We start from the raw sequence: 60,948 nt of genomic DNA on the forward strand, positions 1-60,948 counted from the left end.
AACTAATTCCACATGCTTCATAGTTACTATTTTCTGTGTAAGTCTCAAACAGTACAAGTATTGCACAGGTTATCTTTCTACTGTATCCCATTCAAATTTACCACAGATGAAAGTCTTAGTAACTGCAGTGATATAGCATGCAAGGAGCTATTGATGGATGATTTCAACTCACATATATTATTATGCATATATAGTGTATAATTATTTATGCTATACATGCATATATACACATTTATTCATTTATCCAGTTTAAGTTATAGAAAATTTACATAATTGGATTTAAATAAAAAGTTTGGAAAAGTCCTATTACTATTATGGAAAATTAAACCATGGTTTTAAATCTTCTTAAAAAGACAACATAAGTCAGATTATATGAAGAAATATAAATATATGTGAATAAATCTATAAATATAGCTGATATATATGAATTTGTTACTTTGTTTTCAAAGTTGTAAATTTTGGGGAGTATTCTCTTATTAACTTTGAAAAGAATTTATTTATTTTTGGCTACACTGGGTCTTTGTTGCTGTGTGTGGGCTTTTACTAGTTGCAGGAGTCAGGGCTACTACTCTGGAGTTGCAGCAAGCGCTCAAGTGAGGGCTCAGTAGCTGCGGGGCACAGGCTCAGATGCCCCACGGTATGTGGGATTTTCCCAGACCAGGATTGGAACCTGTGTCCACTGCATTGGCAGTGGGTTCTTAACCACTGGACCACCAAGGAAGTCCATTGTATTAATTTTCTTTTTTACTTAAAAATCTTTTGAGGGGAAGATTGTAGATTCAGAAGCGGTTGTAAGAAATGACTCAGAGATTCCCCTCAATGGTAACATCTAGAGGAGCTACAGCGTGAAATCACCAGCAGGATACTGGCGTTGAAACAGATACAATACAGACAATCCATCCCTACAAGGATCACTTCTATTGTCCTTTTATAGCTGTATCCATCTTTCTCCCAAACTTCCTTCTCCAGACTCCTGGCAACCAATAATCTGTTCTCTATTTCTGTACTTTTGTTATTTCAAGGTTGTGATATGAACGGAATCACTCAGTGTGTGTACTTGTGAGACTGGATTTTTTTACTCAGCCAGTTCCAAGTTGTTGAGTGTATCAGTATTTGATTTCATTTTATTGCAAAGTAATATGTCATAGCATGGGCATTCTATAGTTTGTTTGGCTATTTACCTTAAAGGACACCTGAGTTGTTTCTGGTTTGGGGATGTTATGAGTAAAGGTATTTAAAACATTATTGTATAAGACTTTGTGTAAACATGTCTTTTCATTTCTCTGGGATAAATGCCCAGGGGTGCAACTGCTGGATCATATAATACCTATCAGTTAGATTTTTAAGAAAATGCCAAACCATCTTCCAGAGCATATCATATTTTATATCCCATCTACAATGCATATGTTTCTCAGTTTCGTTCCAAAATTTAGTGTTGGCACCACTTTTTTATGTTAGCCATTCTGATAAGCATATACTGATAACACACTGTGGTTTTAGTCGGCGTTTCCTTAACGGCTAACAATGCTGGGCAGAGCATCTTTTCATGCTCTCATTTGCCGTCTATATATTCTCTTTGATGAAACCTCTCAATGTTTCTTCATGTCACTTGCCCGTTTCTTTTTCTTAATCTTGCTGGTCTGGAGACCACATTTTAAATTCTTCCCTCACTCCCTTTCTTTTTCCTTTTTTTTTTTCAAACAATTTATCTATTTATTTATTTTTGGTTGTGCTGAGTCTTCCTTCTGCTCCTAGGCTTTCTCTAGTCGCGGTGAGAGCAGACTTCTCTCCCGTGCGGTAAGCAGGTTTCCCATTGCATGACTTCTCACTGCAGAGGACTGTCTCTAGGTACACGAGCTTCATGAGTTGCAGCTTGCAGGCTGAGTGGCTGTGGTTTATGGGCCCTAGAGCACGCCAGCTTCAGTAGCTGTAGCATGCACCCTTGCCCATTTCTGATGGAGTTGAGTGATTTTAACAGTTGCGATTTTAGGGTTCTTTATATATTCACAATAACAGTCTTCTGTCAAATAGGTGGTTTGCAAATATTTTATCCTGTTCTATGTCTGTCTTTTGATCCCCGTAATAGGAACTTTGACAGAGCAAAAATTTTTGTTTTGATCAAGTCCAATTTATTAACTTTTCTTCTATGGTGTCAAGTCTTAAGAATTCTTTGCTTAGCCCTGGACACCAAATACTTTCTTCCATATTTTTTCCTAAAAGTTTTATAATTTTATAAAATTGTAAAAACATAATTCAGTCTAAACCTGTGATCCATTTTGAGTTAATTTTTGCATTAAATGTGAGGTTTAAGTTCATTTTTTAAACCTGTGGATGATCAATTGCTTTAGTACCATTTGTTGAAAAGGCTATTATTCCTCCATTGAATTCATGTTACAACTTTGTGAAAAATCAGTTGAGCATATTTATGTGAGGCTGTTTATAACTTTCTATTCTGTCCCATTGATCTGTGTATCTCTCTGTCATACAGCCTTGACCATTTTATGACTTGAAATCAGGTAGGTTAGCTCCTCCCATTTAATTCCTTTAAAAGATTGCTTTAGCTATTCTTTTTTTGCCTTTCTATATACATTTTATAATTTTGTCTATCAGTCAGTGCAGTCACTCAGTCGTGTCCGACTCTTTGCGACCCCATGAATCGCAGCACTCCAGGCCTCCCTGTCCATCACCAACTCCCAGAGTTTACCCAAACTCATGTCCATTGAGTTGGTGATGCCATCCAGCCATCTCATCCTCTGTCGTCCCCTTCTCCTCCAGCTCCCAATCCCTCCCAGCATCAGGGTCTTTTCCAGTGAGTCAACTCTTCGCATGAGGTCCTTAATTTTGTCTATACAAAGAATCTTATTGAAATTTCAATAGGAATTTCACTAAAAATGTATCAATTTGGGGAGAATGGCTATGCTGAGTCTTCTAATCCTTTAACATGGTATGTCTCTCTGTTTAATCCTTGATTGCTTTCATTGGCATGCTGTAGTTTCCAATATAAGAGTTATGCACATTTTAGACTTAAATTGAACTATTTCCCTTTTTTGAGTGATTATAAATAGTATTGATATTTTATTTTAGTGACCATGTGTTTATTGCTCATATATAGAAAGAAAATTTATTTTTGTATGTTCATTTTGCCTTCTGTGACCTTGCTGAATTCCCTTATTAATTCTAGGTGGGTTTTTTTTTTGTAGATTTCTTAGGATTTTTAACGTAGAAAATTACACAATTTTCAGTTTTTATTTCTTCCTTTCTGATCTGTATCTTTTAATTTCCTTTCTTGCTTTATTGCATTAGCTTGAACTTCCAGTACAATGTTGAATAAAAGTGATAAGAGCAGATATCTTAGCCTTGTTCTCATTCTTGGGGTAAAAAACATTTAGCTTTTTACCATTAAGTATGATTTAATTGCATAGTTTTTTGTAGATGCTCTTTATTAAGTTTATTAAGTTAAGGAAGTCTCCCTCTATTCCTATTTTTCTGTGAGATTTTTTTTTATCACAAATGAATGTTGAATATTGTCACATGATTTCTCTCCATAAGTTGATTTGTTGTTTAATTTTCTATTTTAGCCTGTTAATATGGTAGTTGATTAATTTTTGAACATTGAATCACCCTGTATTTTGGTATAAACTCCACTTGCCATGGTATATAATCCTTTTATATGTGAATTCTGTTTGCTTATATTTGTTAAGGATCTTTTGTGTTTATGTTCATGAGGGATATTGGTCTTTGCTTTTTTATAGGTGAGGCACTCTGTCTGGTTTTTGCATGAGGGTAATTCTAAATTTATAAAATCAATTAGGAGTGGTTCTTCTATTTTCTGGAAGAGATTGTATAGAAGTATCATTAATATTTCTTTTCTTGTTTTGGCAGAGTTCTCCAGTAAAACTATCTGAGCCTGGAGACTTCATTTTTGGGAATTTAAAAATTATATATTCAATTTCCTTAGGGGTTATAAGGTTATTTGGGCTTCCCTGGTGGCTCAGCTGGTAAAGAATCCACCTGTAATGTGGGAGACCTGGGTTTGATCCCTGGTTTGGGATCTTTCCCCTGGAGAAGGGAACAGCTACCCACTCCAGTATTCTGGCCATGACTGAGCTACTTTCACTTATAACGTTATTCAAATGATCTGTTTCACACCGGATAAGATATAGTAGTTTATGCTTTTCTGAGAATTGGTCAACTTCATCTAAGTTGTAAAATTTATGTGTGTAGGGATGTTCATGTGTGTGTGAAAGTTGCTCAGTCGTGTCTGACTCTGCAACCCCATGAACAACTATATACGGTCCATGGCATTCTCCAGGCCAGAATACTGGAGTGGGTAACCTTTCCCTTCTCCAGGGGAACCTTCCCAACCCAGGGATCGAACCCAGGTCTGCCACATAGTATTCCCTCTTTTTAATGTTTTTGGAGTCTGTAATGATACCCCTGTTTCTTGATATCGGTAATTCTTTTTTTTTTCTCTTTGTCAGGCTTACTAGAGGTTTGTCAATTTTCTTTTCTAATTATCAGTTTTTTAAAAGTTGATTTTCTTTATATTTGTTGTTCTGAATTCAATTTCACTGAATTCTTCTCTTATCATTGACTCTAGTATATGTTGGTGTGTTTTTCTTTGGATTTATTCAGGTGAGGCTTGCTTGGCTTTTTGAATCTGTAGATTTATATATTTTGCCAAATTTGGGAAGTTTGCAGCCATTATTTCTTCCAATAATTTTTTCAATCCCACCCTCTTTCTCCACTCCTACGATTACTGTTAAATAAAATACAGATTTTTTTTTCTAATGGACCCATGGTTCTTGAACCTCTGCATTTTTTTCAGATTGGTGATTTCTTTTACTCTGTCTTCAGGTTTAGTAGTTCTTTCCTCTGTTCCCTGAATTCTGTTGAGTCAGTCCTTTGTGTTGTCTATTTTAATTATTGTGTTTTTAGTTCTAAAATTTCTATATAGTTCTTCTTACATCTTTCTGTTTGTTACATTTATTTATTTGCTGAAACTCTGTTTTCATTTGTTTCAAGTACCTTCACATTTTTTCAGTCAAGGATTTTTACCGTAACTGTTTTAAAGCCTTTGTTAGAGAATTCAAATCTGTCATCTTGGTGTTGGCATCAGTCAATTGTATTGTTTCATTCCTTTTGAGGTCTTTTCTTTAATTCTTGGTATGATGCGTGACTTTTTTTTTTTATTGAAACCTGGACATTTGGGGTATTCTGTTATGAGGTTCCAAATCTTATGTAAAGTTTCTGTTTTAATTGACTTTTTGTGATACCACTCCATCAGGGAAGATGAAAGTGCACTTTGCCTTGTTCCTCCCAGGTGGGGATAAAAATACAGCTTTCCCACTTGATTTCCATTGACACCTCAGGGGGCATGACTACTGAATGAGGATGAGAGTTCTGGTTTCCCATTTGGTGCTGATAACACCCTGCATCACTTTGTTCTTTTGATAGCTGGTCCCTAGTTAGTTTACCTTCCATTGTCTGCCTTTAAAAGCCATGTTTTGTATGTCTTTTGTACTTGGTGAAAAGAAAAGGTAAAAGTGTGTCTAGTCCATCTTCATAAAAGCTGAAATCTATTTTTAGCTTTATCTGTAATTATGTTTCTTCTTTAATTATTTTATGATCAATCATGCCATAAGTCTGCATATTTTGTTAGGTTTTACAAAGGGAAAGGTTGGGGGCGGGAGGAGAAGGGGACGACGGAGAATGAGATGGCTGGATGGCATCACCGACTCTGTGGACATGAGTTTGAGTGAACTCCGGGAGTTGGTGATGGACAGGGAGGCCTGGCGTGCTGTGATTCATGGGGTCGCGGAGAGTCGGACACGACTGAGCGACTGAACTGACTGACTGACTGACAAAGAGAAACCTGTATGCAGTTCAGGAAGCAACAGTCAGAACTGGACATGGAACAACAGACTGGTTCCAGATAGGAAAAGGAGTATGTTAAGGTTGTATATTGTCACTCTGCTTATTTAACTTATATGCAGAGTACATCATGAGGAATGCTGGGCTGGAAGAAGCACAAGCTGGAGTCAAGATTGCCAGGAGAAATATCAATAACCTCAGATATGCAGATGACACCACCTTATGGCAGAAAGTGAAGAGGAACTAAAAAGCCTCTTGATGAAAGTGAAAGAGGAAAGTGAAAAGGTTGGCTTGAAGCTCAACATTCAGAAAACAAAGATCATGGCATCTGGTTCCATCGCTTCATGGGAAATAGATGGGGAAACAGTGGAAACAGTGTCAGACATTATTTTTTTGGGCTCTGAAATAACTGTGGATGCTGATTGCAGCCATGAAATTAAAAGACGCTTACTCCTTGGAAGGAAAGTTATGACCAGCCTAGATAGTATATTAAAAAGCAGAGACATTACTTTGCCAACAAAGGTCCGTCTAGGCAAGGCTATGGTTTTTCCCGTGGTCATGTATGGATGTGAGAGTTGGACTGTGAAGAAAGCTGATCGCCGAAGAATTGATGCTTTTGAACTGTGGTGTTGGAGAAGACTCTTGAGAGTCCCTTGGACTGCAAGGAGATCCAACCAGTCCATTCTAAGGGAGATCAATCCTGAGTGTTCATTGGAAGGACTGATGCTAAAGCTGAAACTCCAATACTTTGGCCACCTCATGCGACGAGTTGACTCACTGGAAAAGATTCTGATGCTGGGAGGGATTGTTGGCAGGAGGAGACGGGGACGACAGAGAATGAGATGGCTGGATGGCATCACCAACTTGATGGACATGAGTTTGAGTGAACTCTGGGAGTTGGTGATGGACAGGGAGGCCTGGCGTGCTGTGATTCATGGGGTCGCAAAGAGTCGGACACGACTGAGCGACTGAACTGAACTGAGCTGAACTGAACAAAGAGCCAGTTTTTGGTTTACCCAGCTCTTCTATTTTCTTTTCTGTATCATTAATTTTTGCTTTTATCTTTATTGTAATATACCTTAAAATTTTCTTTGAGATATTCTAGTTTTTAATTTCATGCGTGTACACCCAGTTGATTAATTTTCATTATGTTTTATTATCTGGAATCAGTAATTAAGGCTATACATTTCTCTCCATGTAACACCTTTGCCACATCGCGCAATGTAATGTTTTAATTTTTATTTAGTTACAATTTCTTTAAAAGTTCCTTTTTAATTTTATTATTAGCTTATAAGTTTTCTGGTTTGTTTTTAAATTCCCAAATATTTAGGGGTGTTTCTAATTAGTTATTTTTATGATCCACTTCAGACTTCCTTGCATTATAGTCCAAGAATATGCATTTCTTATGCTTATTGTTTGAAGTTGATAAGACCTCTTCTCTAGACAATAAATACCACAGACTTAACCAATAGAAGCCCTAATTGCAAGTTCACTGACACTTGTGGCATCTTCGCCAGAGAAGATTAGAATGCTCTCAGGCACATGATATGAGGGCATTGTTTTAGACAATGCCTTATGGCCCAGCCTGATCAGAAATGGACAGCAGTATACAGTCAATAGCTTTGCCTGAAAACTGCATAAATTCTTGGTCCCTCTGTCACGATGTTAATGCACATTTCTGGACATCCTGCTGAACATCACTGTGATCCCTTCCATTGATGACATCATGCTAATCAAGTCAGATGAGCAGGCCAGCACATTAGAACACTTGGTAAGCAACAAGTGTCCTAGATGATGGGAGGTAAACACCCTGAAGACTTGGGGACTGGTCACATCGGTGTCTGAGTCTGTTTTCAGGAGAACATGAACTGCAACAGATTTTCTCATTAGTTCTGAAGGTCTTGAACTATTGATGTCATATTTAATGAGACTAAAAGAACATGCTTCCTTTTCATTTGTCATTTTCTTACTGCTGATTTTGTGTTTGGATCCAGTGAAATCCTAAAGCCCCACTTCAGACTGCAGAATATAATACTGCATGAAACACACTAAATGAATGAGCAGCCCATTTCTGTGAGATGGCTACTTTTCCTTATTTTATATGATCCCTGTTACCCTATACCTGGCTTCCCTGGTAGCTCAGTTGGTAAAGAATCCGCCTGCAATGCAGGAGATCCTGGTTCGATTCCTGGGTCGGGAAGATCTGCTGGAGAAGGGACAGGCTACCCACTCCAGTATTCTTGGGCTTCTTTAATGGCTCAGCTAGTAAAGAATCTTTCTGCAGGGTAGGAAACTTGGGTTCGATCCCTGGGTTGGGAGGATCTCATGGAGAAGGAACCATGCCAATATTCTGATCTGGAGAATTCCATGGATTGTATCGTCCATAGGCTCACATAGAGTTGGACTGACTGAGCGACTTTCACCTTCACCCTATGTCTAGCCATACCATGGACCAGTGAATCTGAACTATGTGCAGATCAAGTTCTTCTGTTTGTTTTCTTGGCTGCACTGGGTCTTTGGTGCTTTGCACAGGCTTTCTCTAGTTGCAGCAAGTGGGAGCTACCTTCATTGCAGTATGTGGGCTTCTGACTGTGGTGGCGTCTCTTACTGTGGAACACAGGCTCTATGCATACAGCTTCAGTAGTTGTAGCAAACTACAGCTTGTGGGATGTAGAGCATGGGCTCAGTTGTGGTGCCTGGGTTTAGTCGCTCCATGGCATGTGGGCTCTTCCTGCACCGGTGATCGAACCTGTGTCCCCTGCACTGGCAGGAGGATTCTTATCAACTGCACCACCAGGGAAGTTCTCAACTTCTTTCTTATCCAATAAACTAGCTATAATGTGTTTTTGTTCCTGTATCATGATTTTGAATTAATGCTAAATTATTCTTAAACACTTAGCTCACTTGGAGCTTTCTATAGAGATATTTATAGAGACATCTTTTTGTGTAGACATTCAGAAATCAGATTGTTTTAGTTTACCAAATGTAATCCATTTTTGTCTAGGACTTGGAACTACTTTAATTTTGTTTTATTTGAGCTTAGTGTTTGTGATAGCCATGAAAATGCACTTTAAAGATCTCAAACTGTAGGGAGCGTAATTGACCAAGCGCCTTTGCTGCTGGACCCGGAAATTCATTCCTGCATTTGCATCAGGGCAAATTCCATGGACCTCTCACAGACAGAGGCTTATCAAAGCAAGGATACTAAGGCTGGTTTCTGGAAGATCTGAGACTCCTGATGGCTAACTTTTGGTTTAAGGATGGTGACAGTCAGTTCTCCAGAGAAACAGAACCAATAGGATGTGTATATACGTATACATATATATATACAGAGAGAGACAGAGGCTTCCCAGGGCTTCACTGGTAAAGAATCTGCCTGCCAAGCAGGAGACGTGAGTTCGGTCCCTGGGTCAGGAAGATCCCCCGGAGGAGAATGTGGCAGTCCACTCCAGTGTTCTTGCCTGAGAACTCCATGGACAGAGGAGCCTGGCGGGCTACAGTCCATGGGGTTGCACAGAGTCGGACAGGACCTAGTGACTAAATAGCAACAACAACACAGAGAGAGATGTATACACACACAATCCACACTCGCACAGTGTGTATGTGTGTGTGCTGTGTGTATGTTTTATAGCTGGAGTTTGGAGCCACTCTCTCTAGAATTTCTTTCATGCAAGACTTCAGTCCTTTTTCTCTTATGGCCTTCGACTGATTGGATGAGGCTCACCCATATTATGGAGGATAAACTGCTTCACTCACAATCTATGATTTAAATGCTAATATTATCTTAAAAATATCTTCACCACAACATCTAGATGGCTGTTTGATATAACATGTGGGTGACCAAATATCTGGGTACTGTGGCCTAGCCAAGTGACATAAAGTAAATCACTAAAATACAGGCTTTAACTATATTTTCAACAAATAGGATGAGATGATGACAGCATTTAACTAAAAGGTAAATTTCTGGATTTCAAACTGAACAATTTTCTCCTTCCACTAATGAAAGAAAATACAATTTTCTTTTACTTACTTTAAATGTATTCAGGGGAGACATAGTACTCTCAGGCTACAAAGCCTGCCCTAGAATTAGAAACTGGTCTACAATGTTATGATGATGGTATACATACATATTTAAGTTTTAGAAGTACAGAAAGGAACAGAGAATAATAGTACACATGCTTTAATTGGCGCTGGGCTTCTTGACAGTAAGAAAAGAGAAGGTGAAAAATCTATAAACATTTCAGTGCATAGGAGCTCTTTTTTTTTTTTTTTCCAGTATTTTCCAAGTTTCCAACAGAAAGACCTTTGGAGGAGCAAGAAATATAAAAATAGGTGAGGAAATATTTTTAAGAGGAATAACTTAGTTCATTTAAAAAGTGATCTTCCCTTTCATATTACTGAGATTTCTTTGCTAATCTACATTCCAAATAACCAGAAGCAGAATCCCATTAAGTTTCCAAAGCTCATTTGTTCCGGCCACCATTTGTTTGAGAGAGTTGATTAATATTTTTTTCTGAATACTGAGTTGGGAAACATTTTTCTTTTTTTGGTGGGGAAGCTGTACCAGATGGCTTGTGGGATACTAGTTCCCCGACCAGGGATTGAAACCAGGCCCGCGGCAGTGAAAGCACTGAGTCTCAGACACTGAACCGCCAGGGAATTCCTGGGAAACGCGTATTACAATGACCTAATTAACGATTTTCAAGTTAAAAAAATATATCTGATGCCTTCTCTGTCTAGGCTGACTCTGTCTGAATTGGGAGATAGAATAGGCAATTTGGAAACACCTTTAGGGAGATTCTGTTCAACTGAAACTGCTGGCTTATGGAATAGTAAATTATTATTTAAATCTTACATTCCAAATTTCTGTTTTTCAGGACCAAATTCCATGGACCTAAGGAAAATATAAAGCTAAATAGGTAAAGAGAATGATAGATCAATGTACTTGTCAAATTTGTCCAGCATAATTCAACTACTTTTTTAATTTGCAAAAAAGAAAAACTGACACACATTTATTACTGTGCTGTTCCTTGGTGAAGAGGCCTGGATGCTGCTGCTGATTATTATTATTATTTTGAGCAAGATAGTAAAGTGATCATGATCTTCTTGAGTTATAATGAAGGTCAATAATGAAGGTTGCTCAGTCATGTCCTACTCTTTGTGACCCCGTGGACTGTAGCCTACCAGGCTCCTCCATCCATGGAATTTTCCAGGCAAGAATACTGGAATGGGTTGCCATTTCCTTTTCTAGGAGATCTTACCGACCCAGGGATTGAACCCAGGTCTCCCACATTGTAGGCAAACACTTTACCATCTGAGCCACCAGGGAAGTCCCTCTTGAGTTATACGATCATCTAAATTCCAAAGCACTCACAAAATTGAGCAAACAAAGCCTGTACTTGCATACTAGGAAAAGGAAACATATTGCTGTTGAAAGCCACAGGCCAGGGGAAAAATAAATGTTTTATATCACATGGTAAAATAAAAGAGGGATTCTATCCCAAGCCCACCTTGATAAAGACCCATAGTTACTGCAGCTGCAAGGGAGAGTCCAGTCAAGGCAGCTCAGAATAAACAGCAGCCTAAAAAGCAAATGTGTTAGCACATTATTTCAAACCCCACCCCACCTCATAGCCATCAGATCTCCAGAGATGGTCTAGAATTTCTTGAAAGGGAGAGATACACTAGCAGGGCTGCCTGCTCCCCTCCCCCACAGATCCCAAAAGAGGGAGAGGCATCATCATGGGCCAGACTGGAACTCTGGCTTTCTTAGGATGAACAAGTAAGGCACACAGACAGAGTCCCCAAATAAAGCATAATTAGATTTATCTGTGAAAAACGGATTTTGTGAGATAAAATTGTTCTTACGTTTTAACTTTGGCCCTAAAATGACAGAACTCAGATACCAAAGTTAGATGATACACCAAGATGTATATTTTCAAGGTAAATGTCCAAGAACCAATCAGACAACTGACCTACAATGAAGACATAAAAGAGTTGATAGCATGGAGCAGGGGTTGGCAATCTTTTCCTGTAAAGAGTCAGATGGCTGTGCAAATATTTTAGGTTTGTGGGCTACATGGTCTGTGTTGCAACTATTCAACTCTGTTGCAACACAGAAGCAGCCAAAGCCAGTATTTAAACAAGTGAGTGTGGCTGTGTTCCAATAAAACCTTATTTAAAAGTAAAAGACAGGCTGGATTCGGCCCACGAGCTGTACTTTTGTCTACTGCTGGCATCGAGGAAGAGAGGGTTTATGAAGAGGTTCTTTTGATGACAATTCTCCCAAGCACCACGAGAATCTCATCCTGAGCCTGGGAGGTGGGGAGGAGGCTTCACGAGGACCATGTGGAGCGCTTGATGCCTCCTCTTTACACGGGGCATGTTGTTCTCAAGACTGGATGTTAGGTGCACTCTGTACCAATGATAGAACAAACATCCATAAGTGCTTCTCACGCGCCTGCCTAAGCCGGGCTGAGTTCAAGAGGATCACCTGGGAAGGTAAGAGGACTCCAACAGAGACTGTTTCTCTTAGAGTAGAACAAAACTTGGAACTGTATGGGAAGTGGCCCCAGAGAAATTATTGTGACTTGACCTTCTCATCTCTAAATTGAGACTGTATTTGAACAGAGGGCTATTTTATGCCAAGAGTGAGCCGACAAGTTATGAAGCTGAAATTTCATGCAGGAGCAAGGGAAAAACCTTCTCCAGTGGAAAAATAATTGAATGGGATTGTTGAGGCAAAAACAAACAGCATTTCTCGTTTGTTTTACAAATATTTTATAAAAGAAAACTTCAAAAACGCAGTCCAAAGAGCAGAGCAGAGTTTCATGACCTCCCATGTCCTCATAATACAGCAATTGTTAACTCTGCTTCAATCTTGCTGCAGCTATAATGCCCATCTATTCTCTTTTATCCATCTCCGTATCCCATACACAGAATTACTGAGAAACATATCCAGTGTCTGTGTTTCCTTTAAATTGGAAGTAAGATCCAAAGGTTTGATTAGATTCAGGTTCATTTATTTGGTGAGACTGTCTCAGGGTTATAGTCTGCACTCCTGTAGCACTTCCAGGACAGTAATATCTGGTTCTCTCTCAGCAATGTTAATATTGATCAGGATTTAAGACACCTTGACTCATCTATTATAGTTCTTTATCAGCTTTTTTTTTTAATCAGTTTTCGCAACCATTGATGATTTCCCAGATCCTTAATTCTATTAGGGAAAATGACATTTTGATTACCTCTCGTTGGTTCTGCATTGGTTATATGTATACTTGCTAGAACAATGGGATCCCCTGGATTGGGGACTCATTAGTCTTTTCACAAGAGTCCTTTTTATTCCTTAGCTTTGGAATTTTGCTGTATTTTTGTTTGTTTGGAGGCCTATGAGCTTCTTAGCTATAGAAACAAAATTCACTTCTGTTCAGTTGTCACCTTCTTCGTGAAAAGGAAGTCTGCTTCTCCAATCTACTTTTGTAAGAGCTGCATACTTCTATGGGTATAACCTTCAGAGAACTGGTTGGTCCTCTGCTTTGAAAGATCCTTCAGTGCCAAGTATAGAGTACCTTCCCAGGTTGCCTGGTAAGATTAAATGTTGTTGTTGAGAGGTTTTCACCTTTTTTGTGAAATGGTTTTGCAGATACTGTAATGTCTTGGTACCATAACCATTGTCTTTCGATGCTGAAAAATTTTCACATTTAAGAAGAAAGTAGACAATCATCCTCAATCCACACCTTGGTTGGTTAATTGAGGGAATGGTGGGCTTCTGTGCAGCTGAATGATTACATTCACTGCTTCTCATTCCTTCCGTGTTGTGTTGTTTAGTCACTAAGTCGTGCCCTACTCTTCTGCGACCCCATGGGATGTAGCCTGCCAGGTTCCTCTGTCCATGGGATTTCCCAGGCAAGAATATTGGAGCGAGTTGCCATTTCTTTCTCCAGGGGATTGAATGCATATCTCTTGTGTCCCTTGCTTGGCAGGCAGATTCTTTACCACTAAGCCACCTGGGAAGCCCAGTTCCATCCGGCTCCTTCTTATTCTGCCCTCAGTGGTGTTGTCCAAACCAAGGAAGATATTTGATAGTTTTCACATCTCTCCTTCCTTGCTTTTTCATCACAATCTATGTGGGACTTACAACATGCTTATGAGGAAATATAAATACTGTATGCACAGGGCCAAAACACTAGAGGCTGTTACCTATAAATTTGCCAATTTAAAGTATGGTGGGAGCAGGAGAGGGTAGGACAAGTTGAGAAAGTAGCAATGACATATATAGACTGCTGCTGCTGCTGCTAAGTTTCTTCAGTCGTATCTGACTCTGTGCGACCCCATAGACAGCAGCCCACCAGGCTCCCCTGTCCCTGGGATTCTCCAGGCAAGAACACTGGAGTGGGTTGCCATTTCCTTCTCTATCATGTGTAAAACAGTAAACTAGTGGGAAACTGCTGTGTAGCACGGGGAGTCCAGTTTGGTGCTCTGTGATGACCAAATGGGTAAAATGGGTGGGGGCCGGGAAGAGGGAGACTGAACAGGGAAGGGATAATTATGACTGATCCATAGAAGAGAGACCACAACACTGAAAAGCAATTATTCTCCAATAAAAAAAAATAAGTATACATCTTGGGTCTAAACAATTAAGTGGTGTTTTGTCCATATTCCTGGAGGGAGAACGCCAGACTCTTAAATAATCTCAATGTCGTAAGCAAGCGGGCCTCCAATGGAAAATCCCAGGTAAAAAGATACTTTCTCTATGCTTCTACCACTTCTGAGTTGACCCAGAAAAGCAGGTGTGATGGGTATTGTGATTTTTTCATTGATTCCATATTCTATGTATAAACAATTATTTCCAGCTCGTCCCTTTAACCGAAGCAAAAGCTCTTGGACTTTTTTCTCCTTCCATACATCTCCACTCTGCCACAAGGAATTAATATCAGCTGTCTTTTCAAAACATTGATCAATTTTTCCTTTGTGAACAAGTCTGTTCATATTGTTACCTTTCCCAAGAAAGAAATAGGCAATTGGTTGCTTTGTTCGGTACATATGCTTATATTGTCCCCGAAAAGAATTTTCCAGTGACCAAGCATACTTTTCCATTAATCTAGAATCTTGATCTAGTTGTTGGTTTTCTGGCCAGAATAAGAGGGAAGCTAGGAAGTAAGGTTCTGGATACCGATAAGACATTCCTGCTTGTTGCAAGACTTCTCGAAGCTGATCTTTCAGTTTTTTAGTTGGCTTCACTATTTTGGAGGTCGGTTTAATACAGTAGAGAATGATGTTGGCCAGGATGAAGTTTTGCTTTTCCTTTGGTGGGATTCTGACAGTGCATTGTTCAAAGAGAAAAGAATATTTGTTCATTATATCTTCCATGGTGTGTATAGCATCTTCTTGAGCTTTGACAAGATATTCCAAGAGTCCAGAAAACTTGTCTGCTTTTAAAACTTCCAGGCTTCTCCGATACAGCTCTACCTGAAGTGGCAAACTAAGCTTTGGACCAAAATCTTTGTTCTGTAATTCCTCTGAGGGGCCAAATATATCTGCATACTTCTTAAAATACCCAGCCACCTTTCTCCGAGTTTTGGCCTCTTCATTTTGCTTAATATTGTTCCTAGGTTTTAGAAGGACAAAGTATTCATCAAAAAAATCAAAGGACTTTTTCAAAGAAAATTTCAAATTGGTTAGGTAAGAAATAAAGTTCTTGAGGACTAATTTAAATTCGTTGTTTGGATCTCCAGGAATATCTTTACTTCCTGATATAAAATTGATCATATCTCTTTTAGACAGTTCATTTTTATTGTCAAAAAAAGGAATGAACTGGAGAATCTGGATTGTGTAGAGCCCAACTTCTATCTCCCCTTGATAGCCAGCTATATTGTAAGTATCATACCGCCGTTTTGACTTCTGATAAAACCTTTCCTTAACTTCATACTCTCTGTCCTCACTTTGCTGTTGAGATTCTTTGAATGCATTTGAGGCGTGTACTGCTAAATCCAAAAGATCAGATAGCTCATCAACAGAAATGCTCCTGTTTCTTCCATTATCTTCTATCCACCATCTTATTTTACTTTTGAAGACTTGACCCAGTGTATCTGAGATGTAAGAATTGTCAGGTTCTATCTTTTTGGCTTGGTTTGCCCATCGCAGAGCACTGTGAAAGTCCTTCTCTTTAATGTAGAAATGTCTTGCCAAGGCTTGGCAGATGAATGCATTTGGGTTGAACCGACGAGTACCTTCAAGTAAGACATTTTTAACTGCCACGTTCCCTTCATCTCTATGTAATGCTTCAATGAACGGGGAAAACCAAGTTCCTGTTTCACCTTCATTTTCATTGCGCTGTCTTGTGAGCAGCAGTGTTTGCACATCTTCTAAAAATTTGCTTCTTCCTATTCCAGTATCATAGAACAAATTTTCCGTTAGCATATCCAGCATAATTTGACTCTTATCCAAATCATAGCTTATCTTCAATTCTTCCAGTGAACGAATGGCAATCAAAGGGTGAATAATGCGTACTCCACAGTAGTTCCCACATTCTACCACCTCTGTTTTTATTAGAATTGTAGAGTAGGTGCCCATTTTGTCTTCAAATTTTTCTGTTCCCCAGAAAGCTTTCTTGTTTGTGATGCCTAGGAACTTTTCACACTGTGATAGGGAAATGGTGGTATCTGGCACATATGAGTTAAGAAGGGCCAGAAAGCAAAAAAGCTTTGCTTCCTTGGTGGAAATATTTTGTTCTTTCAGGATATTCCTGACCACATCTTCTATGTACTTTTTATTAAAGTTGGTTTTCATAATCATGAAGGAATAAAAATCTTGAAAGTTTTTATGTTGGTCTTCAATTTCTTTCAATTTAAGTTCAAAAGCTCTCTGTTCCTTGGGAGACAGTTGCTGTATTAGGGCAATACTGTCTGACATCTTTGCACTTTTTTCAGGATTCTGTGATCTCCTGCAATTTAGGATGATCACTAGAGGTTTCTCATATCGAATATACCTGTTAGCTACAGCTGTATGAATAGAAGTCTGCAGAAGATAGACATTATCCTGTTCTTCAAAATCATCAACAAGCAGTAATATAGGTAAGTATTCCTGATTATTTGTTGTCCCATAGGTTATTAAATTAGTCACTTGTTCTCCAATTTCAGAAAAATCCACGGTCTTGTTTTTCAGCACAGCACATCTGAATTTCTTCCTTAGTTCCCAGAGAATATGCATGGCCAACGTAGTCCCACCACAGCCTGGATGATGATACAGATGAATAATTTTGACACATGTCGGCTTAGAAGAATCTGCCCCTCTTTGAATCATTTCTTCAAGTTTTTCATATTTATCCCTTTTAACAAAAGGGGAAGAATAGTTTTCAGAAGAAAAGTAGAAATTCCACCATGTTACTTTGCCACCTCGATAAAAATCTTCCTCTTTGGATGCTTTGAGTTCAAGTAATTTTTTTTTGTCCTCCTCTAAGATTGTATCTTCACATTCATTTTCACAGAGAATTTCCAGAGCAGTCATGATATCTTCTTCTTTTTTCAGAAGGACAGTAGATGAACCAATAGATGGTAAAAATCTCTTGGAAGACTGAGTCACAGATTTTAGCTTAAGAATAGTTCCATTTATCTCTTCAAGACTTAAAGAAGAAACACATTGGTTTGATAATTCATCTTGCTGTGTTGTTAATCTTGCCTCAAGTAGATCTTTCCATCCCTGACATATGCGTGAATCTACACAAATACACAATATATTTTCCATTCCTTTGAGATCTTGGTAGAAAGCACAGAAGGTCTCAATGAGGGGGTCTCTTGGGTCATTTACGGAAGAGAGTAATAGAAATACCACCAAAAACTTCCCTCTTGGCATTATGTCTTCATGGGTAAGAAATGAAATCAGTTTCCTGACTTCAGACGCTTTTTCTCTTTGCCAGGAACTTGCATCTAAGGGTTTATACTTTTCACTGTCAAGATCTAACCGGCCATTGCAGAAAATCCAGCTGAGTTGTTGATAAAGATTCAGACTAGTAATCTTCTCATTTGTGGTTTTCCCCTCCACATACAAACTTGGGAAGTGAAGATTTACTACTCGGGTTTCTTTGTATGCTTTGACCACACCCTTGCTCACAGATTCAGGATCAAACTCCAACACAGCAAACCATTTAATTTCCTTTAGGAAATCTAAGTGTTTGATTTGTGTAGGATGGCATTTGTTTATTACAAGAATGTACCAATCATAGTATGAATTATCTAACAAATCCTGATTTCCTGTCAACAAGTTAACAAGCTTTGGCCCCTCGCTCTCTTTTATATTTGTTTTGACTCTGCATTTCTCTTCTGCCTCTTTCCTGGATTCCGCCAGTCTTTTCAAATCTAATTTAAATGCTTTGAAATCCGCATTACTTTTCATGATGTCCTTAGAACTGGCCCCATCTCGCACAAAGACTGAGAATTTTGGACTTTGTTTCCATACTGTGTTGCTGTAATTTTGCATTTTAATCTGGAAATAATCAACTTCACATTCAGAATATTTTGGAACAACATCCACTTCAATAACGAATCTTTCAGATAGAGTACTATTTGGCAGTAAAACTTCTACAAATCTTGGCTCTCGAATGCAGTTCTTTGCTTTTTGGACCTGATGGTCTTCAAAATATTGGTGGATCATCAGATTGAAGTGGTCAATGAGGGCTTCTTTGGTGATGGTGGTAAATTCCACACCAACAATTGTTCCATGAGGTTTGTCCTTGACTCCAAAATGAATGGTGCCGTTGGTACGTGAGTTCATACAAGCAGAAGCAAATCGGAAAACCTCATTGCTAAATTTCATTTTAGCATCCTCTTCTGTGGCTTTTTCTGTGTTTACGAAGGCTTTGAATTCATGTATTGGATCAATGAGATTGAGTGGTCCTGTTTCAGGCTGTAGTTTAAAATTCAATTTGTAACGATATGGATCACTGAATTCATCAAAAGGGTATGACACACATGTCGGTTCTGTGGATGGCTGCTTTTTCTTTGTGTCATCTATTTCAGCTTGTATGAACTCATTTTTCAGTGACTTAGAACCTTTAGTAACTGTACTCACTGTAGAGTCATTAACCTTATCTGATTTCTTTTTATTCTTCTGTTTTGAAGTCCCTCCATCTTTCTCCTGTGTTTTAGGAAAACTTTTACTGCCTTTTCCCCTCTTGCAAGTCTGGAAAGGATCTCCAGAGGATGTCTCCAGCAACTCTTTGAAGAGATGTTCTATTTGGATAGCTGGTCCAAATGTTATGCCCATAGCAACGAGGTGATCTTTGGTTAAGTACTTCAAGTTTGCACCATTCACATCTTGTGCAGTCAAAGTTGCTCTGTGTTTTTGTTCAATTTTATGACTTTCTAACCACTGATTTACATCCTCTTTTGTCCAGTCATCTGTATTTTCTGGTAAGTTAAGTTGTGCTGCCATTCTGATACCTGTGTATAGAAAAAGAAAAATTATTTAGTATTTTTATAAAGAAATTAAAAAAAATAATCAGTTAATTTTTCAACTGACAATATGTGTGTGTCCTAGAAAATTGAAAATGGCGCAAAAGGATATACATGCCCTCTAATGACCCTCTTGAGAGGAAATTACCATTATCAGTTTCTTCTATATCCTTTCAGAGAAATACTACCAAATAGAAATGCATGAGCACTTTTTTCCATTCAAATGGCAATATACCATGCACAATTCTCTTTGCCTTGCCTTATTCATTAACTGCATCTTGGGGATGCTTCTAGTCTAGAGAGAGAGAGAGAGAGAAGTTTCATCCTCCTTAATGTTTATTTTCTATAATGTGTATTAGCTGTATTGCTTAAATCTTCAATTCTGCTGTAGAAAATAAGAGAAACAAAAAAGGCTGTATGAAACTAAAGAGAGAAGAACATGTAAAATGAGAAGTATTTATGAAGCAAGGTATAGAAGCAAGTAGTTTGTGAAACATGTTATAATAGACATAGATAAAGGAAATAGAGCATGTGAGTGTTAAACATAGGAAGAGACTGAAGGGCCAAAGATATTAAATATTCATGAGGCACTCTTGAAGCCCTTTATGTGTTTAAAAATTTAATTGGGTCACCTACTGTTGACACCCATTCTGATCTTTTGTGTCCTGTAATTAAGAAACATAAGCAAAATCCTGAGTAGCTTATCAGGCTAGTTGAGTTAGAGCTGCAGTCAGGCACACATGCCCCTCTGCATCTCTCTGACTGGAGCAAGTGGACGTCACTGACACAAGGTATCTTGTATTTGTTGATTTCCCTTGGAAAGACCTTAACTTTCATTCTCAAAACCACACAATCAGTGGAGAATGCTGACACTGCAGAGAGGGAGAGAGGATATATGAACTTGTATAACTCAGGTGATAAGACCCTTCCACCCTTCTTTTACCTTATCCCAAGTGTGTTACCCATCTCTCCCCCCTGCTTTTTGTTGTGTATTTAATTGATTTAATAAAGATGTGCCTCAAACACCTTAGATTGATCTGTGAGCCATTCAGTTTCATGACTTCTGGGATAGTTTGCTGGGTAGTGAATTTAGAGGCTACTATTACATTCGTGTAAATTTTCACATAATAGCTGGTAATAGCTGATTCCTGGGCAGTAACAAATGGCATTACTATTTGGTATACAAATGGCAGGGTACTATTTGGAAAATCATTGGCAATCTGGGTAACAGAAATATAGTAATGGTTAGGGAAAAAAATAGACAATAATAGATAGCTTTAAGTACAACCCCAAATGGCTCAAAAATGTGAGCTTTAAGTACAGCTTTAAGTACAATACAAAAATGGCTCCAAAAACGTGAGCCATTCCTATAAAATCACTACGGGAGAATCAAATCAACAAAGAAGAAAAGCCTGGGGGATAGTGGAAAATAGACTATGTAGGTACACTTCCATGAAATAATTAATACACAGGAATATTGCCTACAAGAGGCAAATAAAAACTCAGGTTAGGATTTACTTTCCCTTCTAGACATAAAGCTGCCAGACCAATGGCCCAAGGTTAAAGCTATTATTCTCTGGCTAGTAATTCGTGTATTCATATTAAGTGGATAAAAGATACACATTATCTTTTTCTATATCAACACAAAAACCAGCAAAGATATGCACAATTGATGGAAATTCTTACAGTACTATGACAATCAGAAACCACAGAGATATAATGCCTTCTAAAAAAGGTTAATTAGGTGAAATTTCTTTCAGTAATTTGGCCTGTAGATACTAAGTAGCTCAAATTTAAAATAAGCTGGGGAAAGAGAAAGAGAAGAGGTGGGAAATTGTTTTAAGTGTACTGATTTTTAAAGTAAGCCCTTTTTGTGGGACTATATCAAACTCAAAAACTATGCATCGAAGGACACAATGAATAGAATGAAAAGGTGACTTATGGAATGGGAGAAAATATTTGTAAAGCATAGATCTGATGAGGGGTTAATCTAGAATATGTTAAAAAAAATCTCCTACAACTCAACAACAACAAAACGAATAATCCAATTAAAAGTGAGCAAAGGACTTAAACATTTCTCCAAAGATGACATACAAATGACCAACAAGCACATGCAAAGATGTTCAACATCACTAATCATTAGAGAAATACACACCTAAACACAATGCTGTATCATTTCACATCTATTATGATGCTGCTGATAAATGGCTTCAGTCGAGTCTCTGTGCGACCTTATTATGATGACTACTATTAAAAACCTCCAGAAAATAACAAGAATTAGTGAGGACGATGTGGAGAAATTAAAGGAAACTTTGTGCATTACTGGTGGGAATATGAAAAGATGCAACCTACACAATCTACCTTAAGAGAATGGTGAAAGGAAGTTCTTTAAACAGAAAGAAAATAATAAGAGAATGAACCTTGGTACATTAGGAAGGAAAAAAGAACACAGTAAGCAAAATAATTGGTAAGTATAATAGACTTCTTCTCTTTGGTTTTTAAAAGTTATGTTTGATTTTTAAACCACTGTCTGATATGATTCTAAATGTATTTAGTGAAAATATTTAAGATCATTATACACGACAGGGTAAGGGGATATGAAGATTTCTATGCTTCAGTCAAACTGGTAAAAAAAAAACACTATCGAACTATCATAAGTTATATATACATAATGTAACATCTATAGAAACCAATACAAAGTTATACCAAACTTCCTTCACACATACGAATTTGACAACTCAAATGAAATGGAACAATTTCTCAAAAAACAAACTTCTGTAGTCCATTTACTATGAAACAGATTATTTGAATGGTTCCATAACTTAAAAGAAAACTGGATTTTTAATTTTAAGGATCTCTCTACAAAGAAAAATTTCCAGGTCTAGACAGATTCACTGAAGAATTCTACCAAACATTTAAAGAATTAACACTGATTTTATATAATCTCTTCTAGAACACAGTAAAAGAGGGAATTCTTCTCAAGTCATTTTATGAAGCTGGTATTAACCTACTAGCCAAGCCTCTGCAAACCCAGCCTTGAGGTGAGCTTCAGTGAACCAAGACTCCTGCTTCACCCTAGTAACAAGACAATTACCAGAGACCCCAGACTCAAGGTAGTCTCTTGCAGAATCAGGTTTCTGCCTTGCTCCAGGACTGGACCTGCTCCTATGAACCTAGGCTCTTTGTTTGCCTAGGTTTGCATAGGGCTGTGCTCTATGGACACAGATTCCAGACTGGTTCCTTTGGAGTCAGGCTCCTGGCCTGCCCCAGATTCCAGACTGGCTCCTGAGGACCCAGGCATATGGCCAGCCCCAGTGTCAGGCTGCACCTCATGGACCCAACCTGCAGGCCAGTATCAGCGGCCCCAGGCTATAGGCCAAATTCTGTTGTATCAGTCCACCACCAGGACTTCAGGGGCCAGGGTTACCCCATGGACCCAAATGCCAGCTCACCCTTATAAACCCAAGCACTAGTCCAGCCCAGGCACTGACCCAGGCACCAGGCCTGCCCACTTGAGGACTGCAGCATCAAGCTCATCTTCAGGATCTACCAGACAATTCACCTACAATCTCTGGGCAAGGTGACTGGAGAAGGCCTTTTCCTGCCTAAGCCCAATCTGTGAAGACTGGAAGAGGTGCCTACTTCTTCAAATGTGTAGACAACAATGCAAGGCCACAAGAATTATGATTAATCAATGAAACATGATACCATCAAAGGAAACTGATAAAGCTCCAATAAATGACCCTAAAGAAATGAAAGTCAATGAACTACCTGATAAGTACTTTTAAATAATCTTCATACAAAATTCTGTGAACTACAATAAAACACAAACAAAATTAGTAAAACAATGAATGAACAAAATGAGAGGTTCAACAAAGAAACAGGAACCATTAAAAACAAACAGAAATCCTAGCATTGCAGAACACAATGATTAAATTGAAGAATTCAATAGAAAGCTTCAATAGGAGACTCATCTAAGCAAAAGAATCAGTGAACTTGTGAAGACAATACATTTGAAATTCTCCATTCAGAGGAGCAAAAAAAGAAAAAAAAGAGTGAAAAAAAAAGAGTGAAAAAAAAGCCTACATGCATCAAATGTAACAATCCATTCATTGTTGGAATCCAAAGAGAGGAGAGGAAGAAAAAGGCAGAAGGTTTATTTAAAGAAATCATGGCGGATATGATCCCACTGCCAGGCATACACACCGAGGAAACCAGAATTGAAAGAGACACGTGTACCCCAATGTTCATTGCAGCACTGTTTACAATAGCCAGGACATGGAAGCAACCTAGATGTCCACTGGCAGATGAATGGATAAGAAACTTATGATACATATACACAATGAAATATCACTCAACTATAAAAAAGAACACATTTGAGTCAGTTCTAATGAGGTGGATGAAACTGGAGTCTATTATACAGAATGAAGTAAGTTAGAGAGAAAAACACAAATACAGTATATTAATGCATATATATGGAATTTAGAAAGATGGTAATGACAACCGTATATGCAAGACATCAAAAGAGACACAGATGTAAAGAATAGTCTTTTGGACTCTATGGGAGAAGGCGAGGGTGGGATAATTTGAGAGAATAGCGCTGAAATGTGTATATCACCATATGTAAAACAGATCGCCAGTCCAGGTTCAATGCTCAAAGCCAGTGCACTGGGACAACCCAGAGGGATGGGATGGGAGAGAGACATGAGGTGGGGTTTGGGAAGGGGCGACACATGTACACCCATGGCTGATTCATGTTAACATATGGCAAAAACCACCACAATATTGTAAAGAAATTAGCCTCCAATTAAAATTAAAAATAGAAAAAGAAGTCATGTCTGTGAACTTCCCAATTGTTGGGGGGGCGGTGTAGAGATTTGGACATTGAAGTTCCTGAAGCTCACAGATTTCCCCAAGAGTTTTGATACAAAAAAAATCTTTTCTAAAACACATAATAAGACTAAAATCAAAGACAAAGAATTTTAAATGCAGTAAGAGAAAAATCCCACATACATGGGAACCCGCATAAGACTATCAACAGATTTCTCAGAAGAAATCTTACAGCCCAGTGGAGAGTGGGATGACATATTCAAAGTAAAAGACAAGCATTAACCATGAATACTTAAGAAACTTTCAAGTCGTCCTTCAGAAATGAAAGAGAGATAAGGACTTTCCCAGACCAAAACAAACAAACTATAGAGTTATTTACCACTGAACCTATCTTACTAGAAACGCTAAAGAGGTCTTTGAGTTGTAACAAAAATATGCTGACAGATGTAAGGAATATGAAAGTATGATACTTACCGTAATGGTGAAAATATAGTCAAATCCAGAATACTCTAATGCTGTAATGGTGGTAGATAAATCACTTTTAACTCTGATATAAAAGTAAAAGACAAAAGTACTAAAAATAACTGTGAGTAAAATAATGTGTTAATGGATACAATATGAATAAAAGATGTAAACTGTGGCATTAAAACACAAAATGTGGAGGGAGAAGTTAAGTTAAAGCATAGAGTTTTTGTATGTGGGTGAAGTTGTTATAAACTTAAAATAGACTGTTATATCTACAGGATGAATAATGTAAAACTTTATGATTACTACAAGTAAAAAACCTGTAGTAGATATACAAAGGGCTTCCCAGGTGGTGCTGGTGGTAAAGAACCCATCTGCCAGTTCAGGAGACTTAAGAGACTTGGGTTTGATCCCTGGGTCAGGAAGTTCCCCTAGCGGGGGTTATGGCAACCCACTCCAGTATTCTTGCCTGGAGAATCCCATGGACAGGGGAACCTGGCAGGCTACAGTCCATAGGGTTGCACAAAATTGGACACGATTGAAGTGACTTAGCACACATGCATGCACAGATATACAAAACATAAAAAGAAAGGAGTCAAAGCATACCTCTACAAAAAGTAATCAAATCACAGAGGAAGACAGCAAGAGAGGAAGAAAGAAGCAAAGGAATTACAAAACAGCCTGAAAACAACAAACAAAATGGCAATAGCAAATCCTGTGTGCATGTGTGCTCAGTCACTCAGTCATGTCTGACTCTTTGCAACCCCATGGACTGTAGACCACTAGGCTCCTCTGTCCATGGAATATTCCAGGTAAGAATACTGAAGTGGGTTACCATTTCCTGCTCCAGGAGATCTTCCTGGAGATGGAATCAAATGGGATCAAATCCATGTCTCTTGCATCCCCTGAAGAGAGAGATTCTTTACCTATCAATAATTGAGAGTCCCTTGGACTGCAAGGAGATCCAACCAGTCCATTCTAAAGGAGATCGATCTTGGGTGTTCATTGGAAGGACTGATGCTAAAGCTGAAACTCCAATACTTTGGCCACCTCATGCGAAGAGCTGACTCACTGGAAAAGACTCTGATGCTGAGAAGGATTGGGGGCGGGAGGAGAAGGGGACGACAGAGAATGAGATGGCTGGATGGCATCACCGACTCAATAGACATGAGTCTGAGTGAACTCTGGGAGTTGGTGATGGACAGGGAGGCCTGGCGTGCTGTGATTCATGGGGTCGCGGAGAGTCGGACACGACTGAGCGACTGAACTGAACTGAACTGAACTGAACTGCTTTAAATATAAAAGAATTAAGTTATCCAATCAAATGATATAGTGTGTCTGAATGGATTAAAAAAAATCAGATCCAACAGTGATTTGTTGTCTTTTCAAGAGACTCATTTTAGACTTAAGGACACACATGCACTGAAAGTGAAGGGATGGAAAGACATATTCCATGCAAATAGCAACAAGAAGGCAGGAGTGGTTATAATTAGACAAGATAGACTTTAAGTCAAAATGGTTAAAAGAGACAAAGAAGGTTACTATAAAATGATAAAGCGGTTAGTTCATCAAGATGATAATATATAATGCACCAAGATTTAGGTACTTCAGTGTACCTAAAAATAAAGCAAGTATTAGTAAAACTAAATGGGAGAAATAGACATATACAATCAATAATAGTAGGTGACTTCAATATCCCAGTTTTAACAATGGATAGATCATTCAGACAAAATGTCTATAAGGACACAGCATACCTAAACAACACCATAGGTCAAATGGATCTAACAGAGATATTCAGTACGTTCCATCCAAGAGCAATAGCACACACATTCTTTCAACGTACACATGGAACATTTTCCAGGATAGATCTTATATTAGTTCACAAAAGAAGTCTTAACAAGTTTAAGAAGCTTGAAGTCCACATCAAGTATCTTTCTGACCACAATGATATGAAACTAGAAATCAATAATAGAAGGAAAGTTGGATAATTCATAAATATGTGGAAGTTAAATAACATACTTCTGACCAACCATTTGGTCAAAGAAGAAGTCAAAAGGGATATCAAAAAATAACTCAAGACAAAAATGGAAAGACAACATACCAAAACTTATGAGATGCAGCACAAACAGTTATAAGAGAGCGGTTAATACTGACAAAGGCCTACATTATGAAAGATCTCAAATAAGCAGCCCAGTGTTATACCTCAAGAACAAACTCAACCTAGAGTTCACAGAAGGAATGAAATAATGAAATCAGAGGAGGAATAAGTGAAATAGAACCTAGAAGAACCATGGAAAAGGTCATGGTTTCCCACTGGCAGACCTCTGGACTGGGAGGACTGATGTGGGGCTCAGAATCTCACTCCCACGAGAAAACCTCTGTAACGTAATTACTTTCTTCTCTGCGGGTCACCTCCTGGAGGGACAGGCTTTAGCTGCTGTTGTGTCTTTAGCTGTAGAGGATCTTTTTCAGTGGGTTTCAGTGTTTCTCAGTGACAACTGCTCTGCAGATAGTTCTTCCGTTGGTGCTTTGGGTGTGTTCAGGAGGTGAGCTTAGCGTCCTTCTACTCCATCATATTCAAAGGAAGATCTTTGCGTCAATACCAAGTTTCTTAAAAATAGTTTGTATCCCGAAGCAGCAGGACGTGAAGGAAATAACACTGCAAAGAGAAAAGAAGACCAGCCAAATCAGTGATGGAGCCATCAATCTTCTCTTGCTACTAGGAGCTATTGTTTTGTAACATAAACAAAATTGACAAACCTTGAGCTAGACTAAGAAACAAGTAGAGAAAACTCAAATATATAAAATTACAAATGAAAGAGAGATGTTACAACTGATATCACAGAAATGCAAAGTGTATTAAAAGACTACTGTGAACATTTATATGACCCAAATTGGACAGTGTAGAATAAATAAATAAATTCTTAGAAACATACAAACCATCAAGACTGAATCATCAATAAAGAATCTGAACAGACCAATGAGTAAGGAGTTTGAATCAGTTACTGAAACCTCCCAGACCAATAATGAGTAAACAGTTTGGATTAGTAATTGAAACCTCACAAAAAAGGAAAAATCTCAGACCGCATGGCTTCATCAGTGAATTCTGCCAAATATTTAAAGAAGAATTAATGTTAATTCTTCTTAAATTCTTTCAAAAAATAGAAAAGGAGGGAACAGTTATAAGTACATTTTATGAGGCCGGCTTAATGATGATATCAAGGCCAGTTAAGGACAGTACAAGAAAAAGGAAGTTACAGACCAATATCACTGATGAACATAAATGTAAGAGTCATGAACAAAATACAAGCAAATCAAGTTCAACAGCACATTATAAAGATCATATACCATAATCAAATGGGATTTATCTCTGGGATGCAAGAATGGTTCAAGATATGCAAACCAATAAATGCAACATACTACATTAAAAGAATGATGGATAAAAATCATATGATCATCTCAATAGATCCAGAAAGAGTATGTGATGAAATTCTTTACTTGTATTATATGATAAAAATTCAACAAATTAGGTATTAAAGGGTTGCTGCTGCTGCTGCTGCTAAGTCGCATTAGTCATTTCCGACTCTGTGCGACCCCATATATGGCAGCCCAACAGGCTCCTCTGTCTCTGGGATTCTCCAGGCAAGAATACTGGAGTGGGTTGCCATTTCCTTCTCCAATGCATGAAAGTGAAAAGTGAAAGTGAAGTCGCTCAGTCGTGTCTGAGTCTTAGCGACCCCATGGACTGTAGCCTACCAGGCTCCTCCGTCCATGGGATTCTCCAGGCAAGAGTACTGGAGTGGGTTGCCATTGCCTTCTCCGACTGAAGGCTTAGGGTTACCCAAATGCAATAAAGACCATATATGACAAACTCATAGCTAACATCATACTCAGTAGTGAAAAACTGAATGCTTTACCTCTAAGATCAAGACAAGAATTCCCACTCCCAGAACTTTCTTTCTATATAAAACTAAAAGTCATAGCCAGAGCAATTAGCAGAAAAATAAAGGCCTCCAAACAGGAAAAGGAAGAAGCAAAATTGTTTCTGTTTGCAATGATATTATACACATAAAACCTTGTGTGTGTGCTTAGTTGCTCAGTTGTGTCTGACTCTTTGCGACCCCACAGACTACAGGCCACCAGGCTCCTTTGTGGGGATTCTCCAAGCAAGAATACTGGAGTGGGTTGCCATGCTCTCCTCTAGGGGATCTTCCCAACCCAGTGATCGGACCCAGGTGTCCTACATTGCAGACGGATTCTTTACCATTTAAGCCTCCAGGGAAGGCCATAAAACCTTAGAAACCACCACCAAAAAAAAAAAAAAAAAGAAAAGAAAAGAAAACCTTTAGAACAAATAAACAAATTAGGAAAAGTTACTGGATACGAAATTAGTATTAAAAAGCTGCATTTCGGACGCGAGAGATGCCCGGCTCCGGCGGCGCAGACGCGAGAGACGCCCGGCTCCCGGCGGCGCAGACGCGAGAGACGCCCGGCTCCCGGTGCAACCGACCACGTGCAGAATCGTGGCTGAGAGGAGCTGACCCGCGCCCAGGGTTGGGGCGGTGGCCGAGGGGAGCTGTGCCACGTCCAGGAGGCGGTGGCTGCGTGGGCACCGGAGGGCCGGGAGGAGCTGATCCACATTCAAAGCAGGAGGGGCGGCCTTCAGGAGATACCCCTCGTCCAAGGTAGGGTGCAGCGGCTGCGCCTTGCTGGAGCAGCTGGGAAGAGATACTCCACGACCAAATGGAATATAAGAATCCAGTGTTCTGGGGAGGAAGGAACAAGACGGCGAGACCACTTTCTTCCCCACAAATTCATCAGAAGAACATTTGAACGTGGAGTAAAGTCCACAAAACAACTTCTGAATACTGGCAGAGGACATCAGGCTCCCAGAAAAGTAGCCCATTGTCTTCTAAAGGAAAGAGAAGAAATCCAGCTCCACCCACCAGAACACTGACAATGCTTCCCTAACCAGGGAACCCGGACAAGTCACCTGTCCAACCCCACACACAGCGAAGAAACTACATAATAAAGAGAACTCCACAAACTGCAAGAAGAGGGAAAGGACACCCCAAGCAAAGCAATATAAGCAAGATGAAGAGGCAGAGAAATACCCAGCAAGTAAAGGAACAAGATAATTGCCCACCAACACAAACAAAAGAAGAAGATATAGGGAATCTACCTGATAAAGAATTTCGAATTTTGATGGTGAAAATGATTCAAAATCTTGAAAGTAAAATGGAGTTACAGATAAATAACCTGGAGAAAAGGATTGAGAAGATGGAAGAAAGATTTAATAAGGACTTAGAAGAAATAAAAAAGAGTCAATATACAATGAATAATGCAATAGATGAGATCAGAAACACTCTGGAGGGAACAAACAGTAGAATAACAGAGGCAGAAGACAGGATAAGCGAACTAGAAGATAGAATTGTAGAAATAAATGAAACAGAGAGGAAAAAAGAAAAACGAATTAAAAGAAATGAGGACAATATTAGAGACCTCTGGGACAATGTTAAACACTCCAACATTCGAATCATAGGAGTCCCAGAAGAAGAAGACAAAAAGAAAGACCATGAGAGAATACTTGAGGAGATAACAGTTGAAAACTTCCCTAAAATAGGGAAAGAAATAATCACCCAAGTCCAAGAAATCCAGAGAGTCCCCAACAGGATAAACCCAAGGCGAAATACTCCAAGACACATATTAATCAAATTAACAAAGATCAAACACAAAGAACAAATATTAAAAGCAGCAAGGGAAAAGCAGCAAATAACACTCAAGGGGATTCCCATAAGGATAACAGCTGATCTTTCAACAGAAACTCTTCAGGCCAGAAGGGAGTGGCAAGATATACTTAAAGTGATGAAAGAAAATACCCTACAGCCCAGATTACTATACCCAGCAAGGATCTCATTCAAATATGAAGGAGAAATCAAAAGCTTTACAGACAAGCAAAAGCTGAGGGAATTCAGCATCACCAAACCAGCTCTCCAACAAATGCTAAAGGATCTTATATAGACAGGAATCACAGAAAGAGTGTATAAACTTGAACCCAAAGCAATAAAGAAAATGGCTACGGGATCCTACTTTTCAATAATTACCTTAAACGTAAATGGGTTGAATGCCCCAACCAAAAGACAAAGGCTGGCTGAATGGATACAAAAACAAAACCCCCATATATGTTGTCTACAAGAGACCCACCTCAAAACGAGGGACGCATACAGACTGAAAGTGAAGGGCTGGAAAAAGATAGTCCATGCAAATAGAGACCAAAAGAAAGCAGGAGTAGCAATACTCATATCAGATAAAATAGACTTTAAAACAAAGGCTGTGAAACGAGACAAAGAAGGAAACTACATAATGATCAAAGGATCAATCCAAGAAGAAGATATAACAATTATAAATATTTATGCACCTAACATAGGAGCACCGCAATATGTAAGACAATTACTAACAAGTATGAAAGGGGAAATTAACAATAACACAATAATAGTGGGAGATTTTAACACCCCACTTACATCTATGGATAGATAAACTAAACAGAAAATTAACAAGGAAACACAATCTTTAAATGATATAATAGAAGAGTTAGACCTAATAGATATCTATAGGACATTTCACCCCAAAACAATGAATTTCACCTTTTTCTCAAGCGCACACAGAACCTTTTCCAGGATAGATCACATCCTGGGACATAAATCTAGCCTTGGTAAATTCAAAAAAATTGAAATCATTCCAAGCATCTTTTCTGACCACAATGCAGTAAGATTAGATCTCAATTACAGGAGAATAACTGTTAAAAGTGCCAACATATGGAGACTGAACAACACGCTGCTGAATAATGAACAAATCATAGAAGAAATCAAAAGAGACATCAAAATATGCATAGAAATGAATGAAAATGAAAACACAACAACCCAAAACCTCTGGGACACTGTAAAAGCAGTGCTAAGGGGGAAGTTCATAACAATACAGGCATACCTCAAGAAACAAGAAAAAAGTCAACTAAATAACCTAACTCTACATCTAAAGCAACTAGAAAAGGAAGAAATGAAGAACCCCAGGGTCAGTAGAAGGAAAGAAATCATAAAAATTAGGGCAGAGATAAATGCAAAAGAAACAAAAGAGACCATAGCAAAAATCAACAAAGCCAAAAGCTGGTTCTTTGAGAAGGTGAATAAAATTGACAAACCACTAGCCAGACTCATCAAGAAACAAAGGGAGAAGAACCAAATCAATAAAATTAGAAATGAAAATGGAGAGATCACAACTGACAACACAGAAATACAAAGGATTATTAGAGAATACTATCAGCAATTATATGGCAATAAAATGAATAACCTGGAAGAAATGGACAAATTCCTAGAAAAGTACAACTTTCCAAAACTGAACCAGGAAGAAATAGAAAATCTGAATAAACCCATCACAAGCACGGAAATTGAAACTGTAATCAAAAATCTCCCAGCAAACAAAAGCCCAGGTCCAGACGGCTTCACAGCTGAATTCTACCAAAAATTTAGAGAAGAGCTAACACCTATTCTACTCAAACTCTTCCAGAAAATAGCTGAGGAAGGGAAACTTCCAAACTCATTCTATGAGGCCACCATCACCCTAATCCCAAAACCTGGTAAAGACCCCACAAAAAAAGAAAACTATAGGCCAATATCACTGATGAACATAGATGCAAAAATCCTTAACAAAATTCTAGCAATCAGAATCCAACAACACATTAAGAAGATCATACATCATGACCAAGTGGGCTTTATCCCAGGAATGCAAGGATTCTTCAATATCCGCAAATCAATCAACGTAATACACCACATTAACAAACTGAAAAATAAAAATCATATGATTATCTCAATAGATGCACAGAAAGCCTTCGACAAAATTCAACATCCATTTTTGATAAAAACCCTCCAGAAAGTGGGAATTGAAGGGACATACCTCAACATAATAAAAGCTATATATGACAAACCCACAGCAAACATTATCCTCAATGGTGAAAAACTGAAAGCATTTCCCCTAAAGTCAGGAACAAGACAAGGGTGCCCACTCTCACCACTACTATTCAACATAGTTCTGGAAGTTTTGGCCACAGCAATCAGAGCAGAAAAAGACATAAAAGGAATACAAATTGGAAAAGAAGAAGTAAAGCTTTCACTGTTCGCTGATGACATGATCCTCTACACAGAAAACCCTAAAGACTCTACCAGAATACTACTAGAGCTAATCAATGATTACAGTAAAGTTGCAGGATATAAAATCAACACACAGAAATCCCTTGCATTCCTATACACTAATAATGAGAAACTAGAAAGAGAAATTAAGGAAACTATTCCATTCACTGTTGCAATGAAAACAATTAAATACTTAGGAATATATCTACCTAAGGAAACAAAAGACTTGTACATAGAAAACTATAAAACACTAGTGAAAGTAATCAAAGAGGACACGAATAGATGGAGAAATATACCGTGTTCGTGGATTGGAAGAATAAATATTGTAAAAATGAGTATACTACCCAAAGTAATTTATACATTCAATGCAATCCCTATCAAGCTACCAACAATATTTTTCACAGAACTAGAACAAATAATCTCACAATTTGTATGGAAATACAAAAAACCTCGAATAGCCAAAGCAATCTTGAGGAAGAAGAATGGAACTGGGGGAATTAACCTGCCGGACTTCAGGCTCTATTACAAAGCCACAGTCATCAAGACAGTATGGTACTGGCATAAAGACAGAAACATAGATCAATGGAACAAAATAGAAAGCCCAGAGATAAACCCACGCTCCTATGGACACCTTATCTTCGACAAAGGAGGCAAGAATATAAAATGGAGAAAAGACAGTCTCTTTAACAAGTGGTGCTGGGAAAACTGGTCAGCCACTTGTAAAAGAATGAAACTAGAACACTTCCTAACACCATACACCAAAATAAACTCAAAATGGATTAAAGATCTAAATGTAAGACCAGAAACTATAAAACTCCTAGAGGAGAACGTAGGCAAAACACTCTCCGACATAAATCACAGCAGGATCCTCCAAGACCCACCTCCCAGAATATTGGAAATAAAAGCAAAAATAAACAAATGGGACCTAATTAAAATCAAAAGCTTCTGCACAGCAAAGGAAACTCTAAGCAAGGTGAGAAGACAGCCTTCAGAATGGGAGAAAATAATAGCAAATGAAGCAACTGATAAAGGATTAATCTCCAAATTATACAAGCAGCTCCTGCAGCTTAATTCCAGAAAACTAAGTGACCCAATCAAAAAATGGGCCAAAGAACTAAACAGACATTTCTCCAAAGAAGACATAAAGATGGCTAATAAACACATGAAAAAATGCTCAACATCCCTCATCATCAGAGAAATGCAAATCAAAACCAGAATGAGATACCATTTCACACCAGTCAGAATGGCTGCTATCCAAAAGTCTACATGCAATAAGTGCTGGAGAGGGTGTGGAGAGAAGGGAACCCTCTTACACTGTTGGTGGGAATGCAAACTAGTACAGCCACTATGGAGAACAGTGTGGAGATTCCTCAGAAAACTGGAAATAGAACTGCCATATGATCCAGCGATCGCACTCCTGGGCATACACACCGAGGAAACCAGAATTGAAAGAGACACATGTACTCCAATGTTCATTGCAGCACTGTTTATAATAGCCAGGACATGGAAGCAACCTAGATGTCCATCTGCAGATGAATGGATAAGAAAGCTTTGGTACATATACACAATGGAGTATTTCTCAGCCATCAAAAAGAATGCATTTGAATCAGTTTTAATGAGGTGGATGAAATTGGAGCCAATTATACAGAGTGAAGTAAGCCAGAAAGAAGAACATCAATACCGTATATTAACGCATATATATGGAATTTAGAAAAATGGTAACCTGAACCCTGTATAAGAGACTGCAAAAGAGACATAGGCATTTAGAACAGTCTTTGGGACTCTGTGGGAGAGGGTGAAGGTGGAATGATTGGGGAGAATGGAATTGTAGCATGTATATTATCATAAGTGACCAGTCCAGGTTCGACGCATAAATTTTCCTCTGTTCATTTCTTTGCATTTGTGCTTTTTTAATAAAATTCTTTTTTAGAAAAAAAAAAAAAAAGCTGCATTTCTATACACTAACAGTAAGCTATCTGAAAAAATTAAAATGAGCTCACTTATAGTAGCATAAAAATTACTCAGGGATACATTTGAAGAACGAGGTGAAAGATCCATACACTGAACACTGTGAAACATTGATGAAAGAAACTGAAGAAGACACAAATAAATGAAAGGTATCCTGTGTTATGAATTAAAAGAATATTATTAAAATGTTTATACTACTCAAATCAATTAGAGATTCAATGCAATAGTTATAAAAATTCCAATGAAAATTTTCACAAAAATAGAAAAAAAAAAAGCCTAAAATTCATATGGAACTACAAAAGACCCATGAAAAAGTGATCTTGAGTAGAAAACACAAATTGATTAAAGACTTAACTCTCAGACCTGAAACCAAAAAACTATAGGTGAAAATAGAGGAAAATCTTCTTGACATCAGTCTGAGCTACAAGCTTTGAATATGACCCCAAAAACACAAACAATAAAAGCTGCTGCTGCTGCTAAGTCGCTTCAGTCGTGTCCGACTCTGTGCGACCCCATAGACGGCAGCCCACCAGGCTCCTCCGTCCCTAGGATTCTCCAGGTAAGAACACTGGAGTGGGTTGCCATTTCCTTCTCCAATGTGTGAAAGTGAAAAGTGAAAGGGAAGTCGCTCAGTCGTGTCCGACTAGTAGCGACCCCATGGACTGCAGCCCACCAGGCTTCTCTGTCCATGGGATTTTCTAGGCAAGAGTACTGGAGTGGCTTGCCATTGCCTTCTCCAAACAATAAAAGCAGACACAGACAAATGGGACTGCATCAAACTAAAAAACTTCTGCACAGCAAAAGGAACAATCCACAGAATGAAAAGGTCCCCTATGGAAGGAGAGAAAATACTGGCAAACCATATCTCAGTTCAGTTCAGTTCAGTCGTTCAGCTGTGTCCAACTTTTTGCAATCCCATGGACTGTAGCATTTCAGGCTTCTCTGTCCTTCACCAACTCCCGGAGTTTGCTCAAACTCAGGTCCATTGAGTCGGTGATGTCATCCAACCATCTCATTCCCTGTTGCCCCTTCTCCTCCAAAATGCATAAGGAACTCAAACTACTCAATAGCAAGAAAGCAAACAATCTTATTTGAAAAATAAACAAAGGACCCAAACAGACATTTCTCGAATGAAGACACACAAATGGCCAATAGATATAGGAAAGAGGTGTTTAACATCACTAATCATCAGGGAAATATAAATCAAAATAAAAATGAGGCAGCCCCTCACACTTGTTAGATGGCTATTATTCAAAATAAAACTGATAATGAGAGCTGGTGAGGATGTGGGAAAAACACTTGTACATTGCTAGTGGGGATGTAAACTAGTACAGCCGTTATGGAAAACACTATGAAGATTTCTCAAAAAATTAAAAACAGAGTTACTCTGTGATCCAGCAATCTCACTTCTGACTATATATCACAAAGAAATGAAATAAGTATTTTGAAGAGACAGTTGCACTCCCACGTGCATTGTAGCAAATAAACATATTTACAATAACTATGAGAAAGAAGGAAATCCTTCTGTTTGTGACAATATAGATGAAACTGAAGGACTCTATGCTAAGCAAAATAAGCCAGAAACAGAAAGACAATTACTGTATGGGCTCACTTATATGTGGAATCTAAGAAAACAACCACTTTCCCTTCAAAGCTGAACTCAGAGAACAGAGGTTACCAGGTGCTGGAGTGGGGAAGGGGAATGGGCAAATTGAAAGTGAGGGGAAGGAAAACCATATGCTGCACAAATTGAAACAAGAAAAGCTGGAGTAGCAATACTTTTATCAGACAAAATATACTTGAAAAGAAAGACGACAACAAATGACAAGAAAAAAGGAACAGTACATAAATCAATACAACAAGAAGAGATAACAATTGCAAACATAGATGCACCCAACATGAAAAGAAAGTGTTAGTCACTCAGTCGTATCTGACTCTTTGCGATTCCATGGACTGTAGCCCGCTAGGGTCCTCTGTCCGTGGAATTCTCCACCCAAGAATACTGGAGTGGGTAGCCATTCCCTTTTCCCGGGCATCTTCCTGACCCAAGGATCAAACCTGGGTCTCCTACATTGCAGGTAGATTCTTTACTGTCTGAGTCTCTAGGGAAGCCCAACATAGGAACACCTGAATACATGCAGCAAATATTGACAAACATAAAGAAAGAAATTGAAACTAATACAACAATATTATGGGACTTTAACATCCCACTTATATCAGTGGACAGATTATCCAGACAGAATATCAATAAAGAAACACGGGCCTTAAACAATACACTAGATGAGAAAGGATCATAAACATGATCGAGTGGGATTTATCCCAGCAATGCAGGAATGGTTCAACATCTGTAAATCAATCAATGTGAAAGACCACATTAACAAGTTGAATAATAAAAATGATCTGATCAACTCAAAAGATTCAATAAAAGCTTTTGACAATCCGTTTATGATAAAAAACTCTCAATATAACGGGCGTGGAGGGAACGTGTGCTGTGCTTAGTCGCTCAGTCGTGTCCGACTCTTTGTGACCCCATGCACTGTAGCCTGCCAGGCTGCTCTGCCCATGGGATTCTCCAGGCAAAAATACTGCAGTGGGTTGCCATGCCCTCCTCCAGGGGATCTTCCTGACCCAGGGAACATATATCAACATAATAAGAACCATATATGACAAACCTACAGTCAACATCAAACTAGTAGTGAAAAGCTGAAAGCATTTCCTCTAACATCAGGAACAAGACAAGGATGCCTACTCTTGCTACTTTTATTTAACATAGCATTGGAAATACTAGTGATGGCAATTAAACAAGAAAAAGAAATAAAAGTCATCCAAAGAGGATATGAAGAAGTAAAACTGTCCTTGTTTTCAGATAACATAATACTATATATACAAGAACCTAAAATGCCACCAAAAAACTATTAGAACTAATTAATGAATTCAGGAAAATTGCAGGATATAAAATTAATATACAGAAATCTGTTGTTTCTATATGTTAACAACAAACTATCAGAAGAGAAATAAAGAAAACAATCCCATTTATACTTGCATCAAAAATAATAAATGGGTAGGAATAAATCTAAGGAGGTAAAAGACATGTACGCTGGAAACCACGAGACACTGATACAACAAAACGGATGGAAAGATACACCATGTTCATGTACTGGAAGAATTAATATTGTTAAAATGGCCATACTACCCAAAGCAATCTATAGATTCAATACAATCCCTATCGAAATACCAAAGGCATTTTTCACAGAGCTAGAACAAATAATTCTAAAATTTGTATGGAACCATAAAAGACCCTGAAGTATTTTTCTCTAATATAGTAGGAAGAAGAAAACACAGACATTTGAGTGTTTCCCACACTGAAATACATGATTTTCCCATTGTATATGCGGATGAAATTTGCAAAAATAGTTTTTCAATTCTATATACTTTACTAGAACTGTCCCGAAAATTTGGTTCTGAGCTTCTTAGCAACTAGTATTTAAAAATGAACTTGTTAATTGATTGTTAGTTGATGATCAAACACATATATATTTATCAGCTGTACGGTTAACTTTAGGGCCGGTTCGTTTCTCTAAAGGAAAATGAAATTGAAGAGTAGGGTTTTAATCAGAATTGTATTTCCCTCACCCTCTTGTGCTACCTTGTTCCTCACTTTGGAGAAAATCAGACATAAACCCAAGATTTTTACCCGGAAAGAGGAAGAGTGTTATAATTTCAAGTCCTTCCTGTAGTCTGTCTACATCACTGTCTCTGTCTGTTTAGGATACATGTCATCTGACACTAATATCTGAGGATTTATCAGGGAGTTTTATTTTCTGGCAACTCCTTAGAGTAGATTAGTAGAAAGTACATTTTTAAATTTTCATTATATGTTCTTTTTGAAAATGCTGCTAATGCCTTGGGGGAGTTCATCAATAAAAATACCTTTAAAGGAAAAGTGCCTTTAGTTTTCATCTGCATCTTTTATGGAATGTTGTGACTCCTTTTCAATTAATATAAAGCACACAGTGTCACAGCAGTGAACAGTCTAGGCTAAAAAAATTTAGGCTTAAAATATTATTTTTTGGAATATATTTCAATTTTCGAATTGAGAAGTAGATTCCTTCCTACTCAATAAAATGTTGCTATAGATAGTAATAATACTGTTAATAAAAGATATTGTACTCACCCAGATTTTTCTTGCAAAGTTCTTCTACATAAACAACAGGAAAATCATGTATTTCAGTGTAGGAGACATTCAAATGTCTGTGTTTTCTTCTTCCTACTAGGTTAGAGAAAAATACTTTTTTTTCAGTCAGGTTTTTGTGCACATTTCTCCTCTGCTTCCACTTCAGTCTGAGCTCTAATTGGCTCAGAAATGGCAGTGTTTCTCAGTATGGGTGTGCCGAAACTGGGAGGTGGGGAGAAGGAAGTCTGCAGATTTGATTTCAGTTTCGTTTTCCGAGATCTGCATTTACTGAAGTGACTTTTTTTTCTCTCTGAAAGGAGTCCTTCGGTAAGCCATTACTCATCCACCCTTCTGGTGTGTGTGTTTAGAATTCAAAGGTTAAAATCTTTTTTTTGCTTGACACTTTTGAGGGCTGCCAAGAGCCCAGAACTTGAGTAGGACTTTAAGCTGGCATTTCACTAGTTTTCTTATTGTACTATCAATCTGCGTCTGTTTTCCCAAAGAGAATGTAAAGGAATGGTTTTCAGGGGCTTTTTGGAGCTCCCTAGGGACTTCCCAGGTGGCACTAGTGGTAAAGAACCCACCTACAATGCAGGAGACAAGAGATGTGGGTTCAATCCCTGAGTGGAGAAGATCCCTTGGAGGAGGAAATGGGAACCCACTCCAGTATTCTTGCCTGGAGAAGCTCATGGATGGAGGAGTTTGGCCAGTTACAGTCCATGGGGTCGCAAAGAGTTGGACATGAATAAGCGACTTGGCACATTCATGTTCACGTGAATGCTAAATCCCTCCAGGTTAGTTCTGCAGAGCGGACCAGGGTAGGGCCCCCAGTGGCCACCCTGCTGGGATTCATCTTTTCTAACGTCTGACTCAGTGACAGGCACAGAACTGCCTGAGAGTGGCAAAGATAATTAGCCTTTAAAAAATCAAAAGCAAGTGGTGGGGCTTCCTTGGAGGCTCAGAGGTAAAGAATCCACCTGTCAATGCAGGAGACACAGTTTCAATCCCTGGTCTGGGAAGATTCCCCACACTGCAGAGCAACTAAGCCCGTGGGCTACAACTACCGAGCCCATGCTACAGAGTCCATGAGCTGCAACTACTGAGCCCACGTTCTGCAACCGCTGAAGCCCACATGCCCCAGAGCCTGTGCTCCGCAACAAGAGAGGCCACCACAATGAGAAGCCGGAGCACCTCAGCTAGAGAGAGTAGCCCCGGTTCAGGGTGACTAAAGAACCACCGCACAGCAGTGAAGACCCAGTGCAACCAAAAACAAATAACAATTCTAAAAAGCAAAAAAAAAAAAATTTAATTGCAAGTATTAACAGGTATTATGTGAACTCAATTAGCTTTCAGCTTCCACATTCAGACTGGCTTCATATGTTTTTTAAGCATTTATTGGGCATATACTATGTACTGGGCACTGTTGCAAGTGCTTTCTATCGCTTATTTCCTCTTCACCACAATCCTCTGAGGTAGATGCTATTATGATTTCCATTTTACAGCCGAAGAAACTGAGGCACAAGCTGTTAAATAATCTCTCTCTTTGCCCGCTTCCCTCCCTCCTTCTTTCTCTGCAATATGTACTACTGGTTTTGTTTCTCTGGAGAACCTTGCCTAACACAAACAGGTTACAAAAATTAACTGACGCTCTGCTTTCCGTACTCAGTTTTATTCCCCGGGCTTGTCTCATTGCTCAGATTCCCTGTGAGGCCAGGCTCCAGTTCTTCAGCAAGTGCAATCCTTCTCATCTATCCTGTGTCCATCTCCTCGTGCTGCCTCTCTGACTACCCAGACAGTGCTTCTCCGATTCTTTATTAGACTGTTCCCCCTTAAGGAGAAGGATTTCAACCTAGTTGTCCTCTCCCTTAAAATTGTAATACTACAGATATACTGCATGAGTTTATGTATATCTGTGCCTTGTACATAAACAAGAGCATCAAATGTCATCAGGGAACAGAAAATTCAAACAATGAAATACACACCTATTAGAATGGCTGAAATCTAGCAGATTTCTAGCACACCACCAAACACTGGTGAGGGTGTTAGAGCAACAGGAACTCTCGTTTACTTCTAGTGGGAATGTAAAATGATGCATCCACTTTGGAAGACAGTTTGGTGGTCTCTTACAAAACTAAACCTTCCCTTACCATATGACCCAGCAATCACATTCCTTGGTATTTACCCAGAGGAGTTGAAAACTTATGTCTACACAAACACCTGTACACAAAAGCTTATAGCAGCTTTGTTTATCAATGCCAAAGCTTGGAAGCCACCAAGATATCCTTTAGCAGGTGAATGGATAAATAAACTGGTACCTCCAGACAATGGCATCTTCATTGAGTGCTGAAAAGAAGTGAGCTGTCAAGCAATAAAAAGATATGAAGGAAACTTAAATGCATATTACTTAGTGAGAGTAGTTAATCTGAAAAGGCTGTATACTATATGATTCCAACTATATGGTATTCTGGAAAAGGCAAAACTTTGGAGACAGCAAAAAGATCAGTGTTTGCCAGGAGTTTGGGAGGAGTGAGGAATAAATTGGTGGAGCACAAGGTATTTGTATGACAATGAACTTATTCTATATGACACTATAATGGTTGATATATGCCATTACATACATATTTGCCAAAACCCATAGAAGATACAGCACCAAGACTGAACCATAGCTGAACTACGGAGTGTGGGTGATGATGTGTTGATGCAAGCTCATCAGTTGTAACACATGCGCTAGCCGGGTGAGGGATGTTGATAGTGGGGGAGGTTGTATTAATATATATGTGGGGTCAGAGGGTAGTTGGGAAATCTCTGTATCTTCTTCTCAGTTTTCCTATGAACCAAAAACTGCTCTAAAAATGAGCTCTATTTTAAAGAAAGGTCTGATTTTTTTTTTTTTGCTTCTAAGAAGCAATGTTTACTTCTTAGAGGGAAGTTGAGAATGCGTGATCTAGATGTGCATATGCTGTTTGCCTGGATTCCTCCTGACTTCACCCCCCTGCTGGCTCAGTCCTGCTATTGCACATGAGTTTCTTGGGTCAACTGTTTCCTCAGACAGTCCTGTAGAAAACTAAACCAGTTATGTCTGTCCACCTGAGGGGGCAGACTCTGCTGGTGAATTCTGATGCTGTCCAGCTCCTCCTCTTTAAGATCTCAGTCTGGTTCTTCCAGAACCATCAGCCCTTCCCTGCTGGGAGTCAGCCTCTGAATAATCCTGGGATGTGACCTGTCTCACTGGTGGTCATGATCTGTATTTGAGAGGAATTCTTTGCTATAGATCGGGGGAAATTCCTTCTCCCTTCGAGGCCTTCTTTTAAACTCTTTGTTGGAGTGAGGTTTTGTTGTCTTTAAAAAATTATTTCAATAATCCAAAGAGTGACGATCCCTTTAAGAGTGTTCAAAGTTAAGCTCCCTGGATTCTATCTGATCAGGGTTTCTCTTTTAACTCTTTATGAGCTAATAAAATTATTATAATGTAGCAAGTACAGAAAAATCGGTCATGATCTAGAAATGCTCTGTAGAATAGCTCATGCTTTCATGCCATGCTCTTGTTTTTATATAAAATTTCTCTTAGAAACAAAACCACCAAAAGTTTTACATTTGATCATGTTCCTCTTTCTCTCAGATGAAGGAAGTATTACAATACCAAGAAGCCTCCTAGCTCATGAGACAGGATTTTTGAAAGCATCCGGAGTACATTACCCTTGTTGTTATTGATTCAGAGTGAGAGTCATTTGGGTGGGGGGTTGTTCTTTGTTACTGTTTAAAAACTTTTAAAAATGTGTGTTCATTTATTTTTGGCCTTGCTGGGTCTTTGCTGCGGCGGGGGGCTTTCCCTAGCCATGGTGTGCAGGTTTCTCCCTGTGTGGCTTCTCTTTTGCGCAGGGTGGTCTCCAGGGTATGAGGGCGTAGCAGCTGTGTCTCGCTGGCTCTAGAGTGCGGGCTCAGTAGCTGGAAGCACGGGTTTAGTTACCCCACGGCATGTGGAGTCTCCCTGGACCAGGGATCACCTGTGTCCCCTGCATTGGCAGGTGGATTCTTAACCCCTGGACCACCAGGGAAGTCCTAGTATTTTTAAGACAGTAATATTTTTGGTGTATTTTTCTAATTAAAAGACTAATATGTGTCCAATTGAAAAATCAGAAACAACTAGGAAAAAAACACAAAACAAGATCTACCTGGCTTCTACCCCTTGTTCACAGTTGTTAACATTTTGTTAACATCGCACTCTCTTACAGTCTCTCAGCAAAATATTTGCCAACAGGAGAAGCACGTGTCATAATATTTTGTTCACCCACTCATCAAACTATAGCTTCTGTTTCCTCACATTAGGAACTAGACTTTCACAGCACAACTTCTTTGGAAAATTTTAAATACAAAGTAAACAGGACAGCATAATGAACACTGTATCCATCACTCAGCTTCAGAGCTGTTGACTTTCTGCTATTCTCCCTCTCTTTTTTACATTCAGAAAGACTCTTATTTCAGCTATACTTGCCCTGAGATCAAACTGGAGTGCACATATATTAAATGTAAAATTTTAACAAACCACCCCAATCTAGACACAGAACATTTCTATCACCCCATGTCCCTTCTCAGTCACTACTAACCCCCCTCCAGAGGAAACCATTCTTCTTAGGTGGCGCTAGTGGTAAAGAATCCTCATGCCAATGCAGGAGATATAAGAGACATGGGTTCGATCCCTGGGTCAGGAAGATCCCCTGGAGGAGGGCATGGCAACCCACTCCAGTACTCTTGCCTGGAGAATCCCATGGACAGGAGAGCCTGGCGGGCTGTAGTCCACAGGTCGCAAAGAGTCAGACACAACTGATGTGACTCAGCACACACACATACACAGATTAGCTTAACTTTATCTGAGAATTGAAATACTAGAACCATATAGAATATACGCCTCTGTGACTGGCTTCTTTATTCAATATAATGTTATTGACATTGGTCTAAATGTTGCATGTATCCATAGCTTGTTTATTTTTATTGTTGGATAGTATTCTGTTTTATTAACATGCCATACTTTGTTTATCCAATTTTCTTTTAATAGACATTTGAGCTATTTCCATTTTTGGCAGTCATGCAGAAAGCTGCTATAACTATTTCTGCACAAGTCTTATGCAGACATGTATGTTCACTTCTCTTAGGTAAACAGCCCTGGCAAGGAATTGCTGGATCAAATATTAACAGCTGTGTGTTTAACTTTTTAAGAAACTGTCAAGCCTTCATCCAAACTCATACCAGAAGCAATACTCTTTAAGGCATGGTGAGTCTTCACATCAGATCCCTCTATCAGTCAAAGTGAAATCAGGAACTGGTGTAATCTCACCTGGTAAGTTTAGGAATAAAGAAATAATGATACTCAGCATATCCGTATCAAGAGTCTGAGACTGCCAAATATCACAATTTTACCCTACCACATCTGTGAGTAAAAGGTGTTTTAGTTTAATTGGTACCCAAACTATATGGCCTGATGTTAGAACTGCCTGATATGTTCTCACCGTCTTCAGTTCAGTTCAGTTCAGTTCAGTTCAGTCGCTCAGTCGTGTCCGACTCTCCGCGACCCCATGAATCACAGCACGCCAGGCCTCCCTGTCCATCACCGTCTTAGGAAGGGTCAAATGTGACACTCAATGTTTGTATTTTTACAATAGCTACAAGGAACATTATTTCAGAACTTATAAGATGAGCCTGCGAAGTCAATCTGCTTTATATATATTGAGTGGACAGATGGAAAGTTAATACAAGTAGTTGAAAGAAGAAAATAAAGTGACATTATGGATATTGTGTCCTACCAGGCAGCTCCTGCTCCTTTGCACACAATGAATATCTTTTAAATAATAGGAGACCATGTGGATATTTCCTATTAACTCTCTAACTATTTCTTACTAATTTCTTCTTTGTGGATGGACTTATAAATTGTGTGCCATGACTCATTTGACTGCCGCTTTCCATTTTTCTAAGAATGTAAGAACAAAATTAATCTTCCTATGGCTATTTATATCCAATGCATATGTTCAGTCTTTTGGACACATGAGGCTCCTGGAAGAGTTGACTGCATTTAGGAACTGGCTTATATCCTATGAGCAATAGATAGTCATTGTCAACTGTCCACTGGAAATGCCCAGTTTTCCCACAGAGACCAGGTATGTTTGGACAACAGAGTCGCTATTCCACAGACTGTTAAAAAAAAAAAAAAAGATTGGTTAAACTCAGAGCACACAGGTACACTTTCCTTACTCAAGGGTTACTCAGCTTTAAGCAGAGACCTCTGACGTCTTAAAAAATACCTCCCTGGTGGTTCGGGGGTTAGAACTCTGCACTTCTGCTGCCGGGGTCTGGGTTGTATCCCTGGTCAGGGAGCTAAGATCTCCAAAGCTGCATGGTGCAGCCAAAAAATTTTTTTCTTCCCCTTTGTTCCATGTCTCTTTGTTAAGAGTCTTTTTGGTAACTTAAAATACTACTCACATGATTTAAAACCGCACATTGGCTGTGCATTTCTTATCATAGCTATTTCCACCCTAATACACCAGTCACCCCTTCAGAGTGAAATCGAACTTACTCGATTCACTCGTAAAGTTTCTGTCTAAGCCAGTCTCTGTTTATTTAGCCAAGTGTTTTGAGGAAATATTGAGCACATTGTTAATGCTGGAAAAGTGAATGACTGTTTCCTAAAGAATTTGCTGGTCCAAATAGTCTGTACTTATCTGTCCTTCAGAGGTACTGTGACGTGGCTTCATAGTGATTAGTAGAAGCCAACCATGTTTAAAGATATTCTGGCTCTTAGATAACTCGTGCATATTTGGTATTCAGGAATGATATTTATTTTCTCAAATAAAAATGAAAAAATAAGACATTCAAATGGTTTGAAGAAACATTCTGGGGTGTTATTTTTTTTTTTTTTCAATTTATACTTAGGTATGAGTAAGGAACTAAAAAAAAAAAAAAAATCCATCCAGTTGTCCATTTCCTTGCCTCCAGTGTGATAGTTTCCCAAGTATTGGGAAAATATTGTTTCTACTTTAAATCATATAAACGGACGTACCTGGAACATATCTAAATGCGAAGGAAAGGATTGGAAGCGGGGCAAACAACACAGTTTGAGAAAACTAAGGTTATATGTTCAGGAGAAGGGGATCGAAATAGACTGTGAGTGGACAAAGACTGAAATGGAGTGACAAAGATGGTTATTTAAATTCAAGAAGGTCTTGGCAAACTTGGTAAAACATGCCCACCTTAGATCAACAGAGCAATATTCATTTAGAACTTCACAAAAACAAATTGCCTTCATGACTGAATAAACAAAATGTGGTATATTCACAGAATGGAATTTATTTGACAATAAGAAGAAATGAAATCATGATAACATGGATGAACCTCGAAAACATTATGCAAAATGAAAGGAGCCATTTACTAACAAACATATATTGTGTGATTCCAGTTATATGAAATGTCCAAAATCAGCAAATTCATAGAGACAGAGAGTAGATTGGTGGTTGCCAAGGGCTGGGGGATTGGGGAAATGGTGACTGACTGCTAATGGGTACAGGATATTTAAGGGTGTGACGAGAATGTTCTAAAATTGATTGTGCACAACTCTCTGGATATACCAAAAACCACTGACTGGTGTAACTTAAAAAGAAGTTTAAAGCATGTGCATTATCTCATTCTACTAGGAGCCTACTAAGTGCCAGATACGTATCAATAGCTTACTATTCCATTTAACCCTTACCAGACGCTTGCAAACAAAGTTTATTCTCACTTAACAAATGAGAAAACAGAGTTCTGACTTACCCGGTAACTCACTCAGTGGAGGACTGGCACTGCTGGGCTTGCACTCTAAGCCTACTTTCTAAGTATAAGCCTTTTCCATTGGCTGTCCTGCTTCACCCTGTTTCCAGAGTTTTCTACTTTAGATCCTCAGTGAGCTAGACTCAGGGGGTCTCTGCATTATCCTCTGCTCTTTCAACTGCTCTGGCTGTTCAGCCAGACAGACCTTACTCTGGAGATGCTCCTATCGTTCTCCACAGACCTGCCCTGCCCAGGCCTGAGGCACTATCTTCTCTTAGCCTGCGTCTTCTCTCAAGCAGCTACCCACCCGGAGCTTCTCTGCTGCTGCTGCTAAATCGCTAAAGTGGTGTCCGACTCTGTGAGACCCCATAGACGGCAGCCCACCAGGCTCCCCCGTCCCTGGGATTCTCAAGGCCAGAACACTGGAGTGGGTTGCCATTTCCTTCTCCAATGCATCAAAGTGAAAAGTGAAAGTGAAGGCGCTCAGTCGTCTCCGACTCTTTGCGACCCCACGGACTGCAGTCTACCAGGCTCCTCCGTCCATGGGATTTTCCAGGCAAGAGTACTGGAGTGGGGTGCAATTGCCTTCTCTGGGCACCCCCAAAGACTGTAAAGAAAAGTTCTAGGTTTTCTCTGCCGTTTGAGCCAATGATTATAGCATTTGTTTCTGGCCCGGAACTCTACAAGAAACAGCCCACGAAGGATTTCCTGCTTACAGACTGTTACCTGCTGGAGACACTGTGTGCGCACACTGGCACGTGTATGTGTGTGTAACGTGGGGATGGTGGAAGTGATCTCTCTCTCTCTTTTTTTTTTTTTGTGCCACCTAACAGGGAGACAGGCTCTTTCTTGCTTTCTCCTTCCTTGTTTGAATTCTCCCAGGAATTCTATCCAGGGAGATGGAATAGAGTGACTGACATCTGTTCTTCCCAAGCCGGTTTTTTTTTTTTTTTAATTCTTTGTGTTATCTCAAAGCTTCCCCCATTATTCAAGAATGAAGACCCTTTATAACATCAACAAATTTCTCAACTGCCCACTCTTATGATAGGAGCTGAGAAGATACTGATTTGAAGCTACTATATATTTGGTAATGCTTTCACATGAATTTTGCACTCTGTCCTTATATGGTCGCTGATCCATATTTGATCTGGAGTGATATATTGTACTTAATAAGGTGACAATAATTTGAGCAAAAAGGTCTTACAGTGCTTTGATATAACTCCTTGGCCCATCACTGTCTTCAACTTTTTTTTTCAGTGATGGTTTGTTAGTGTTTATACAGAACTTTAGTTCACTGTTCTGAAGCTTACAAAGTCCTTTCATGAACATTACCTGATCAGATTTACGTTCTGGAGTGTTGGCATATTTTTTAAACACGAGAGACCTTTATGTTTGGCAAGACTACACAGTGTAAGTAAAGGGGGTGGGAGGAGTTGTGATCAGGAAAACTGTTTCATAAATTATGTCTCCTCTCAGCTAATCTGTTTCACCGTTCACTGTGCAGTATAGGGCAATTGGACCAGAGCCAGTGTTGCCTTCTTTGTTGCTTGTTTTTGCTTTGCTTCTTCAAAAGAAATGCACTTGAAACATCTGTGTCTAAAATGGGTAAAGGGGGAGCTGCTTCTGGAGCTGGGGAGAAGAATTAGAGTTTATCTTGCTTATTCTGTTCTGGGTAAGTTTTGAACCCAGAGTTCTCTTTATGAGTCCTTACTCTCAGGATCCATTCCCTAAAGTCTTATTTTTTCTCTTGGGGAGCGGTGAGCAGGAAGGATTAACCTAGCAGCTTTAGTGGTGAGGAGCGGTGGCCACCCCTTCTTTAGGAGACTGGGCCTCAGCAGCCTGAAGGTACTCACGCCTCCAGGAAAGGATGCTCCCAGTCTTGGCCAGAGCCCAGCAGGCGTATGCCTTGCTCTGATGTTCTTTCGGACTGAAACTACAAAGCTAGCTGGTTTCATTTTCTAGGACTGTGTTTAACTACATTAAAATTATGTAATTCTTCTCATAGTCTTTATACAAGCTAATTGTAAAGGAAAGCCTTGAGTAAAGTGTTGATTAAACTTTGGAGGTTTTCATCTTTAACTAGATGCAAACTTTTGATAGGTCTTCACTGGTGGCTCAACGGTAAAAAAATCCAGGAGATTAGGGTTGATCCCTGGGTCAGGAAGATCCTCTGGAGAAGGAAATGGCAACCCACTCCAGTATTCTTGGCCTGGGAAATCCCATGGACAGAGGAGCCTGGGGAGTTACAGTCCATGGGGTCGCAAAAAGAGTTGGACACGACTTAGCGACTAAACAACAGCAGCAACAAAAACTTTTGATACTATCTTGAGTTACATCGGACAGAGTTTTGCATAGCTGCAGATAGTCACAATTTTCTACACAGTTTGGTACGCTTGAACTCCTGATCTTTGATCTAAATTTTACTTAGGTCTTCTAGCCGCATCTCCAGAGCCTTCCACCATCAGAAACATTCTGCACCTTGCTTGCTGGAAGGTTTCTTTTTTTTAAAACAGTGGCATCTGGCGATGTGTATATGAAAGCAATGAGATCTCTCAATACTTTTAGAATCATTTTGTTAGAAATGGCTTATGTACACTTCAAAGTATATTCATTTCCAAAGTTATGCTTTAGTTTTTAGAATTAGTTTTTAAAGATAGCTTTTAAAGAAAGTTGATGAAACAGATATCTCTAATTCTTAGAAACTTACCAGGGCTTATCTGAAAACTCCTCCTTGTCATATCAGCAACTTGAAATAGGTCTTCAAGAGGTTCTTTGATCTCCCACTATTAGATGAGCTGCGTTTTCTTGTGAATTTATAGGTGTTACATCCCAGAAGGCATCTATGAGGAAGCAGAGGTGTGAGAAGAGAAGACCTAGTCATTGCCCAACTTTACCTGAGGATATATTTCTTGAGAATCTATTACATTAAAAAAATCACAGCAAAATTAAAATGCAATTGATTGGACTGTTACTAGACACTGTTTGTGGGACAGATTTTCCCCTTAACTTTTTACTAGAAAATTGTTCAAGTGTAGAAAATTTAAAAGCACATTCTATTTTTAAAAAAAATTATTTCAAATAAATTTAAATAAATTTAAATTTTTAAATAAATTAATTTAAATTTATTTTAATTGGAAGCTAATTACTTTAAATATTGTGGTGGTTTTTGCCATACATTGACATGAATCCACCATGGGTGTACATGTGTCCCCCATCCTGAACCCCCTCCCACCCCCTCCCCATCCCATCCCTCAGGGTCATCCCAGTGCACCAGCCCTGATCACCCTATCTCAGGCATCAAACCTGGACTAGTGATCTATTTCACATATGATAATATACATGTTTCAATGCTACCGTCTCAAATCATCCCACCCTCGCCTTCTCCCACAGAGTCCAAAAGTCTGATCTTTACATCTGTGTCTCTTTTGCTGTCTCACATATAGGGTCATCACTACCATCTTTCTAAATTCCATATATATGCATTAATATACTGTATTGTTATTTTTCTTTTTGACTTACTTCACTCTGTATAATAGGCTCTAGTTTCATCCACCTTATTAGAACTGATTCAAATGCATTCTTTTTAATAACTGAGTAATATTCCATTGTGTACATGTACTGCTAAGTCACTTCAGTCGTGTCCGACTCTGTGCAGTCCCATAGATGGCAGCCCACCAGGCTCCTCCATCCCTGGGATTCTCCAGGCAAGAACACTGGAGTGGGTTGCCATTTCCTTCTCCAATGAGAGAAAGTGAAGTCGCTCAGTCATGTCTGACTCATAGTGACCCCATGGACTGCAGCCCACCAGGCTCCTCCGTCCATGGGATTTTCCAGGCAAGAGTGCTGGAGTGGGTTGCCATCGCCTTCTCTGGTGTGTATGTACTGCAACTTTCTTATCCATTTGTCTACTGATGGACATCTAGGTCCTGGCTATTGTAAACAGTGCTGCAATGAACATTGGGGTACATGTGTCTCTTTCAATTCTGGTTTCCTCAGTGTGTATGCCCAGCAGTGGGACTGCTGGGTTATATGGCAGTTCTACATGGCATCTCTTCCTATATGTAAATACTTTTAATTAAATAAACATTCAAAATATGTTGCAGGAATACTTTCTCTTCTCCCACATTCTACATTCAGTGTGGAGCAAATGCTGTAGGTCGCATCTTCAAAACCAGCTACCCTCTCCATTCCTGGTCCAGGTCCCAGCATCTCTCTCCTAAATTAAGCTGTGGCTCTCTCACGAGTTTCACTCTTGCTGTAATTGATCCCTTTGGGGACATCTCAAAAATATCAGCTGGAGTGACCCTTTCCAAATGTAAATGACATATTAATATTCTGTTCAGTTCCTCCAGTGGCTTCCCATTTGACTTGCAGTGAATGCCAAGCTCCTTATTATGAACTTTATGTGTGTGTGTTTGTTGCTCAATCGTGTCTGAGTCTTTGTGGCCCCACGGACTGTAGACCACCAGCCTCCTCTGTCCATGCGATTTCCCAGGCTAGAATATTGGAGTGGGTTGCCATTTCCTACCCAAGGGATCTTCTTGACCCAGGGATTAAACCCGTGTCTCTTGGGTCTCCCGCATTGGCAGGTGGATTCTTTACCACTGTGCCACATGGGAAGCCCAGGCCTCAGATGACCAGGTACCCTATTACCCCTCTGATATAACATCTTAGCTTTGTTTTTCTGTCTCTAAATCTGATACAGCTCTCTGACTGCCCTGTTGCTCCTTGTATGTGGCAACTGCTCCTGCTTCCAGCACTTCACTTGCTTCCTCTCCCTGGGATACCCTTGGACACCAGCAGGACTCACTCCTTCACTTCCTTCAGATCTTTATCAAACATCACCTTCTCACAGAGACACTGCTCTGGCAGCCTACTGAATACTATGCCATCTCCCAATGTTTCCTTTCCCTCATCTGGCTTTTAAAAAAGCTAGATAGGACTTATCACAATCCAGTATTCCATTCCATATATTTTTACTTATTTACCTTTTATATTTTCTGTTCTATCCATTATTCTGTGTCAAGAGTTTTTGTGTGCTTTGCTCACTATTTTCCAGTGCCTGGCATGTGGTAGCTTCTTAACAAAAATTTGTTGAACGAATAACATATTTTCTTAGAGTAGTTAAAAATAATGAATTTTTGAAAACCAGTGAGTTAGCAATGTCTGGGTCAAGGAATTTTTGCTCATTATACTAGGGCACTTATTTCACTTGGCTTGAATCCCAGACTGAAATCTGGGGAACTTTCTTTACTCTGCTGCCTGTTAGGCCAGACCTAACTCCATCTTCAACCATCTGGTCACAAAAGAAGAAAAAAACGTTTTATCAAAAGGAAAAGAAAGTATGTTTTCTCCCCTAGTCCTTCTAGGTACCCCAGTTCCATAATACCCCAAAAAACTTTTCTGCTGTGTCACTCTCAGTCCCCAAATGAGGCCATTTCCGAAACCAGGTTTCCCCCGCATGGGTCCCTTTTCCTCCTGGGCCCTCAGGGCTGGGGCCTCAGCACGTCTGCTGTCTTCACCTGCTGCCTCTGCTCAGGGAAGCTGATCTCCAGGTGAGGCCTCTTTCCACAGACGTACTCTGTTAGGGTCTGATGCAGTACCTTCTCTTAGCCCAGATCTGCTTTCAGTAATTTAAGCCATCTCTCCCCTCTCTGCATATCCTAAGGACTCAGAGGACAGACTCCAAATTTTCTCTTTGGATTTAACCAGTGACTACAATATTCCAATAAGGCCCAACATTCTGGAAATTAAGCAGCACATCAAGAATTTCCCTCTGAGCTCAGCCCAGTGCTCTGTGACAACCTGGATGGGCCGGATGGGTGGGGTGGGTGGGAGGCTCAAGATGGAGGGGATATATGTATACTTATGGCTGATTCATGTTGTTATACGGCAGAAACCAGCACAACATTGCAAAGCAATTATTCTCCGATTAAAAATAAATTAAAAAAAAGAAAGAATTTCCTTGTGTAATTAGTCCCTTATTTTTACAGTTTTTTCTTTGGCTTCTGAACCACCAGTGACTCACTGTGTGCTGTGTCTAACATGGGGGATGCTGCAAAGGGAACTTTGTGCCATCTAACAGGTGACAGTTTTCTGTTACATCTTTCTGTTCAGAGTCTGCCTATAGATACCAGGGAAATAGAAATACTTTTCTCACATAAGGTCATTGACCTTTATTCCTCAAGTATGGAGTCTTTTCTTCTGTTAAATGTAAACATCAACAATACCTGGTCTCAATAAAATATGCTAAACTCTTAAAAAATATCTGTGGACTGATTATAATTTCAAAAGTTTCTCAGTTCCTCTCTCCCACATGACAGGAATGGTGGCATGTAATGATTTTAACCTATTGTATTCGGCAATGCTTTTAAAGTAGTTTATAGTTCATCAATTTTAAGACCATATGTATGCATGTATATATATACAGTTGGAAATATATAAAGGTCAAAATGACTGGTGTGGACAAATTTTGAGAATGTCTTGACACACTCTTGGTTTCCTAGGGGCCCTCATCTTTCTGTTTTGAAATAATCATGAACACAAATCTTATTAGTAGTAGTAACTAATCACTGACAAAGGAGCTACAGGATGCCATGCTCGAGTGACTCCTCTAGTCTTCTCTTTTGAGGATTAAGAAGTACCGAATCAGCAGAACTCTTCAGGATGAGAACTAGGGCTCACCCACCTTCATCTCAAGGGATTCTCAGCTGTTGTGGTTTAGTTGCTCAGTTGTGTCCAACTCTCTGCGACTCCATTGACTGTAACCCACCAGGCTCCTCTGTCCATGGAATTCTCCAGGCAAGAATCCTGGAGTGGGTTGCCATTCCCTTCTCCAGGGGATCTTCCTGACCCAGGGATTGAACCCGAGTCTCCTGCATCATAGGTGGATTTTTTACCACTGAGCCACCAGGGAAGACTAAGGTCCTCAGTAGCATCCCAGATATCATGCCCTGAGGAGTTGTTCTGCTTCACATGATTGAGAGCCGACTGGGGGAGAGACCTTTCAGAATCCTGGCTGCTGCCCAGGAAGGCTACCCACACTGTCTTTTGATGGTCTGACGAACTGAAACCACACATAAGCCAAGCTTAGTTTTATTTTCCTAAGCATAAATTTAAGTTTTCATTTTAATTTTTAAACCAAATTGCTATATGAGATGGATGTGAAGGAAGCACTTAACCTAAAAGATAACCTCTGGGGGATGTTATCTTTGATTAAATATTCTGTTGAACTTCTAATAACATCTGAGGTTCTGGAAGGCAGAATTGCACTTGACCACAGGTTCCTCTACAATCTTTTATGTTAAATTTCTGAAGGCCTTTGCATTGTTTCTGTATCATTTTCCCCCACTTCCCTACATGACCAGAAATCCGCTCACCACCTTAAGTATACTTAATGATCCATTTCTTTTTAGAAGAACATTTACAAAGATAGTCTTAGTTAAATATACTGATATAGAATTAAAACACTGGTATTTCTACTTTCAATAGTTTTACAAGTAATGGCTTATGTACAAACACATGTTTTTTTAATTAAAAAGTACAGCTGGAGTTTATAAAAATAGCAGTTTCCTCATAAGCATAAAAAAATAAAAGTGTAATGATTGGGAAACTCACCAGGATTTTTCTGAAAACTTCTTCTTCTATCAGAAATTTTAAACGGTTGATTTTTAACTTCTGCTTTCTTATTCTTCTTCTAATGGGTAGGAGATGTGTGGTTGTAAGAATCCTTTTTAAAAAATAAGGCTTTAAGTTGTGAAGTTTACTTGTCTCCTGAAGCCCTGACGCTGTGCAGAAGCAGAGTAAGGAAGTAGAAATTCAAACAGTTTCAGTTTTGCTTCCGAGCATATTTCTTTAGGTTTGTAAAATATTAAATATATGTAAATACATGTTAATGGTTATAAAATATTAAAAGATTAACATTGCAGGAAATCAACAAAGTTGAACCATTGCTGAGAAACTGTTCACCAGACAAAGTTTCAAGTCATCCAGAGTTAAGAAATAGAGGTGGAAAAAAAACAAAAAACCTACAGAAAAAAATACTGGGAAAACACTGAAAGCTCAGAGTAATCCAAGTGTCTGTTACAGGCTGAATTGTTTCCCCAAATTCATAGGTTGAAGCCCTAACCCTCCTTATCTCAGAATGTGACTGTATTTGCAGAGAAGGTCTTTAAAGAGTTAATTAAGCTACAATGAGGTCATAGGGTGGATCCTAATCCAGATATGACTGGTTTCCTTGTAAGAAGAGATTGCTGTTACATGCTCACAAACACACACACACACACGACACAACCCTGTGAAGACACAGGGAGAAGACAGCCATCTACAAGTCAAGGATAGAGGCCTTAAAAGAAACTAACTCTGACAAATCCCTGATCTGGGACTTGAAGCCCCTGTGAGCAAATACATTTCTGATTTTTAACTCATCTTATCTGTAGAAATTTGTTATGGCAGTTCCCAGCAAACTAATACTTACGTATATTGGGTCATCATGAATTTCATTATTTTTTAAAAATTAGAACATTAGTTTTTAAAATTATGAATACAATTGAAGTTCATTTTCAAACTTAAAAAATACAGACTATAAAAAGAAGGGGAGGAACCATATTATCCAAATGCAATCTTTGTTTTCCATTATACTATTTTCTATTCATATATTTTAAAAATATAAATTTAATATTTGAGAAATTTTACCAGACTCTGAAACGTATAATTTCAAATAGGTAGTGAACACTGCCCAGTAAATGATGAATCACATTTTATTTCTTAAATTATTCTGATATGAATATCAAAATTCAGAACAACTGGAATATGACAACTTTGGGGGTTGTGTGTATGCTGCTGCTGCTGCTGCTAAGTCACTTCAGTCGTGTCCGACTCTGTGTGACCCCATAGACGGAAGCCCACCAGGCTCCCCCGTCCCTGGGATTCTCCAGGCAAGAACACTGGAGTGGGTTGCCATTTCCTTCTCCAGTGTGTGAAAGTGAAAAGTGAAAGTGAAGTCGCTCAGTCGTGTCCGACCCTTAGCGACCCCACGGACTGCAGCCTACCAGGCTCCTCCATCCATGGGATTTTCTAGGCAAGAGTACTGGAGTGGCTTGCCATTGCCTTCTCCGGGTTGTGTGTATAGTTTTTGTTAATTTGTTTGCATTTTAAAATTGGAGGAAAATTGCTTTGCAATGTTGCATTAGCTTCTGCTGTTGCTTTTCAAAGAAACTGAAACTGCTACATCTGCTAGTAGAAGAAGTGCTTTGTTTTGCTTTGAAGTTTTGAAATTGTTCAGGTGTATCATGGTTCAAGGGCTTCCAAGTTGGCTCAGATGGTAAAGAATCTGCCTGCAGTATGGGAGAACTGGGTCAATCCCTGGGTTGGGAAGATCCTCTGGAGAAGGGCATGGCAACCCACTCTAGTATTATTGCCTGGAGAATCCCATGGACAGAGGAGCCTGGCGGGCCACAGTCCCTAAGGTCATAAAGAGTTGGACACAGCGACTAACACGTGGTTCATAGACTTATTAAGAATGCCATGAACTATTTTTATTCTTATATGAAATCTACAAATTTGGGGGATGATAGTGGAAGTGATGCCTCTTACTATCTTATGTTACACATTTGAGCATTTTCATCAATATTACCATCATCTGTTTAAATCTCCCAGTGTATTTTCTCAATTTTACTTAAAATTGTATGGAATGATATAATTAATAAACAACAAAATCTGAATAACATAGACAACCCCACACCCTTGGTAAGCTTGTTAAACAAAATTCTCTAAGAATACTATGAACATTTTTTCATTAAGTGAAGATCATTTTTATAGTTGTTTGAGCTATAATGTCTACTGATACTCCCAGGTGTTTTACCAAACTGGTGGGCTGTACTAAAACCCAAGTGCATGTGGACTTTCAGAATGCACATGCTCCTGTGTTCCACAATATTCTAAAGATGAACAATCCACCCCAGCAGGACTCTTGCTACAGTTTTTGCTAAGTTCAGCATTGTATCCACAGTCTTTTGTTCTTTATTACACTTTGTCTCCCTCTCTGAATAAGTATAGTTTACTAGATTCTCCACTTCCCATCTCCTGAAAATTCTGATCCCCTCATTGTCACCTGGTGACATCTCTTCCTACCTAATGGACAAAACTGAAGGCTTCAGGTGGGCTTTCTCACATACTTTATTCTCCAGATCCCTGAACCCACCTGAGCACTATCGACCTCATGGTGCAGTTCTGAACCCAGACCCCACAATAACATCATCTGGAGTTTTCAATAAAAGCAGAAAATGCCCAGGACTGCTTTTGGGCAACCATATATCTCTAGGGACAAGGCCACATATCAGTAAATTTTTAAAAGCTTCCTAAGCCGTTCTAATGTATAGACAGGGAGAGAATGTCTGGGATAAAAATGAAGTTTTCATCTTCCCCTTTCTTTCCTTTACCTTCTTTTTATTACTCTTCCGTTTGCAAACAGTTCAGTCCTTAAATCATTGTGAGTGCAGAGAAAAGTAGATGTCTGTGGTGGGCGAGTGGGACGTCAGGGCCGAGGGAGGTGGATGGCCTGGTGGGGTGGGGGTGCAGGCGAGGTGTGGCGGGTCAGAACCTGCATGGTGTGAAGGGAGTATCCATCTGTAGGAGTGACCCAGTGCTGGGAATCCGAGTCTGAGGGAGGTGCGGAGGGTGTGCAGGGGCAGCCTGGTGTGGTGTCAGTGCTAGCATAGTGAGCAGAGTGTCTAAATTGAGGACTGGGCTGGTGTGGGCTATTAGACCCAGGCAGAAAAGAAAGTGTTCTTCAGGGAGAAGATGCTAAAATGAAGAGTGTCAAAAATTGCACTGAGGAAAGTTAAACAGGCAAGGAAGACTTTATTTGAGAACTCATAGTTTAGTCAATAAAGAATTGACTGCAATGCAGGAGACCAGGAATTGGTTTCTGGGTCAGGAAGATCCCTTGGAGAAGGAAATGGCAACCCATTCCAGTATTCTTGCTTGGGAAATCCCATGGACAGAGGAGCCTGGTGGATTGCAGTCCATGGGGTCACAAGAGTCAGACACGACTTAGCAACTAAACCACCACTGTGGTAATAGAGGGGAGAGAGAGAGACTGAACTCAACTCTTCTGAAGTAAAACATGGGAAGGTTTTTAAACCCTGGAATGAACTAGTGGGAAAAAACTGGACTACTGTGTTGTAGGTTGGTCAGTGGGGTGCCTGAAGCACACCGTGTTGCTTAGTTTGCACATGTTTTTCTCTGTGATTAGGCCCCCTGGGTTTGCTAGTTGACATGCATCCAAGTCAGGTTTCCACCCTCTCACAGATACTGGGAAACAGGGGTGCTATCTCCTTTGATGTTTACATTTCAAATACCTCATTCCCTGGTGCTTGAGAAGGACAATCCTGGGTTATAAAACTGGAACCAGGCTGGGAGAATATTTGCATGCATTTTAAAGGGGCAGAGAAATAATTTGCAACTACAAATTTTCTAAAGTAAATGCTTTAAGGAAAGGGAGGCCTTTAGTCAGGGACCTATAATCTAGAAGATACCTGTCCCAAGTTTAGTAAAGCTTGCATGCTCAGTTGCTAAGTTGTATCTGACTCTTTGTGACCCCGTGGACTGTAGCCCTCCAGGCAGCTATGTCCATGGGATTTCCCAGGTAAGAATACTGGCGTGGGTTGCCATATCCTTCTCCAGGGGATCTTCCTGACCCAGGGATCGAACTCACATCTCCTGCATTGGCAGGAGGATTCTTTACTATTGAGCCACCTGGGAAGCTTAGAAATCATTAAAGTTCATTTTGGTTAAAGAGCCAGAGCTGAGTTGAGAGAGGAGGGCACTTTTTCTGGGCAGGAGATAGCAGCATTGAGATAGAAGGTTGATTACACAGAGGGATTACTCAAATAAGAAAATACATAAGGAAGAGAAAGCCATATGTCTCACTCTTGGAGAAGTGGGTTACAAACATGGGAAGAGAATAGTTTGCAGTATGGAACTACAGTTGGAGATATCTGTGTGAATTCCTGTTTTTAAAGTCTATTTAGATATGGAAAGAAATATAGCTGTGAATATATTGTCTTCTCTTGTTGATTGAGAGTGCTCCATAGCAATGAGCACAACTAGCACTCAATGGTGCCTTCTAAATGCCATTTTTCTCTCTAAAAAACCAGGGCCCATTGGAAAGATAGCAGATTCAAGAGATGGGACAGGGACAGTATAAGATAAGCTTGAAACTTCTTTTTTTTTGTCCAGAAAGCAAAGAAGAGATCAAAGAAAGATACAGAAAGTACTAAAAAGTTTAGTCAGCTTGAATAGGCTCCTGATACTCAAATTTAGGACAACTGGAGGATCAAAATAAATAGTGTAGTAACAGATTATCCACTGAATAATCAGATAATTCACTGAATGATATAGAGAACCATGAGTTCAAATAGATATAAATAAATAAATGAATAAGTGGAAAATTTGATGAGAAATAGTATATTGACAAAGTTTCAATTTACCTTCCCACCAAATACTTACTAATGACAATGAGAAAGACTAACTTTACAGGCCCTTTTTTTCAGTGGTATCTTCGAGTCATCGAGGTGAATGACATCAGTACGGGACAAATGAGAATGATGAACCCTAATAGGATGGCGAGTACACAGCATCACTCCTGTGATATTCCTGCCAAGATACGTAACTTAAATCTACTAATCCTGAAACATCATACAAGTGTAAATTGAGGGATGTTCTACAAAATAGCTGGCCTCTCATCTTGAAAAGTATCAAGGTAATAAATATACAGAGGTTAAGGAAATGTTTCAGACTGGAGGAAATAAAATGCAACTTATGCTGGGTCTTTTTGTTATAAAACACATTATTCAGATAATTGGTGAAACTTGACTGAAGTGTGAGGATTAGATAAAAGTAATCAACATCTAAGTTAACATCAGTGTCCACCCCAAGTTAGACATCCCGATTTGGATGGTTGTGTTGTGATTAGGTTTCCTTGTACTGTGGCTAGAATTTCCTTGTTTGTTGAAATACACACTGAAGTATTGGATGGTGATTCAATTTCTTACTCAAACTGCTCATTAAAAACTTTTGTCCTTGTACTTCCTATCAATCTGTAAGTTTTTGATTGGTGGATTACAGGTTGGTAATTACTGAAAATAAAAAAGGAATCATACAATTAGGATTATATAATATCACTCCAACCACAATAAGAGAAAGAAGTAAAGTGAAGTTCATTCTCTCCTTCATTCTCACGGACTTAACTCCAAATTAAAATTTCCCTCGTTAAATGGCATCTTTCTCAGCCATATGAAAATAGGTTTAGGATTCCTGAATTTTCACTGGAGAGTCTACCACCCATAAAAATATTCACAGAAAACATACTGCTTGGTTTTGTCTACTGGAGCTGGGTTGTTACATATACATGCACTCGGCATTCATCCACACTGATGTAGCTGTAGTTATTTTTCATTGCTATTTCATATTCTGCTGAGTTACTTTGCCATATCTGGCTTATCCATGCTTCTGTTGATGAATATTAGAGTGGCACAATGCAGTTTTCAACATTCTTGTGCATGTCTTCCGATGCACATGAACAAGGGCTAGTCTAGAAAATGCTGCCTGGAAGGGAATCTTGGTGGATATACATGATCAACATACCTAAATAATACTCAAATGTTTCCTGAAGTTCCAGCAGTTTACATTCTTATTGTTGTTGTTTTAATCACTAAGTCATGTCCGACTCTTTCGTGACCCCCATGGACGGTAGCCCGCCAGGCTCCTCTCTCTCTAGGGATCTTCCTGACCCAGGGATCCAACTCTGGCTCCTACCTTGGTAAGCAGATTTTTTACCCCTGAGCCATTAGGGAATCCCCACATTCCTATAAGCAACAGATTAAGGGGTTTTCCTCATTCTACATCCATGACACTCTTGGTATTATGAGACTTTCTAACTTTTATCATTCAGGTGGATGTGAAACTGTATCTTGCTGCGACTTTAATTTCCATTTGCCTCATTACTAGTAGATTGAAAATCCTTTCATATGTTTAGTACTATTTATGCTTCCTCAGCTGTGAAATTCCTGTTTATTTCATTTGCATATTTTAAAATCGGTTTGGTCATAATTATTGTCACTTGTTTTTGGAATGTTTTAAATCCTAATCCTTTATTCACTGTGTGTATTGCAAATTTAATTCTAGCTCTTAGTTTTGCTTTTCACTTACTTCG

General features: G+C 39.2%; 1 protein-coding gene across 5 annotated transcripts; it reads right to left on the reverse strand.

The window, feature by feature from the left end:
• Positions 1-11,785: 11,785 nt before the first annotated feature.
• Positions 11,786-54,740, reverse strand: LOC129552224 (sterile alpha motif domain-containing protein 9-like). Of its 5 annotated transcripts, none has more exons than XM_088833263.1 (4): positions 49,441-49,574; positions 38,940-39,035; positions 27,011-27,276; positions 11,786-19,310 (listed from the first exon to the last, which is right to left on the reverse strand). In XM_088833263.1, the coding sequence occupies exon 4, from the start codon at positions 19,300-19,302 to the stop codon at positions 14,557-14,559; it is 4,746 nt and encodes a 1,581-aa protein (XP_088689389.1). In that variant the 5' UTR covers positions 19,303-19,310; positions 27,011-27,276; positions 38,940-39,035; positions 49,441-49,574; the 3' UTR covers positions 11,786-14,556. The 5 variants fall into 5 exon arrangements, with proteins under 5 accessions (XP_088689389.1, XP_088689391.1, XP_088689381.1 ...); XM_088833265.1 differs by lacking the exon at positions 49,441-49,574 and adding an exon at positions 21,478-21,580 and having other exon boundaries at positions 38,940-39,116; XM_088833255.1 differs by lacking the exons at positions 27,011-27,276; positions 38,940-39,035 and adding an exon at positions 54,351-54,740 and having other exon boundaries at positions 49,441-49,573.
• Between the last annotated feature and the right edge of the window lie 6,208 nt (positions 54,741-60,948).

The sequence above is a fragment of the Moschus berezovskii genome, chromosome 3, assembly GCF_049115385.1.
Source record: "Moschus berezovskii isolate FMDL1 chromosome 3, NW_MosBer_1.0, whole genome shotgun sequence".
NCBI classification, from domain to species: domain Eukaryota; kingdom Metazoa; phylum Chordata; class Mammalia; order Artiodactyla; family Moschidae; genus Moschus; species Moschus berezovskii.

Coding starts and splice junctions, on each gene's coding strand:
- LOC129552224 (XM_088833255.1), bottom strand. CDS start 49,471: ATGACAAGGAGGAGTTTTCAGATAAGCCCTG. Junction 19,311..49,440: donor GAGTTTTCAGATAAGCCCTG/GTAAGTTTCTAA, acceptor TTCTATACACAG/GTATCAGAATGGCAGCACAA.